Source organism: Phocoena phocoena, chromosome 20 (assembly GCF_963924675.1).
Source record: "Phocoena phocoena chromosome 20, mPhoPho1.1, whole genome shotgun sequence".
NCBI classification, from domain to species: domain Eukaryota; kingdom Metazoa; phylum Chordata; class Mammalia; order Artiodactyla; family Phocoenidae; genus Phocoena; species Phocoena phocoena.
This window is the reverse complement of record NC_089238.1, coordinates 29,884,240-29,955,694: the sequence shown is the minus strand read 5'-3', so window position 1 is coordinate 29,955,694 and position 71,455 is coordinate 29,884,240. Positions and strand designations below refer to the sequence as shown.

At 45.8% G+C, this 71,455-nt stretch overlaps 1 protein-coding gene and 1 long non-coding RNA gene across 3 annotated transcripts; one reads left to right on the top strand and one right to left on the bottom strand.

Annotated features, from left to right (window-relative positions):
- Positions 1–40,705: 40,705 nt before the first annotated feature.
- Positions 40,706–43,924, bottom strand: IRX5 (iroquois homeobox 5). 2 transcript variants are annotated; one of them, XM_065899358.1, is made up of 3 exons: positions 43,676–43,924; positions 42,207–42,612; positions 40,706–42,046 (listed from the first exon to the last, which is right to left on the bottom strand). In XM_065899358.1, exons 1-3 carry the CDS (start codon positions 43,922–43,924, stop codon positions 41,250–41,252), a joined length of 1,452 nt encoding a protein of 483 aa, XP_065755430.1. In that variant the 3' UTR covers positions 40,706–41,249. The 2 variants fall into 2 exon arrangements, with proteins under 2 accessions (XP_065755430.1, XP_065755431.1); XM_065899359.1 differs by having other exon boundaries at positions 41,250–42,043.
- Positions 43,925–46,255: 2,331 nt separating this feature from the next.
- On the top strand, positions 46,256–56,455 carry LOC136141535 (uncharacterized). The gene is made up of 4 exons (XR_010657735.1): positions 46,256–46,347; positions 49,959–50,077; positions 51,477–51,542; positions 56,179–56,455. It is a non-coding gene; the product is annotated as an uncharacterized lncRNA (long non-coding RNA).
- Positions 56,456–71,455: the final 15,000 nt, after the last annotated feature.

Below are 71,455 nucleotides of genomic sequence, written 5' to 3'. Positions count from 1 at the left end.
GTCCTGGGGGCAGAGGCAGTCCCTACACTCCCTCGCCCATCACAGCACCCTCTCCCCAGGGCGGGCCTCGCTCCCCTCTGCAGCCCCTGGTGAACCTTCACCCTACAATTACCATCCTCTGCCCAGGGCTATTTCCTGCAGACTTGTAAATAGAACCTCTTTCAGCTCCACACACATTATGGTTTGTCTAAAACGGTGTCAAAGGAGCCAATTTTCCTGAACGGGGACCATTGACTAGAGGTGAAGTTTACAGAGGGTCCCCACAGGACCTGGGTCTGCGGAGTCGAAAACAAGGACCCAGGGGTGACGCAACCACCTGGCAAAGCCAGCTTGAATGCTTGAACAGAGGGGCAGACCTCGGGCATCTCTAGGGTGGATTTCCTTGGGGACGTGGAAATAAATAAGATGGTTAGGGCACAACCTGACTAGCTTTATCAGGGAGGGGCCCCAGCTCGGGCTCCGGGAGTAGGAGGGCCTGGGTGCTGGGCCTGGCCTCTCTGCTATCTTTCCCTCTCCATGGATCTGCTTACCTCTTGTGAGCAGACGCCAATGAACTTGACTAGCCAGCTGAGACGAGTTGCAGCCATCTTGCAGAAGGGAAGGAGGTTTATGATTGAGAGAGGAAAGAAGTATGAGTAAAGGGGAGATGGTTCTAAGGACTCTCCCCCACTCTCACGTAGCCCTTAGTGACTTCCCAGGAGGCTGCAGGTCCACGTGATGGCTGCAAGTTGAGAAACAGCACCTGCTCTGGGCACAAGCAGTCCACAGGCACGGGGCTTGGTTGAGTAGAAGGCAGCTGGACTGGGGTCCTCCTGTGAAGTGAGGGTGATGATCTCCATCCTATACATGAAGAAACCGAAGCCCAGAGATGTCACACATTTAATGCTCAAAGTCACACATTTGATAAGTGGCAGAAGCAGGGTTTGAACCCAAGCCCGTGTCGTCCCAAAGCCTGTGAGTCTTCCACACTTCTGGACGTCTCCCCGTCCTGACCCTGCTCTGCCTTAGCAAGTCCTGGGCACAGCCCTCTGAGCAGGAACCTCTACCGACCGTGACCTTCCCGCGGCCCCAGAGGAGTGTCCCGTGCCAGCTCTGCAGCTGCCGGCCCTTTCCAGGGGCCAGGCCTGAACCCTACAAGGCTGATGCTGCCCGTTTTGGCCCAGGTTCCTGTCTTACTTAGGCTTCTATGAATAAAGGTTCAGAGAGCATTTTAGGAACCAAAACCACCTAGTAATCTTCCCTGACTTTAAAACAAAACAAAACAAAAAGAACAGATGTGCAAGGCATATCCTAGCTAGAAAAGTACACTCACTTGAATTATATAAAGATGACCCAGGAAGCAGAGGTCCAGGATAGGGTTCTGGACCCAGATTTACCTCTAAGTCATTCGACTTCGCTGAGCCTCAGTTTCATCATTTACCAAATGAGAAAGGTGTTAATATCTACCCTGTTCATATCCCACTTGAGAAACAGGGCAAAGTGGTTAAGAACACAGGTTTTAGGATCAAACACACCTGGATCTGAACCCTCAGCCTCACCATTTCCAGCTGTGTGATCTCTGACATCTGTTAGTCTCCTCTCTGAGTCTTAGTTTCCTTAGCTGCAAAACGGAATTAACAATCCTTGCCCTGCCTCTCTTTCAGAATGAGTGTGAGGATACTGAGAAAGCAGGGGGGTATAATGTATCAAAGGGTTTCTTTCTCTCCCTGGGGATTTTTAGTTGTTAAAAGATATATATATATATATATATATATATATATTCACACACACATATATATGTATATATATATATATATATATAAAAATCATGATTTACATACAAAAAAGGGAACATGTATCAAAGATTTTATTTAACTCATTAATTAATGAGGCAACAAGCAAGATGTTACAACTGTTCAAAGGAGAACTCAAAAGAACCCACATATATAGGCAATCGAGAAAGCAGGAAATGAATTTACAAATAGATGCAAAAATAATCCATCCACATGGCATTAATCAATTGCATTCCAACCAAACAAAATTCATTTGCATTCCTACGGACGAGAAGCGTTTGAATTATTATTAGTTCTCTACAACTTCAGAGATGTAAAATACCTTAAAGACTAAGAAATGCGGAAATAATCCAGAAGGGTGGACTATACAGAAGACACAACAATTTTTTTCCTGCTCATTTCAAAGCATTTCACAAATTTTCCTGACACGGTCCTGGTGCCCTCCCCACCTCCCTCCAAAATAGACAGCAAAAAAACATGTGTTGCTTGAGCCACTGGAATCATGGTGGCAGAAGAGTTTCATGTTAGGTATCAACTTCAATTAATCAGTAGCAGCTGCCTAGAGAGCTCTTTGGAGGCTGCTCACCATGGGAGAGAATGGGTCTGGCCTGAGGGTAAGTGGTGCTCAGAACTCTCCCACAAACCCCCCTCTGTGGACCTGCTCCTCTCTTTCTCCTTCCAGCTGGCTGGACTAAAAAGGTCCCTGGCGTGACATTGAGAGTCAATTACTGCAAAGGACAGAGCCACGAGAAGGAAGGTGCCTGAGTCTCTGGACTGCAGGAGAACCTCCCAGTCAGGATACCGGACACAAGTGAGAAATAGGCCTCTTTCTTCATTAAACCACTGAGATTCTGTGGTTTCTTTGCCTGTCTGGATTTGAAATCTTACTTACTTGCTGTGCGATCTTGGAAAAGTGACTTCATTTCTCTGAACCCTGGATTCCTCAAATGCACAAAATGGGGATTATGATATAACCATCACAAGTGAGGCGGGAGAATCAAATAAGAAAATGTATATGGCAAGAGCCCATGGCCCCTTTCAGGCAGACACTTAAAATCAAAAGCATCTTTTCTCCTGGACTACACAGACAGACCTCTTTACAGTCGATATGATATTCTCTATAAGAGAAGCCAGGGCCAAGCAGGAGCAGAAAGAGAGAAATGAAATGCTTCTTAGCACAATAAGGGTGGGGGGTAAGAATGGCAATAGTTCCCAGTGGGCAACAGCAAAGCCACGCTAATGGGAGAAATGGTCCCTCCTCCACTTAGGAGCAAACTGAACCAACTCCAAAGGAGATGAACGCCCGCTGTGATGGTTTGTATCATTCTCGCAGGTGATCTAGAAAGAACATTGGTACATGTCTCTTGGATGCAGAGACTGAAGTGGAATCCACCCTCACTCATGGAACTTGACCCCATCCCTAGCTCCCTTTTGGGGTTTGCAATGGCTGAGCTGAGAGAGTCCTCAAAAGGGTTCTGTTAGGGGCACAGAAAGCATGGAGCCTCTTTCCCTTTGTGTTGTAGGAAGCAGAGTGTCTTGAGGACAGACAAGAAAATGCCCCCATATGGAGAGATGTGGAATGTTAGGAAATGTTTTTTAAAGAGAGAAAGTAGTCAGGGGGAGGAAGATCATCCACGGTGTGGGGTGGGAGAAGAAGTAGGGGAACATCCCAGTGAAGTCTGAGTTTGCAAGGATCTTCACAGAACAAGGGAATGACCCTGAGAGTTACCATTCCCAACCTTTATTTCTGCCACCTTGTCCTTTCTGAGAAGTAGCTGACCCTTCATTAAGAAACTCCACTGTTAATGACTAATAAGTGAATTTAATAAAGTTGCAGGGTACAGAATCAATATACAAAAATCAGTTGTATTTCTATACATTAATAACTAGCAGAAAAAGAAATTAAGAAAATGATCCTGCTTACAATTGCATCAAAAAGAATAAAATACATAGGAATAAATCCAACCAAGAAGCTAAAAGACTTGTATACTGAACACTATAAGACATTGATGAAAGAAATTAAAGAAGACACAAATAAATGAATCCATGCTCGTGGATTGGAAGAATTAATATTGTTAAAATATCCATACCACTCAAAGCCATCTACAGATTCAGTACAATCCTTATTAAGATTCCAACAGCATTTTTCACAGAAATAGAACAAACAATCCTAACATGTATATGGAACCACGGAAAACCCCAAATAGCCAAAGCAATCTGGAGAAAGAAGAACAGAGGCAGAGGCATCACACATCCTGATTTCCAACTATATTACAAAGCTATATTAATCAAAACCATATGGTATTGGCTTAAAAACAAACACATAGATCAATGGAACAGAATAGAGAGCCCCAAATAAACCCATGCATGTATGGTCAACTAATTTATGACAAAGGAGCCAAGAAAAGAAAAAAAAAAAAAAAAAGAAACTCCAGGTGTTCGCACTGTAGTCTCAAGCCCTTGGTTTGGCAGAGACTGATGAGGCAGTGGTGGCCAGAGGAAGTGGCCACCATCTCTGCTTCTCTTCTTTTGGGGGCGCTTGCAGAGATGATGCTGGGGAGGAATCCACCCCTCCTGGATGAAAACGTGTAGTCACCACTTGTTGTCAGCAACCAAGTGAGACTCATGCCCCGACAGCAGGCAGACAAGACCTTGAGGTGTGGGAGAGCAAGACCAAATTTCCTGATCTCCACCCTGACATTGTTCAGGTCCCTGCCCCCCACCCCGGCCTCTTCTGAGTTACGACATGAATGGGCCTGATACATGATGGTGGGTGATGGCACATGTATGCGGTTGTATATTCCCATGGGCTGGCACAGCCTTGCAATTAACAAGTGGTAGGACATCATTTCTCCCAAATGTGAGCACAGGGTGCTTGTGTAGAAGCATAATATCTAGAGCCAGGGAGATGTAGGCTTTGCACCGATCAGACCCCATTGAGATGCTGGATTGTCATCAGCACCGTCACTAGCATGGTTACCTTCATCATGGTCATCATCATCACCATCATTACCATCATCTTCAACATTATTATTCATTACTACACACTTAGCACCTAGAACAGAGTGAATATAAGTGTTGAAGAATGAGTAAGAGGATGCATAAGTGAGAAAAGGGAAGAGCTAATGGCTCTGGCAGATATAAACATGTAGGTGTCTTATTTCCAGATAAGAACTAAAATGAGCCTGGTGCCCGGGGCCCTGGGACCAGTTGCTTCTGGTGCCAAGTGACAGGAAGCGTGTACTGAGCATACTCAGCCCAAGAATTGAGCTCTGAACTCCCAATGAATGCTGCTTCTTTGGGAGAAAATATTGGTTAAAATATGCAACCCCTGCCTACTTCCAGGTGCATCCCCTTAATGTCCTGTGGGAGTGACCCTGAACTTCCAATACCCCTTGGTGTTTTCCTGAGTTACCTGTCTTACAGGCCTCCAGATGAGATGTTTGTTTCTCAAGTGAAGGTGAATGGAACCCTCAAGGCAGAAAGTAGTCTCTCTCCTCCAAACTGCATGGCCACCCACAGACTCCAGGACAGTCATCACTCCTGTGAACAGGTTTACAGCCAGAGACTGCTTCTTGGCATGGAACTCAGCAGCACCAAACACATCTATCATCTTGTCAACCGCCCTGGCTGCTGGGAAGAATTTGAGAACTATGACTTTTTAAATTTAAACATTCAGAATGCCTCACTATTAAACTTGGGACACTTTGAAGTGGAAATGTACTTGGCACTCAGAATGATCTTTTACATAGGTGGCTCTGAAAGCTTGTACTCCAGCCACCAAGACATGCCATGTTTTCTATCAGCCTTGCTTGCTGGTTGTAAGCAGTCTCTGTAGAGACTCTGTCTTCTCCCTTGTATGAGTTGCTGGGAGAAGCATGGGATTTGGAATGACCTGGATTGGGATTTGAGTCCTACAGCTGAAATTTTTTAGCTGTTTGACTTTGAGCAAGTTTCTCAAACTTTCTGTGCCAGAGTTCTTTGTTGTGTTAAAAGGAGATCACAAAAGTTGTAACCCCTATCTAATTAAGTGTATCAGTCAGGACAGGCTAGGTCATGCTGCGTAACAAACAACTTCAAAATTTCAGTGCTTTAACACAAGAAAGATGCATTTGCTCACTCATCTACATGTCTATCCCACTGGCATAGAGTTCTGGTCTATGTCCTTTTCATTCACCTAGGTTGGTAAAGGTACCACTGCCTGGAATATCACTGGTCATCGTGACAGGGTGAAGGGAAAGTGGAGAATTGTGAATTACCTCTGAAATGCTTCTACCCAGAAGCAACACATTCACTGATCTGGGCAAGTCACAAAGCCACACCTGAATTTAAGGGGAGAAGAAAGTGCAATTCCTCTGTGTCTGGAAGGGGAGGGAAACTGGAAATTTCGTCCTGCAGGACTCATATCTACCATGCCAAAGTTGGAAGGGGAGCATGTGTGAGAATCCCTTAGATTGTGGAAAACTCAAGACTGTAAAGAGTTTTCACATCCATTACTATTTTCAGAATATTCTGGCCACTGGGATGACCACCTTATAACTAAGTGACACACTTTCCAATGCCAGGTCTACTTTTGTGGTTACACTCACATTGGTGTCAAGAAGTACAACTATAATCATTGAGGGCTAAGGAGAAAAGGAACAGAGATAAACTTAACATGAGAAGATACATTAGTGTCAAATGAGAACCAATTGGCAAATGTATTACGGAATGCTTCCGGAACGCAAAAGAGCATCGGTGTAGCAGTCAGCACCATATTCTTATTTCAGGTGATGATTTGGTTTTGGTAAGACAATGTTATTCTTCATCTTAAATATTTATATTTTAAAATTTGAATGTTAATATTTTAAAATGTGGATGTTACTACTTTTTAGCGAAGTTCATATTTAATTTGTCAATGTGTTTGCATTGTATAGCTGTACAAGGGCTCTAAGCTAGTTTTATATTTGTAATTTACAGAGGACACTTGATGATTGTTTTGTCACTCAGCATTTGAACACTCTTCTGATGATAGTCAAATCCCCATCTTATGAATCAAGTCCACCATAAAAATGGAGAAGCTGAAAATGCCAGCAACTTGCTTTCCCAGGCTCACTTGCAGCTAGGGAACAATCACATGACCTGGGTCCACCAAACAGATGTGCTCTCACCAGAGTTTGAGCAGGAGCTTGTGATGGGAAAAAGGGGACCACGTGGAACCCTTTCAGAGGAGGTTGGTGGCTGTGGTAGTGGCCACACCTGGGGTGCAGCATGGGTGGTGTCTGCAGAGGGCTCTTGACATCTATGCCAGCAGGGGCCCCACCCCAAGCTCTGTAGGACCGGTTCTGCCATTCGATTTGAAGTTATGGCATCTCCATCCTTGTTCCCTGGTCTTAAAGGAGAGTCTATTAGCCACTCTACAGTCTTTCATTAATATATTTTTTGCTCGTATTAGCCACCATAGTTTTCTGCTGTTTGCAACATACCTATAAAAATCAGAGTGATATTAAAATATTAAAATAAAAATAGTGTGTGTAGAACCTCAGCATCCACTAGCGCCATGACCCCCTCCTTGAAAGGACTGGGTATATAACTTAAATATAAGCATTAACCTAGTGGGTCTCTTTCTAAAATGGAAAGATGGAGGATGTGACGGGGAACGAACCTGCAGGGTCCCACAGTGGATGAGTAACAGAGTCCAGACGGGGACACAGATTCCGGGCCTTCAGTCCCCAAGTGTCTTCCAATGAAGTAGCCCAGCTGGGGCAGGGCTGACCTTCTCTGGGCCTGTGGCAGGTGGGGAGGGCAGGAGGCGTGAATGGGAGCTGATAATGGAACCCAGTGAAACGTCTGCACCCAGTAACTGCCCCTCTGAGCATCCTGGCAAGGGCCACCCCAGAACTGGCCAACAGGATTCCTGGCCCAAGAGCAAGCAGGGCGTGTGGAGCAGCAGCCATTGCCCCCGGAGCCACCAGACAATCGCCCCGCAGTCCACAGCCCTCCTGTAAACAAGCTTTTGTGCCTGAGAGAACAGGATAATAGCAGCCCCTGCCACCCTGCCCTCTCTCTGTGTTGGGGAAGGTCTGTAATTACTGTCTTAACTGACTCAGATATGACTGACAGAGGGTAGACATTTCCTGAAGCTGTATACAATTTTTGCAAGCTTTTTCCTCCTCCCTCTTCTAGGGCTGGGGGTTCAGGCTCCCTCCCTCCAGCCCCACCCTTCAAACTTCTCCTGCAAGGCCAATGGTGGGGCGTGCTCCAGAGAACCAAAACACAGAAACTTCCTCTCCCAGAACTCACATCCACAGCTGTGGACCAAGGCTTGGAGGTGTGGTTGGGGGAGGGACAGTGAAGAAAGGTCTCTGTCTAATGATCCCTGCCCAGACCTTTACTGTGCACAGAATTTCTCCATCAAAGAGCCAATCCTTTGGCAAAGCATGGCTCTCATAAAGTACCTGCTAGACAATGTTTTTCTCTTCAGGACACCAAAAGGACTTCAGAGAAAGGCAATGGTTCAGATGCCTAAAACAGAGCATACTCAGAAGTAGATAAATCCTGGAGAGGGTGTGGAGAAAAGGGAACACTTCTACACTGTTGGTGGGAATGTAAATTAATGCAGCCACTGTGGAGGACAGTATGGAGGTTCCTTAAAAAACTAAAAATAGAGCTACCCTTTGATCCAGCAATCCCGCTCCTGGGCATATATCTGAAGGAAACTATAATTTGAAAAGACACATGCACCCCAATGTTCACAGCAGCACTATTTACAATAGCCAAGACATGGAAGCAACCCAAATGTCCATCAACAGATGAATGGTTAAAGAAGATGTGGCACATATATACAATGGAATATTACTCAGCCATAAGAAAGAATGAAATAATGCCATTTGCAGCAACATGGATGGACCTAGAAATTATCATACTAAGTGAAGTAAGTCAGACAAAGACAAATATCATATGATATCACTTATATATGGAATCTTAAAAAATGATACAAACAAACTTATTTACAAAACAGAAATAGACTCAGACATAAAAAACAAACTTATGGTTACCAAAAGGGATGGGGGGGATAAATTAGGAGTTTGGGATTAACATGTACACACCACTATATATAAAATTTAGATAACCAACAAGGACCTACTATGTAGCACAGGGAACTATATTCAATATCTTGTAATAACTTATAAGGGAAAAGAATCTGAGAAAAGAATATAAATGTATGTATAACTGAATCACTTTGCTGTACATATAAACCTAAACCTAATACAACATTGTAAATCAACTACACTTCAATTAAAAAACAAAAACAAAAAAAAACAAAGTAAATCTGCCCAGGCCTGAGCTAAGTGACAGTGGCTAAGTGGCCTGGATAGGTCAGACCCGAGTCTCTGAAATGAGATTTGGTGCCCACCGCTCACTGTCAGTCCTGGAGGCTCAGAAACGGGTATTAGGGAGTCACCACAGAATGAGGAGAGAAACTGGGAAGTAGAAAGAAAAGGAGCCAAGGAGACTTCTGGGCTTTAGAGAAATTTACTGATGGAGCCTGAACCGGACCAAGTATTAGCCACCAAATCTCTTCGTGCCTTAGTTTTCTCATCTGTAAAATGGGGATGATAATTCCACCAATCAGGACAAGCTAGGTTATCTTGCAGTAACAAACAGCCCCGAAGCTCGGTGGCTGTCAACAACACAGGTGTGTTTCTCACTCACACTACAAGTCCACCGTGAGTCATCCAGGAGTTTCTGCTCATTGTGTTCAGAGCAGCTACCAACCCAAATGCTGCTGGTTGATAACAGGAGGGAAAAGGAATGACTGAGATCTTGAACCAGCAATTGTGGTCTGTCCTGTAAATAACACAGGTCTCTCCTGTTCACACTCATTGTCCAGAAACAGTCCCCTGATCCATCCAGTTATCAGAAGTGCAGTCCACGTGTTCTGGAGAGAGAGCGCCAGAAATACTTGGTGAACAGCATTAATGCCTACCACAATAATCATAGAACAAACTCCTAAGGTTGTTGAGAGAATGAAAGGGATTCAATGTGTGATAAGTTCTGTGTAAGTGTAGGCTGTTTGCATTATGATAATAATGATGGTGATGTTTATTAGTAGTAAGAATATTAAAATAGGACCCGAGGAAACCATCAATGAAAGAATAATCACTGTTCTAAACTCCTATTAAAATGATATTAGAAAGTTGGATGTCATGTCAAGAAGAGCCACATCCTGGGTCTGCCACTAATTTGCTGTGTGATCTTAGGAAATAAGGCTCTTTGTCTGAGCTTCCAATTCCTCTTTTGTGAAAAAGGGTTCTTGGGCTCATTATTCAGGAATGAGCTTGGGGGTAGGTAGGGGTAGAATGTAAGTAAAAGGAGTCCAGGGCCTGGCTTGGACTCACCCTCACTAGCTTGGGTGACATGTACCCCTTGATGCTGAGCTCAGGAAAATCCTTGACATTGGAGCTGTCCGTGTCAGGGTTATAAATCTCAATCCGTAAATTATGGGTGACAGTGGCTTCTTAAAGAGGAAATGAATTGTTGCAACACAATCCAGCCATGTTGCATCGATATGATTAGGTAGTTATCCACGGAGTGCAGTAATTTGCTTTGATTTTTAAGTATCCGTTAGCAGCCAAGTCCTAATGAGGCGGCTCTAAATTGATTAGATACTCTAAGATACAGCACGGTTCACAGATTGTTTCAGAAAACTGTCAAGATCCCGAGACTGGCGTTTCATTGGATTTAATGATTGCTGGAGAAGGTGTGCATCCCAGCCAGATACAATCACATTTGTCAGCATGATCCTTTTAAGCACAATTCAATTAAAGTGTTATTCTCTAATTTTATTAGAACCTGAGCCCAGAGCTAATGCAAACTCCCAGTATTGCGTCAGGAGGGGAATGTGCACAATTTAATTTCCCTAATTGGAGTTTAGTGATCTAACATGCTTTTCATATCTTAATTCTTGGGATAATCTCCGGTTTTTGCACCTGCTACAATTCCTTTAATGGAAATGAGGAATCAGATGCAACGGTTACGCCTGGCATGGAATCACTGGGTCACATCTGCCTCATTGAAGCGAATTTGCGCATCTGGATCCTTTGCTTTTACCTGATCCTTTCCCACTGACCTTGGCCTTGACTTTGATAAGAAGCATCTCTAACCTGGATATGATCAGCTTTTCCAGCCAGGCTGAAAATCTTAGAATGAAGATGGTGGAAAGAATGTGGGCTAGTTTTGGATCTCAGCTCCATCAGGCATCCATCCATGCAGCTGATCAATATTTTGTGGGTTCCTACTATGTGCTGGGCACAGTGTTAGGTGGTGAGGGTACAAGCGTGAGCAAATCAGACATGGCCTCTGACATCATAGAACTTAGAGCCTGCTGGGGAGAGGGTCATAAATAGTAATCACACGAATATCAAAACAATCGTTATTGTAATAAAAGATGTGAAGGGAAGGAATGATGTAAGAAAGACCTCGTCCCACTCCAGGCTTAGTTGTAGCAAGGGCCTCTAAAAAGGTCCTGTGGCCTGAAGATCCTGGATGAGAACCAAGGGAAGTGCCATGTAGCCTTCGTGCCAGACCCTCTCTCTGGCTGCAGTGCCCCTCTCCCTGCCCCAAACAAGTCCCAGCCTTCAGGTTTTGGGTGGAGCCCCAAGTGGGAAGAAGCCTGGAACATTTGTGAAGCTAAGAGTTGGCTGTTCAGTTTAAATGACGTAGAAAGGGTCAAGGAATTAGGTTAGAGAGGTAGCTGGGGGCCAGATCCCATAGGATCTTACGGGTCTCAGTTGACATCTGTTGTCCTAATGCCCCAGTATGGGCGATAAATTACAAGGCCACCCACTTACAAGTCAAAATGGGGAGGGGTGTCTTATTGCTAACATTGTCTAGAATTGCTGATGCATGGTGCTGATAAGAAAAGATTCATAATAGGAAAAATAGCTAAAATGTATTGAGTTCTATATGCTCAGCTCTTCTATACATTATCATTTGATGCTTTCAATGGCCGTAGGAGGGCACTGTGACAGTGTCCCTTCTACAGATGGGAAAACTGGGGCTCAGAGAGGTAAGTACTTTGCAAGGTCATCAGCTAGTACGTAGCAGAGCAGGATTTAAACCTTGCCTAGCTGACCCGAACCACCAGAGTGAATTGCCTGATGTCATAAGCCTTCTCCTCACCCCCAATCTTGAAGTGCAAGTCCTGTTAAAAAAAGGGGAGGTACCAGAAACTCACCAGGCCACACTGGATGTCTAGAGCCCTGTGGACCCTGCATATCCTCTCCTCAGCTCTAGACTGGCATAGCAAGTCCAACTCCAGCCAGGATTCAAAGGCAGGACACCCAGGGCCTGCCTCATTCCTGCCACTGTCACTTCTGGGACCTGGCCTGGTTACGTCAGCTTTTGTTGGACTCTGTGGGGAAATAACACCCCAGCAGTGATCACAGCTAGATGACAGGCAAGGATGCTCCTTGCTGGCTAGAAATGGCTTCCCATGGCACTCAGAACCAAACCTCAAATTGTTTCCATGTTTCCACAAAACTCTGGAAAATCTGGCCTCTGATATGTCACCAACCCCTCATCTAATACTTTCGCCTTCATGTGCTCCCACCACTCTGACCTTCTATCTGCTCCTCTATTTCCTCTCAGTCCTTCAGAAACAGAAGGCAGGTAAGAAACATTTTTCTGGGAGTAATCAGTAAAAACTAACACTTGCCTAGGTATTGCTCTGTGCCAGACAATGTGCTAAGTACTTTACATGAACTAACTCGCTCTCATTCTCCCAAAAACCCTAGGAGGTTGGGGATGCGGGAGTATTACAGGCAGATGAAGTATCTGGGGCACAGAGAGGTTAAGTAACCTGTGCAAGGTCACACAGCTGATAAGTGGTAGAGATGGGATTTGAACTCATAACCCTGCCTGGCTTTAGAATTTTTGCTCTTAACATGCATTAACTCATTCCAGCTTCCAAACACTCCTGTAATGGGGTACTATCAGCACTTGCATTGTGACGATAGTAAAACAGATTCAGGGAGGAAATGTGATTTACCCAATGTTTAAGCCTTGTGAGTGGCAAGCTGACAGGCTAGTTCTATTTGAGTCCAGGCCAGACAGTGCCTCCCCAGGATGGAGGCAGGAGATGATAGATACTAATGATAGCTAACATTGAATGTGTACTTACAATGTGTCAGCCACTGTTCTAAGTGCTTTCCAGGAATTAACAAAGGTAATCCTTACATGAACCCTATGAAAGAGGTATAGCTTACCCCCATTGTACAGATCAGGCAACTGAGGCCCACAGAGCTTAGGCAGTTTGCCCAGGATCACACAGCTGGTAAGTAATGCAGTCTGGCTCCAGAGTCCTTCTGCTTTTCTAACTTATCTCCTAGACAAATGCCCTCTTTAGGCCTGAGGAGCACTAAACAGCACTCAAAATTTGCATCTAGGTATGGGGAAAGGTATCTGGGGAAACACTAGCCTCGCTGACTCTGAACAGTGCCAGATGATAGCTGATGTAGCCCGGATCAGGGGTTGGGAGGCACCCTCAGCTGGGACAGTGAAGACCCAAGAATAAGATGTTCAAGTTTGAGGCTCCCCCGGGGGCTGGGTTCACTAATGGAAACCCACAGGATGTGCCAATAAAAGATGTGATGGGGAAGGTGATCACCTTGCTCTGCTCTGCCCAGGAGTGATCTTACTGTCAGAAATGATTAGGGGTCAAGTTTGTCTGTGAGCCAGCTTGGGGGCCAAGGCGGTGGGGGGTGAGTGGGAAGATGAGAGGGGCCTATTAAAACAGAAAGAGGGGCTTCCCTGGTGGCGCAGTGGTTAAAAATCCGCCTGCCAATGCAGGGTTCGAGCCCTGGTCCAGGAAGATCCCACATGCCGTGGAGCAACTAAGCCCGTGCGCCACAACTACTGAGCCTGTGCTCTAGGGCCCATGGGCCACAACTACTGAGCCCGTGTGCCACAACTGTTGAAGCCCACGTACCTAGAGCCCATGCTCCGCAACAAGAGAAGCCACCACAATGAGAAGCCCGCGCACCGCAACGAAGACCCAACACAGCCAAAATAAAAAAAATAAAAAACAGAAAGAGAAGCAGACTTACAGAGGCCGGGAGAGGGGAGGAGGAGGGAGTGAGATGGAGAGAGAAGGGGAAGAGAGACGAGAGACATATTGAAGCAATTGGGAAAAAAAGTAAAAGGAGAGAGAATCATTTCGAGCAAGCTCTTTTTAATCTCCCCTCCCCCCATATCCCTCATTCCATCCCAGTTTCCCTCTCCGCTCAAAGTTGTGATTAAGTTATCCATACATAACAAATAGAATGAGACTGGCCTCTTGGAAAGTGATTTGGGGAAATAATTAAATTATTGTCTTCGTGAGCACCGGCCAAATAAAATGATTCTGGCCCCTTTTCATTCCAAGATGGGGCCGGGGCGGTGGAGGAAGGGAAGGGGGACCAGGTTAGCAGCCTGCCGGTGGAATTAACTTCTCAGTCTTTCTCTCTCTCTGAGGAGTGGTAAAGATTCATTTCATCTTCTTGTTTGACTGTCCTGGCCGAGGAAGTGCTCACGACAGTAAAAAATGGCATGTGGCTCCAGGAATGACATCAGAGAAATAAAGGTAGCTCTCCAGCCTCCATCCCCAAGTAGGAGCCCAGATGCCAGTGCCCAGGATGACAGAGAGCCCCGGACTCCCCTGAGATGCCAGGAAAATCCACAGCCCTTGGCTCCACGGTTTTAGGGCAGAAGGCTCTGCTCCCCTCTTGGACTCCAGGGAAAGAGATGATGATGCCCCGCCCCAAAGGAGCTGGGTAGGTGGACCAAGCTTATTTATGATGCTGCTCGAGTTTCATCTGACTCAGGCAGAAAGACCAGTTTGTCCCCGGCAAAAGAGCGGCTTTTGATAACACGTTTTCCTCGATGACTCTTACTCCTCAATTCAGAGCTTCTGGTTAGAACTCTTAGCGATGGATGACCAGTCCCTGTGAAAGACTGTGCAGGTCATAACTGGTGGTGGGATTCCTTTTTGTCTTTGTGTTTTATAGCGACGGTGCTGACGGTAGCTTCATAATGCATTGCTGTCTCCTCCTTGGGTGTGGCTCCTTCCTTCCTCCCTCCCCCCCTCCCTCCCTCCCTCCCTTCCTTCCTCTCTCACTCCCTCTCTCCGTTACTTCAACAAATATCGACCGAGCACCTACTCTGTGCCAAATCCTGTCCTAAGCTCTGAGAATCCAGCAGTGAACAAGACAGACAAGATCCCTGCTCTCATGTAACTCGCATTCTGTATAGAAATTATAGACAGTAACAACAGCAAAAAAAACAAAGCCACAAATGCTAATATATAAACCATAAGAAAAAAAATGGACAAGTGTCATGGGGTGGCAGTGGGGGATGGAGCGGCAGGGGGCGCTGCGTATTTGGAAGGCATCTTGGAGTGGGGTCTGGAGCAGAAGGGAGGGTGGTAGGAAGTGAGCTTGGAGGAGATGTGTGGTCAGATGGTGCAGGACCCGATGTTACTCTGGGTGAGATTGGAGCTGTCTGGCTGCTGGGTGGGAAATGGACAGAGAGACAATAGTCCAGGTGAGAGATGGACGTGGCAGAAGGAACGGAGATGTAGTTTGCAGGTAGAGCTGACCGGATTTGCTTAGGAATTGGAGAAAGAGCAGGGTCATCCTGGGATGATGAGAGGGTGAATGCTGGGCAAACGGAATGCAGCTCCCTGCCTGGCAGTGCAGACGAGAAGGCCCTCACCCCCTCGTTAGGGTGGGTACCTCAACTGCGGGAGGGCAAGCTGAGGCAAACACCTTGACCTTCCTCCCAGAGCTCTCTGGTGACCAACAAAGGAGGAGAAGGCACTCCTCATAGAGCAGTTACTCTTGCCACCCCTGACGGGGGGCCTCTCTGCAAAGTGTTATTACCCCCTTTTTGCACAGGGAAAAAAAAAAGATAGGCCTCGATTTCCGTTGATCCATCATGAATCAATGCTTTTAAAAAATCTCACGCACATACGCACATTTGGCTTAAGAGCCAAAGCATGCATTTTATGTTTTGACATGGTGTCATCGATCGGAGGCATGCGCGCACGTGTGTGTGTGTGTGTGTGCGCGCGCCCCACCTGCTGGAGCCCCTCAGTCCACCCCCGGGACGGCGGGCCCGGTCGCGGTGCGTCCTTAATGGCCTTGCCCCCGCCTGCACCTTCCATGCCTCCCCTGGCCCTCAGCACGGGGCCCTTTCTCAGGTTTTTTGAAAGGATCGATAAGGTGCTGAGGCCTCCCGCTGCTGCCTGTCACTCATACTCCGCCATACCATAAATTATGTATCTGCCTCTCTCTCTCTCTCCCGGCTCTCATTCCTCTTGCATTCTTCGATGACTCGGCGATGGTTGTCTCTTTTCAGCCCTTTGAGGCAGGGGTGCAGTTCAACTTTAGTGAGGACACGGGTCGGGGCTGCAGGCTTAGGAAGAGGGGCTGGAATGCGGGGAGAGGGGGTCAGCAGCTGCTGGTGATGGACGGAGGATAGGGGGAGGGGTGCTGGGGCTCGGGACGGCTGAGCTGCTTCCGGTGGTCCTGGGACCTTCTCAGTGGGGTGGCGGTGGATCAGAACCCAGCCTCCCAGCCTAGGAAAAAGGAACATCTTTCTGGGGGAGAAGGGAGAGATTGAAGTCGGCATAAAATATCATCTCCTGCTGCGCCTTTTACCCTGGCTTTTAGACCAACAGGGAATTTTGCTAAGACTGGGGCAAGCAGAGGGTAGTGAAAACAGGGTACAGCGTCCATTAGCTGGAGAGTGGGCTTTCCTCACTCGGGAGCCTCCAGACCACCCACCCAGAATGCTGAGTGATGTGTTAGAAGAACAGTGGGCTGGAAGGTCCCTCATTTACCGTGTGACTAGAGACGAGCCTGTTCCCTTCCCTCAGAGGTACAGCCTGGAGATCAAAGGAGCTAATACATGGAACAGCTACCAATTATTGAGCATTTACTACAGTTCGTCTTCCCAACAGCCTCGGCACAATCCCAATCCCTATTTACAGATGAGCTAACTGAGGCCAGAGAGGTTAAGTCAGTTACTCAAGATCACACAGTTAGAAGTGAGGGACATTTGAACCCAGGCCTCCCCACATCAGAGGCTATGCTCCTAGTCACTCTGCCCTGCTTTGTTCTTCTTTGATTCTCTTAGAATCTGTCCATGTGATCTTTGCACTCTTATCTCAGGGTAGAGACAGGCTTGGGAAGAGGGGCTGTAACTGGGAGAGAGGGAATCGAGCCTGTAGCCCAGCCACGCTCTAGCCAGGCCTCTCTTCCCCGCACCCTTTCTCTCCCACTCTCAATCTACACAACCACCATGCCTTCCTCTCTATTAATGACAACGGTGGCTAGTGGATTGGTATGTTTTCTCCACCTGTGTAAATGTTTGCGATGAAAACTAGAAAAAGATTTGAGCCAGAAGTCCAAGCAATAACTTCTGCCTTCCGGTATGACCTAGAGCAAATCCTTTCCTCAATTTTCACCTCAGTTTCCTCATCTGTAAAATGGGTACTATAAGGTAATGCATGTTTTATGTACCTCCTAATGGAGATGGGAAGGAGGGAGAGAAATGAGGTCATTTTTCAAAAACCGAGTAGATAATGAATGGGGAAATATTTTGAAGCCCTACAACATCATACACATGAAACAGATTGGTGCAGATTTTGGTGCAAAGAGTGTTTTATTCTTACCCCAGGGAATAAAACTCTAACAGATTCTCTGGGTGACACTGGAAGGGAAACTAAGAAGATAGTCTAACTCTGCAGCTATAGTGACCTCTGCCTACTGGTCTCGGGGTTTCACTGAGGCCCAGCACGGCTCTTTGGACAATGAAAGATGTTTTCTGGTTGGTAATGATCACAATATATGTGTCCCTATTCCACTGATGTGAGTGGATCTTGTTAAGGCCAAGACCTAGCAGTTGGATGGAGCCCCCAAATCTACCAGGTTCAGAGCTGGAATATCTGTTCCTATCTCGCAGAGAGAAGGGGTCTGCAGCTCTGAGCTGGGAATTGAGCAGAGAGACCCATTCATTAGGTACTCATCCATGTGTATTCATCTATCTGTAAAGTACTTGGTACAGTGCCTGGTATATAGTAGGTGCTATATAAGTGCATGCCTTCATCATTCACTTGTCCTTTCCCTCGCTCACTAGCTCACTCAGTCACAGGGCTGGTTTGCACAATTCCAGGGGGTGACATTCATATGGATGGGAGGGGGGCTGTTCATTCCATCTCTGAAGCTAGACACTGGGCCAGGGCCTTTGGGCTTACCAGGTGAATAAAAGAGAGTCCCACCCCACCCCCACCCCAAGCATCTCACAGTCTGTAGCAGAGGAGACGAAGATGCCTATAAACATCCGTAATTCCCACAGAAGGTAGAAAGCAAGAAATAGCCCCTAGAGGGCTTCCCTGGTGGCGCAGTGGTTGACAGTCCTCCTGCCGATGCAGGGGACACGGGTTTGTGCCCCGGTCTGGGAAGATCCCACATGCCGCGGAGCGGCTGGGCCCGTGAGCCATGGCCGCTGAGCCTGTGCGTCCAGAACCTGTGCTCCGCAGCGGGAGAGGCCACAGCAGGGAGAGGCCCGCGTACCGCCAAAAAAAAAAAAAAAAAAGAAAGAAAAAAAAAGAAATAGCCCCTAGAAGAAAAACACAGAGAGTGGAAGAGGAGGGGAAGGTTGGAGAGGAGGGAGAGGTGGGGGGGGTTGAGGAGGGGGGAGGAGGGGGAGGGGGAGGGGGAGGGAGGGGGGAGGAGGGGGAGGGGAGGGGAGGAGGGGGAGGGGGGAGGAGGGGGAGGGGAGGGAGGGGAGGGGAGGGGAGGGAGAGGGGAGGGGGAGGGGAGGGGACAGGAGGGGAGGGGAGGGGGAGGGGGAGGGGGGGAGGGAGAGGGGAGGGGGAGGGGGAGATGAGGGGGAGGGGTAGGGGAGGGGAGGGAGGGGGAGGGGAGGGGAGGGAGGGGGAGGGGGAGGGAGGGGAGGGGAGGGGAGGGGAGGGAGGGGGAGGGGAGGGGAGGGAGGGGGAGGGGAGGGAGGGGGAGGGGGAGGGGGAGGGGGGAGGGGGAGGGGGGAGGGAGAGGGGAGGGGGAGGGGGAGATGAGGGGGAGGGGTAGGGGAGGGGAGGGAGGGGGAGGGGAGGGGAGGGAGGGGGAGGGGGAGGGAGGGGAGGGGAGGGGAGGGGAGGGGAGGGGGAGGGGGAGGATCTCAGTTGCCTTCAGGTCTCAGGCAGGCAAAGTCCACCCTGGAGTAAGTGGAGAAATTGTGAAATGACTGCCCCACCTGCAGGAGGCAGCAGTGACCCATCTCCAGACGATTTTTTTATTTTCACGATTTTATTTTTTTTCACGATTTTTTTTTTTTTTTGTCCAGGAACGTGGAGCCAGGATTACCAGGTCTTCCGACTCTTTTTAGAGAAGGTGGAAATCCAAAATTTTCGGTGACGTTTTCTGATTTTTAAAAATATAGTGCAGGTCAAACAAAAGAGCCGCTAGCTTGTAACTCTGGCTTGAGCTTTGCAAGAAGAAATTAATTCCTTCCCAGGGAAGGCTTCATGGTGGCATTTGAGCCTGACCTTGTAAGACTGACATGCAAGATGGGAAGAAAAGATTGGCAGTGACCTTAGAGAGAATCTAGTTTCTCTATCTCACTTCATAGATTAGGAAATTAAGGCCTAGGGGTCTGGTTCCTTTTGGTTGCCAGTTAAGAGAAGATGGGAAATGGGCAAGAGTTTGGAAGACTAGGTTGGAGACAAATTACAGAGGAGCTTGAATGCCAGGCTGGGGAATTTGGGTTTGAATAAGCATGTATGCCTAAGGGCTAACACTTCTGAGCACTTAACTATGTGCCAGGCCCAAGCACCATCTCATTTAACCTTCACAGTACAATTATTATCATTCCCATTTTACAGATGAGAAAACTGAGGCTTAGTGAGTTTAAGAAACTTGCCAAGTTCACACGGCTGGTAAATGGCAGAGCAGGTCCTCAGACCTAGGCCTTTCAGACCCCAAAGTTTGTGTTCTTGACCACCAGTTCCTACTGCAAGAGAAAAACGGAGCAATGGATTTTCAAAAGATGTTCCATTACCTAGACATATTTTTAACTTCTCTAACTCATTTCCTCCCAGAGCCCTGTTTTGTTTTATTGACTTGAAGATTAGGTTTCCACATTTCTTGAGAAGTCTCTCTCCACCCCTTTTTAAACACAGCTGTCTTTGAGGGTGGAGAGGAGGAGTATTTTAAACAGGAGTTGTTTAACTAATTGCCAATTATCTCTGAATAGGGTATGGTTTCCAACAGCTGTAAGGGATTTTGGTCTCCATCCATTGCCTACTGTTGCTGGTACTTGGAGTGTGTTGAGATATTCTTGGCCTCTTGCTTCAAAGGGACAAAACCAGTGCCTCACCCCTCCTCCATTCATGCAAACAGTCTCAGCCCTGCTTTTCACTGACTGGCTGGCTTAGGAGGGCACTGGCTGTTTCTGACTGTAAGAAGATCAGTAAAGACTTTCTGTCTGTCTCTGAGTGTAAGTGGCCTGGTACTTGTGAGGGCAGAATTCTCCCCCAGGACTTGGCACCTTTACTATCATTTCCCAGTGCTTTTTAACATCTCCCTTGTGTATGGAGGTTTCTTGTTGAAATAGGAGACCTGCTTTGCCTCCTCCATCCTGAACCTAGCTGAAAGCTCAAAAGAAATTAATATGAGACGTCAGAAGACCCCAGTGCAGATGGGTGATGTTAATTGTCCCTTCTGGCTCTGTCTGCTGGATTCCTGGGAACCGGCCGAGGGGCAAACTTTTGTAAATGTTAATCTCCTTATGCTTAAGATATCACACTGCCTTTGATGTTCCCAAACATGTTCACTCCTATCTTGGTTAAGGGTGTGTGGCTCAGACAGGCCAAATGCTTGTTTTGTCTTCTGTCTTCCTCCAGGAGGGCTCAATTGATAATATACTCACCTCCAGTTGAAATATGAACAAGTCCCTCTTCAAAGCCAAGGTGGTATTGGGGGTGGGGGGTGGGGAGGAAAGATTCAGTGACACTCAGGGCCCCTCCACCTCTATACCCAGAAACGAAACTAAACTGGAGTCATTTTCTCACCCACGGCCCTTTGCATTCAAGTGGGTTGAATTCAAGTGGATGGCCCTGTCCGTTGCAAACCCCTCCGCTACTATAGAAAGGGGAAAAAAGGAAAGATTTAAAAAAATCTATTTAATATATATGTATGGTTAAGGTAACGCTGATTGTTGTAACAAAAAAACCAAAAACGTATGATGGCTCAAATACAATGGAAGTATATTTATCCCTAATGTCAAGTTCAAAATGGATGCTCCTAATTGGAGGTGGCTTTCCTGCAAATGATGATTCAGGTACCCAGATTCATTGTCTTGTGGTCCTTTCATCTTCAACAATTGTTTCCAAGTTTGCTGTGTTCATCTACAAGGAGCTGTGGAAGACAGAAGAGAGGGTAGGGAAGGCACACCCATTTCTTAACTGCTGGTGTCTGAAAATGGTACATATCAGAATGAGTCACATGACCTCACCTAGAAGGGAAGCTGGGAAATGTAGTTCTGGCTCGTGGCTGCTTCCCACTAACATCCTGTATTACAGAAGTGGGAGCATGACTCTTTGGTGGACAATTAATTTCTCTGCCATATACTTGAGCTGTGAGGAGACAACTGTGACACCAGAGGAAGAGAAGCAGTTAGAAGCTATGGTTTGAGTTTCAAAGTCTGGCCATGTCCTTTTGGGTAGGTCACTTTCCCTTTCTGAGTCCCAGTTTCCTAATCTGGAAAATGGAGATAGTGCAGAATGGGAAGAGATAATAAGGATGACCGAGTTATATTCTATCAAACATCCTACCCGTGGCTGCCCACCAAGCTTGGATGTTAGAGTATTTTAGGGAAAATGTGATGCAGTTGACGATTTATATGGATTTCAACTTTCCCTGAAAAAGAAAAAAAAAAAGCAAAGGACTAGCAACACTGGGTCTGCATTCCTGGATGGTGACAATCAGCCAGTGCCGAATGTAGAAAAAGTAGCATTGTGAAGTCCCCACAGTCGAAACCACTCCCACATAGCCTTTTGCCCATTTATATGGCTTTTCTTGCCATGTCAGCAGGGAAATTTGAGGATCCTGAGCTATACAAGTGTCATACCTGCTCATAACGGTGATCACACTCAAGCTTCAGGAACGTTTTACTTCTTTTCTGATTTCAAAGAACTTAGGGCTTCCCTGGTGGCACAGTGCTTGCGAGTCCGCCTGCCGATGCAGGGGACGCGGATTCGTGCCCCAGTCCAGGAAGATCCCACATGCCACGGAGCGGCTGGGCCCGTGAGCCGTGGCCGCTGAGCCTGCGCGTCCGGAGCCTGTGCTCCGCAACGGGAGAGGCCACAACAGTGAGAGGCCCGCGTACCGCAAAAAAAAAAAAAAAAAAAAGAACTTAGTCATTGCCAAACTTCCAACCCCAGCTGCAGAATCTTGTACATTAGCTTTATTAACTGATAAACTCTAGAAATTCCATATTAACAATGAAGGCCAATGTGTGTAATTTTTGTCAATTTTTTTTCAATCTTGGCAGAGTATTGTTACGACTACCATAGCACAAACTTCAGGATCTTGTTAATTTTCCTGAGAAAATGGGCATTCTTGGAGAAGGTTCCATTCCAGAACTCAGAGCCCTGTGAGTCCAGTAACTTGCTTAGGAAGTTACCTCCTGCCGAGGCCAGTGCCGGGGAGGTCGACTGACTGACAGCTGTAATTGATGGACACTGGTGATGATGCCAGGGGTACAGCGTTGTGGGGCAGGCTGGTGATCTCCTGCCAATGTCCACTTGAATATCACTGGGAAGGCAGGAGATGACCGATCATCGATGCCTTTTAATAGTCTGTTGACAGAAGGTAAGATAAGAAATAGAGTTATGTAAGAAAGACTGCTGGGCAGAGCAGCAACGGGAGAGGGAGGGAAAAGGAGGGGAAGAAAGAGAAGGAGGACGAGTTCGAAGAGGATTCTACGTATATTATTTAGGATAGGCTAAGTTATGCTGTTATAACAAATGACCCCAAATCTCAACGGCTTAAAACAACAAAGGTTTATTTCTTGCTCTCAGTGCATATCCATCGAGGGTCAGCAGGGGTCTCTGTTCCATATTGTCCTCAATCTGGGACCCAGGCTGATAGAGCCCCCACCATCTGGAACACCATTATGGGAAGGAAAGAGAGAGAGTGGTGAATCGTGCACGACTTGTAAAGAGCCCACCCGGAAGTGACACCTATCACTTCTACTCCCATTTCATTGACAAAGGAAGGCATATGCCCTGCCTCGCTCAGGATCAGTGGAGAAGTACAATTCTCCCACATGCCCAGAATGAGAAAAACTGGAAAGTTTGTGAATAGCCTTAATATCTACCTCTCAGAGGATCCAAGATTCTAGATCTGGAAAGAATCTGCACTAGTTGGAACCATTTGGGTTGCAAATATAGAAAGTGAAACTCAAACTACTTTAAACGAAGGACATTTATTGACTCACAAAACTAAAAATTCAGTGGTAGGTCTGTCTGTCTTCAGGCAAAACTTAATCCAAGGGATCAAATTCTCTAAGATCTGGTCTCTTTCCATCTCTCAGCTCTGTTCCCTTCCATGTAGGCTTTGTTCTCAGGTCTTCATAGTCCCAGAGTTCAAGTTCAATGGGAAAAGAGAGCCTGTACCTCTCTTCAATTTTAATAAAAATCTGAGGCCTCAATCTCTCTGGACCACATTGAGTCATGTGTATATTTCTGAACCAGTCACTGAACCCAAAAGGATGGAATGTCAGGCAGCCCTAAATCATACGTCTAGCCCTAGAATCAAAATTGAATTAACTTCATCAAAAGCATTTAGACCGGGCTTCCCTGGTGGCATAGTAGTTGGGAGTCCTCCTGCCAATGCAGGGAACACGGGTTTGAGCCCTGGTCTGCGAAGATCCCACATGCCGCAGAGCAACTCAGCCCGTGCGCCACAACTACTGAGCCTGCGCTCTAGAGCCTGTGAGCCACAACTACTGAAGCCCACGCACCTAGAGCCCGTGCTCCGCGACAAGAGGAGCCACCGCAATGAGAAGCCCGCGCACAGCAACGAAGAGTAGCCCCCGCTCGACGCAACTAGAGCGAGCCCGCGCACAGCAACGAAGACCCAACACTGCCAAAAATAAATAAAATAAAAATTTTAAAAAGCTTTTAGACACAGGGGAGGGGAGAGATGGTTCCCAAGGGAAATTCAGAATGCTGGACTAGAATAAGTATCCAAAAATATACACAAATAAAATAACACATATCCACTATAGGATGTAGAGATGCTCTGACCCAGTGGCTTTCCAAGTATTGTTTTGTGGATGGGAAGAGTAGGACGCAGTTCCTGCACTCTCCAATCTTCCTTTCAATTAGAGCAATTGTGCTTTGTTATACATTAACATTCCACGAAAGATTTTTTTGGAATTAAAAAAGGGGGATCCTCTGCTTTTACAAAAAACAGGGGGATTAAGCAACCCTGCTGTTTGATCCCACCTGCTCGTTTTACAAAAGTAGAGATTGAGGTTCAGAAAGATTAGTAGATTTCTCTTCACGTCTCATTGGCCAGAATTAGTCACATGGCCTCCTACCTGTAAGGGAGGCTGGGAAAGTGAGCATCTGGCAAGGAGAATGGAATGATCACAACTGGCCTAGAGATAAACGGTCCATCCCCTAGGGCTGGGCACATTGCCACCCCACACAAAGGTGGGGTTCCTTTAGGAAAAGAGAAGGAAGGAAATGGCTCTCAAGGAGCTGTCAGCTGTGGTGGTATGAGTCTGATCTTATTGAAAGTTCCTTAAGGCTAGGACTGGGCCTTGTGCCTCTGTTTATTCCTCCACTGGTCTATGAAATGTGCCTGCAATGATCTCCTTTAATCCTCACAGCAATCCTATGAGGCAGTGAATCACACACTGACTGTTAAGCTGTCCAGCTAGAATGGACTTTTATTATTACGATTGTGCCCAGTTTTACAGAAAGAGAAACCGAACTTCAGAGATGAATTAATTACCCAAGGTCCCACAACTAGTAAATGTTGCTTGTTTCTTACTTGACACCTTTAGCACTGAAGGAGGAGGGAACTTTACCCACAGATCTTTAACCATGTAGGAGTTGACTGTAGAAAGGTGGGGGGCAGACAGTGAGAACTGGGGCATGACAGAGGGAACAACAGCATGTGCAAAGGCCCAGAGGCAAAATAGTGTATATGAATGGCAAATAGGTTTGCCATTTGCAGGTTTAGAACCTAATGTTTAAAGGAACATTATACTTAGGAGTTCAAGTCTTGTATGAGGGCAATAGAGAGCCGATAGCTATTTCAGGCAGAAGAATTATATCATCACATATGCAGTCTATCTTCAGTGGGGAAAATCAACTTCAGGAAACAGGACTAGAGCTGGAAGGCCATTGAGGAGGTGAGAGACGACAGTGGCCTGCATTACAAAGTTGGTGATGGTAACGAAGTGTAGATTCAGGGGAAAAAAATCAAGGACATTGAATCCACCAAGTCTGAATCCAGATTTCGTAACCAGAGGTGACGATCTGGAGAAAATGGAAAAAGCCAAGACTGAGTCCCAGGTTTCTAGATGGTGGTGCCATTGGCTAAGCTGGGGTAGGTGGGAGGTGAGTGTGGAGGGCAGGAACCCAGGCAGCCTGGCTCCCAAGGCTGCACTCCTTGTCACAATTCAGTCTGAATCCCTGACACTTAACACGTAGTAGGAAAATGTGAGGACTCAGGACCGGGCCAGGGGTATTAAGGGAAACCTGATGGAAGTGAGGAAACCTCCCTCATTGGGTGTGGGTACAAGTCCTCACACAGCCAGTTCCTCACCCTGCAAAGAACACTGGGCACGAGTGAGTGCCCCTTGCCAGGAGCAGGTAGTGAGCCCCTCCCTCATCCTGCCTCAGAGCCACCATCTTTGCCCCTCCCCTGCACCCAAGGTAAGGCATCTGGGCCCTCAGATTCATCTTAGACTGACTGCGGTCTATTTTGGGCACCCCAGACTATGCCTTAGGGTGCCCAAGATAGATTCTATAGCATCTGGTATGCACTTGATTCATTTCTCCACCTGTATCCTCAGAGAATCACCTGGGTGCTCTCACACCTGTTACCCTGAAGCTCAGATTCTGTGCCTGGTACAGTACTGAGGGAAGGAGTACCAAAATTAATGACTTTGACACTTGTTAAATTCATCCTAAAACTTGTGTGGAAGAATAAATGCCCCCAAATAGCCAAGTCAAAGAGTTCTGAACAAGAAAAGCAAAAAGTAAGGACTGCTCTGTCGTATTGTAAGATATATTACAAAGTCATAGTCAGATAAACAGTATGGGGTTCCAGACAAGTAGCCTAGGAGAGTACAGAACCAGATCTGTGTGTTTCTGGAAATGTACATGCAAAGATGAAAAGCCAGGTCGAAGCTCACAGAAGCATGTACTTTTTGGAATCACCTTGTTTCCAGTCCTGTACATGGATTCTAATATGTGAACAAAGAACATACTGGCTTTGCAGGTGGTCCTGGAACGAATGACTTCTAAAGCACTCCACAGACAGGCTCACCCTCTAACCAAAAACCGGGACACAGATAGCATCATCATTACTTCACTCTGGTGGAACTGAGGCTCTGAGAGGTTAAGCCACTTGCCCAAGGTCACACAGCTGGCATGTGACAGAGATGGGATGCAAACCCAACTTTCCCTGACCCTAGAGCCCATGCGCTCTGCTGTCTCTCCCTCAGCAGCAGCCCCATGTGGAGAGGAAGCAGTGTGAGCTGGAGCCATTGTGAAAGCCCTAGAAGCTGCTAGAAGCACTTGAACTCAATCTCTGAAGGGCAAGTGGATTTAGACAGGTGACTGGGATGATGATTCTGAGGCAGGGGACCCAGACTGGGGAAGAGGGCTTGGAAAGTGAGTGTTGAGCCAGTGTGACCAGAGCACAAGATACCCAGGAAGGGTCTAGGGAGACGGGGTCACCTGGGAGAATGGGGTCAGACTGATGAAGAGCTTCAGATGACTTAGAGAGGAATCTGTTGGAGTATAGTTTTGATTTTGTCACTCTCCCGCTCTACAACCTTCTGTAGCTCCTTTGGCTACTGTCTCCTGGCTAGTAAGGTAAGAGTATGTAGATGGAAAGATGGGGGAGAGCCTGGAGACAGAGAAACCAGTTAGGACGCTGATGTCACAGTCCAAGAGGGAGGGGCCAAGGGCCTGGAGGGGATGGGAGAGAGGAAGAGCATGTACTTTGGGACAGGGTTTTGTGAGATGCACGCCAGCCCCTCGCCCTCCCCCCCCCCCCCGGCCCTCATCCCATTGAGGATCACTGCTTCTCTGTAGCATCGGATAACATTTCAAGGTCAGCAAATAGCAGGTACGTTATTCTACTCACAGTAGAATTGAGCTGTGAATAGCCAGAGAAACAACTGCTGCCTAAAACTGCAAAGAACAGCCAGCAGCTCCCTCCTGGCTCCATCTAGGCACAGAAAATGAGAGTCAGACATTCCTAGGTTCGTATGTCACTTTGACGCTTACTCAGGCAAGTAAACCTTTCAGCACCTCAGTTTCTTCACCTGTAAAACGGAGATAGTGATAGTACGTACTCCATAGGTTTGATGAGGCATTACTGAGCTCACGTACATACGATCTTCAGTAGAGTAACTGGTATACACTAAGAGTTCAATAAGGTAGCTATTATTATCAATAACAAAATCATTGTTTAGGTAATACGTTAACTGTTAACTGTACTATGCGATTGTTATGCAGCTTTTAGCAAAGGAATTGGTGTTAGAGTTCTCAGACATCAGTTATTTTATCACCAAGGTGGCGACATGGGCCTTATGACTGAGAAATGTCAGAAGATGAAGCAAATTCCATTCAATTCAATTCAGGAAGTTGTGAATTGTCATTCCTAATTATAAATAATTAGAGAGATAGATGGACAGATAGTAAATCATGAAAGCTAACCGTATTTCCCTATTTGAAGTACTGATTGCTATTAAAAAAAAAATAAAGAAAAGGAAAGAAAAGCCTATTATATCTCCCTCCAAAAGCCCCTGCTTCTGTGACAGAAGTCCATCGTGTCGCCTCTAAGAGTTTTCATTATTCAGCAGTTTTGAGAATGAGTGATTGATGTAATTAAATTTATTGGTAAAGAAAGACTCAGTTACCATGGAACAGATGAGTCAGCAGAAAGTTTAAGTAATGAAATAACGTTCCAAGGAGTAATCACTTAAAATAAGATTTTTTTTTCACTCTAGACATCTTAAGCATTGCTGATCAGCAAAAAGATATGAAGTAGTTAAGAAATGGAGAAAACACGCTACATAATTTTAGAAATTCTCAGATGAAATCATTTGCAATCATATGAAACCATATTTATTGAGTAATAATGGTAAGCACTCACATTTCTTGAGAGTCCACCATGTGCTTCGGTGCACTTTTGCATCCATTATCTCATTTAATCCTCACCCTGTGAGGTAGGTACTGTATTATCCCTGTTTTATGGATACTGAATTTCAGAGAGGTTAAGGAACTTTCCTAGGGTTGCACAGCTGGCAGAGGGCACAGATAGGAACAGAATCCAAGAAGTCTGGCACCCAATAGAGTCCACCTTCTCCATCACCACAGGTCCTGGGCCTCTCTGTTTAGATTTCTTAGTCATCTAATCTGGTTCATTAATATACCCAAGATAGTAGAGGGCAGTCAGGATTTGAATTCACATCTGTCTGACCCCAGAGCTGTTTCAAAATTCATTTCTATGGGGAAAATCCAAGTACACTGGCTTGGAATCCATTTCTTTGTTTTCATTTCCATCAACATGTGTTGAATATCCAGGACGCTCCAGGCTTTGGGCTCTACTTTGGTGCTACAAAGATGGCTGGGGCAGGGAGACCTTCAGGAGGTATGTGATGGTCAGTATGACAGACGATGAAGTTCAGACTAGTGCAGTAGGCTGGGGAGACGGTTGAACAAGATCCCTCAGAAGGATCTATGGGACTTGGGGAGTGGATGCATATGAAGCATTGGGGAAAGGAAACCGTTGGCATGTTTCTGAAGTCCTTCCACTGGGTCACTGGATGAAGGAAGGCAAGAGAAGCCAATCTGGGGTTGGGGTGAGGCTAGGAATGGGAAGGAGGTGACTATAGTTTGGGATATTTTTTTTCATCTGTCATTTTATCTGGCTTTATTCTTTTATATATATATATATATATATATATATATATATATATATTTCTTTTTATTATTTTTAGTTTTTTTGAAGTATAGTTGATATACAATATTATATAAGTTACAGGTGTACAATATAGTGATTCACAATTTTTAAAGATTATTATCTACTTATAGTTATTATAAAATATTGGCTATATTCCCTGTGTTGTACAATATATCCTTGTAGCTTTTTTTTTTTTTTTTTTTTTGCCGTACGCGGGCCTCTCACTGCTGTGGCCTCTCCCGTTGCGGAGCACAGGCTCCGGACGCACAGGCTCAGCGGCCATGGCTCACGGGTCCAGCCGCTCCGTGGCATGTGGGATCTTCCCGGACCGGGGCATGAACCCGCGTCCCCTGCATCAGCAGGCGGACTCTCAACCACTGTACCACCAGGGAAGTCCCTTGTAGCTTATTTTATACCTAATAGTTTGTACCTCTTAATCCCCTACCCCTATTTTGCCCTTCCCCCTATCTGCTCCCCACTGGTAACCACCAGTTTGTTCTCTATATCTGTGAGTCTGCATCTTTTTTGTTATATTCACTACTTTGTTGTATTTTTTAGATTCCACATATAAGTGGTATCAGACGGTATTTGTGTTTCTCTGTCTGACTTATTTCACTTAGCATAATACCCCCCAAGTCCATTCATGTTGTCACAAATGGCAAAATTTCATTATTTTAATGGTTGAGTAGTATTCCACTGTATATATAGATACCACATAGAAATTAAGGAAACAATCCCATTTACCATCATGTCGAAAAGAATAAAATACCTAGGAATAAACCTAGTTTGGGCCATTTTGAATTTGAGTTGCTTGTGGTCCTTCCGGCTGGAGATGGACTTCAGGTAGTGGATAGGTGGCCTGGAGAAGAGGTGAGAGTGCGGGCTGGATGTAGGCCAGGTGTGCTGCAACACCACTGAGGGGCATGGCAGGCCTTCCGGGGCAGGTGAGGGAGGGCCTACCCAATAAACAAGCTATGCCAAAGGTCCCCACTCAGGGAGAAAAGAAAAGAGAGGAGAAAGGAGCAAGGGGTGTGTGTGTGTGTGTGTGTGTGTGTGTGTGTGTACAGGGGTGTTAACTTTGAGTGATATTACAGCCGGGAACCTAACAACACCCTACTTGTTAGCACTAAACAAAGTTCCCGTGTGTCTCTGTGGCCAGCTTCAGAAAGGCGGGGAGAGGGATGGGAACCTCCCACTTGTAAGTATCTGGAAAAAGGGGCACTGATAAGGCAGGAACCGCTCAAAGGGAGATGCATCCACCTCCTCAAGCCCACCCACCCCTTCTCCAAATCTTGCTCAGAGCTGGAGGCTCCAACCCTCTCTTCTTCCCCTGCAGAAGAAATGGAGAAGGACCAGAGCCCTTTGTGGCGTCAAAGAGCATACTGGGTTGTGGGTCTTGGCCTCTTACCCCCAAAGAGTGACCCACAGATAGGAAAAAAGAGATTCAGGCCTTGCAGAACCAGTGGAATGGAAGGAACAAAAGTTTACAAGGTTTGTACGAATTCTCCCATCTCGGTCCTGCCTCCCCAGAAGCTCACCCAGAGAAGAGGATTACAGCGCGAGGAATTCATTAAGAAAAAGGCGTAGGGGGAGCAGGGTGGGGATAGGGGGCAGCCACCCCTGGCTGCTCTGTCACCAACAAGCTGTGTGATCTGGAGCAAACTGCTTTACCTCTCAGGGCCTCAATTTCCATATCTGTAAAATAAGCAGTTACTATTTTTTAAAGTGTGGGAAGCACATCTCTGGGGAGACACAGGATGACTTTAGGTGTGGGTGAAAAGATGCTCACGTGACCTACATAATCATGGGCGAAGCAGAAGGGATGGGGTTGCAGTAACCTCTAGAACAACCAGAGACCCTGAGAGACGCCAGTTGCCTTCAAAGCCTAGGAGGCCAAGAACTTCACTTAATTAACTGGCTTCTTAATAATTGCCTTCCACTGATGGCGAGTGATACTCATTTTTCAGTGACTGTAGTGGTACAAACATTCCTTTCAATATAAGTAAATGGTAACAAAATTCAAAGGCAATTATTCTGTAAATAGGAGTTTCAATAATCGTAGGCTATGACAAGGACTGGGAGGGCAGGGCTCAAATGAGTAAGTTTTGGGGAACACGGAGCAAGGGCCCTTTCCTTGCAATTTCGAGTCCCACGGAGCCTTCTCAGACATTCCTCAGACATTTTCTAGGACCTGTCAGGCACTTACCAGATTAAAAGAAAAAAATTAAAAAGAAAAAAGAAAGTAAGAAAGAAAAAAATGTCTGGAGAGAGGGGAAAAAAAAAACTCCACCAACCAAAATAAACCAGGCCAACGATTTTTCTACCACATTCTCCATGAGCACAAAGAGGAGGTGTTTATTCCAAAAACACCCTTTTCTCCAAGTCACCACTCATCCACCCTTTTATGTGATCCAGGAAAATCAGTCCTCAACTACCCATGAACATCTTTGCATGTATGAGTATTCAGAAAAAGAGCCACCTATTACAAATAGAAGGCAAATGAAATCAACCAACCAACCAACCAACAAACAAACAAAAAACCTTGTGGCTTGGACCTTAAAAAAAAAGTCTCAGCAATGACAACTGTGTGGTAAGTCTGATGTCAAACTCTGTTAGCTGGGAAGGTGTCTGGGATGTTCTGGAACTGTGAGGGTATTTGGAATCTAGGGCTAACAGATGTCTCACTCTGCTTGAAAGACATTGAGATGCTATTCCTAAGGGCCTGTGGGTTCCCTTGGGGACAAAGCCACCGATAGATTTTACAGAAAAAATCCCCAAGCTGACGACCATATATATGACACAAGGAGTCAAGAAAATGATTGAGGTGGGGAAAAAAAAGCAAAAAACAGTCAAGGTGAGGCACTGAAAAAAGAAAAAAAGAAAGAAATACAAAATACATGCATGAAAGACCTATGATTGGAGTCCTTGTCCCCAATTCAAATCTGTTTGCTAGGAGCTGCTCTGTAAAATGATGGGCAAAGGAACATTCGTTTTTGCTGCATTATGTGAGATCATTGTGGGCAGGCAGGCAGTCACTTCCAACAGGAGAAATGAGCACATCTTTTCAGATGGCAATTATCTAGGGAAGGAAACACTCCTTGGCAGGGGCAGAAGTCCTAGTACTTCCTTACTGTTGAGTATCTGGGAGAGATGACATACTCCTAGCTTTTCCCTCATCTGTACTTCACACAGAGTCCTGAGGAGGCAGCCTGTCCTCCAGCAGCTTTGGAGGAGGGCTAAGATATTTCCCGGCCCTGCCTAAAAATATCTCCCTTGACAGCTTGTCACAGTGTCTGAGACTCCACCATTCTAAATTCATTCCTCTTTGTTAAGGTATTTTGTTTCCAGGAGTTCTCCGTTAAAACACAGATATCCGTGAGATCTTAGCTTCGCTGAGACAGAAGGAGAGCACACAGCCTAGGAGTTAGGAGACCCGGGTTTCCGATTCGGTGCTGCCTATAAACTCACTCTGTGAGCTTGGGCAAGTCATTTTCATTTCCTGAACCTCAGTTTCTCCACTGATAAAAAAAAAAAAAAGAAAGAAAGAAAAAGGGAAAGGACTAAAAGGCAGAAATAAAAGGGGAGATGGGGTTAGAAAGGTCTTGAGATCTCTGGTCTCAGGCGGCAGGATCTGTTCACTTCAGGGTTTGGCCTGGACACTGGATGACCAGCATGTCCACGAGAGCAACTCCTTTGGGCCAAAGGGCTTGGGGATCAGGTCAATGAGTATCTTACTTCCCCCTTCTCCAGAAAAAAAAAAAAAAAAAAAAAATCCCTGCTCCTCCCTTACCACTGGACATCTCAGCAAATGGCAAACCCATGCCTCTGGGTTTTCAGGCTCAAATTCTTGGAGGCATCTAGAACTCCACTCCTCTTATTCCCAACATCTAATCTATCAACAAAGCCTGTTGACACTACCTTCAGCCCAGATCTGATTGCTTCTCCCCCACTTCCCCGGCTACCATGCTGGACCAAGACCGCATTTCATTACCTCCCCCTAAATTCTCCATCACCCTCTTAACTGGTCCCTGCCTCTACTCTTGTCCTCCCAGAGTCTCAGCTCCTCATATAGGGGGATGCCTTTAAAACATAAATTTGATCCTGCCTCTCCCTTCAAAACCCTTCCTGCCTTCCTCTCCCTCTCTCTCTCCCTCTCTCTCTGTCACATCATAAAATCCACACATCTCACCAGAACCTACGAGGCCCCATATAACCTGAACCTGGCTTTGCCTTGATCTAATCCCCTCCCATAAAAGTCTTCTTGGTGTTGCTCAAACCTGCTCCCACCTCAGGATCTTTGCACCTGCTATGCCTTCTTCCCAGAACTCTCTCCCCTGGGATACCTGCCTGGCCTACTCCCTAACTTCTTTCAGGTCTCTGCTCAAATGCTCCCTCCTAGGGGATGCTTCCCAGACTGCCCTCACTCCAAGAGCACACTCCCGTCCATGTCCTTACCCTACTTAATTTTTTTCCTAACATTCATCACCTGGAGATTGTGATAAGCCATTATCACACTTATTTGTTTACTTTCTGCCCACCCCTCTAAAATGTAAGCTCCAGGAGGGCAGGGACTTTGCTCTGTTCATTGCTGTATCATCAGCACCTAGAACAAGGAATCTGGCATATTATAGATGCTCAATTATGTAAGTTTCAGGAAGGGAAAAAATAGTTTAAGTGGAGCTGCACTAACATCGAGGCCAACCAAGCCTCTTACTGGAGAGGTCAATGCCAAGGGCTTCCCTGTGCTCTGCTTCAGCAGGGCAGGATGTCCCAGGGAGGCAAAGGTAGAGCCAGGTGTTGGGAGATCTGGGTGGGGCAGTGTGCGGGGTACAGGGTAGGCAGGGGAGGTAAAGACTCCAAGCTGAGTTTATAGGTTTGTGGGCTGCAGGGTTTTCATTGAGACTAGAGGAAGTGGCTAAAAGGAGTTGGGGACACATTCCAAAAGACAGGAGCCTGCAGAAAAAGGGTGGGTTATATATAAATGAGAGGAGGTCTGAACTGTCCTGTGAACTAACTTGAACTTCAATTCTGCCCCCATAGGGGATCCCAAGGCAGGTCCAGTCAGCTCCCCAAAGCTCAGCTGTGATCAGAGCTGCCTTCCCAGGCTCCCCAGTGTCCCCCTCCAATCAAGGCCCAGAGAGTGATGTACAGCCAGAGGAGGCAGGGAAGGGGAAGAGTGCTAAAGAAGAACAGCCATTCTGGCAGGAGTCTCCCCAAGTCAGAACCCAAAGCCTTGGTCTCCCACCCTCTCCCCTTCCCCCCAGGCCTTGGCTAGCATCTCCAGCGAAGTGAAGTGCTAAGAGAGCATGACCCTAATAACTGTATTGAAGGATGACTATCTGCCACCCACTAGAATCCTCACAAAACAGGGGGTGGAGGCTTCCCCGGTGGCGCAGTGGTTGCGAGTCCGCCTGCCGAAGCAGCGGACACGGGTTCGTGCCCCGGTCTGGGAAGATCCCACATGCTGCGGAGCGGCTGGGCCCGTGAGCCATGGTCGCTGAGCCTGCATGTCCGGAGCCTGTGCTCCGCAACGGGAGAGGCCACAACAGTGAGAGGTCCGTGTACCGCAAAAAAAAAAAGAAAAGAAAAGAAAACAGGGGTGGTACAGGCCCATTCTACAGAGGAGGCCATTGAAGTTCAGAGAGCTTATTTGATCTGCCCAAGGACCCACAGCTTAGTAAATTGCAGAGGGAGGTAGGATTGAGCCACCAAGGCCCGAGGACCCAACCAGTACACTGGAACGCTTCTGGACAACAGCCTACATCTCCATCTTCACACTGCCTGGGGTGCCCTGGTCACACTCAAGTCCTGACTTCTAGGACGCTGGAGAGGTGCTGTCCACCTCTGGGCCTGCAGCCACTGGAGTCCTGGCCTCCCCCCACCTCCACCCCCGCCTGAGCCGCTGGCCCGCAGGGGGCGATGGCGGCATGGCTGGAGCCCGCGCCCCAAATCTGAGGCTGGTCAGCAGAAAGCGGCTAAGGTCAAGGAAAGCCCCCAGGGCCAGGGCTGGGTGCAAGAGAAAACCGTTGCAGGCGCTGAACCCCCGGAGGCCGAACCCCAGCTGTGCTGAGCGCTGCTGCCAGGCCGCCCCGTGTGGGCCCGAGCTCTCCAGCCGTTGTTTGATGAGCAGCGGCCAATAAATTCATTAATCATCATTTTATGCCTCATCAAACCCCCTCCAAGCCCCTCCATGGGAGTTACACAAATTAGCCCCTGAAAAGACAGTAATTTCAGTTTAGCGAGGTAAGTGCTTTCTGATGGGCTCCGCGCACAGAGCTCTCCTGACAAGCCAATCCATCAGCGAGTTGGGGATGGGACGTGGCCGGCCCGCCCTGACCAGCCGGGCCTCACCAGTCCCAGCCCTGCCCAGCCTAGCCTCTGGGGTCTACCTGGCAAGGGTCTCCGCCTAGGGCGCCCCCTTTCCCAGGCTCCTTTGCACCCATCCTCCGCAGTCTGTCTCAGCCGGCCTCTTGCCTTCACCCACCCAGACCTCCTCCACCCTCCTAAACGGAAGAAAAACTTTGCCGGAAAAACTGAGGCCCAAACTTGGGGAACGAATTTGTCGAGGATGGCGGAGACCGACGCACCGGTGCTGAAGTTCTGAACTCCTGCCCAGTGGAACTGGGAGTCAGGTAGTCCTTTCTCCTCTTACAGTCTGGATGTCCGGGTTCTGCGGCCCTTTGAAACTATTGAAGGGTTGTGTGCATTGCGGGCATACATTGGGGGAGGGGGTGTTATCCACGCCAATCCTGAAAGAAATCCCAGAATCCAAAAGAGGGCCATCTGGGAACAGAGAAGGGTGGTCCTTCCATCTAAGGGGCGACTCCATGGGACCCTGGTGGCCGGGGGTCGGGGTGGACGTGGGGGACGCCCCTGGCCTTTTCCACGTCCCTCCCGTCTTTCTTTCGGAAACCCCCGCCTGGGGTGAAAGACGACGCCTGGGGAGGGGAGCAAGAAAGGATTTTCTATCGAATGGGCCCTGCCAGTAGGACTCCAGTAGGGAGAGTTGGGTAAAAACCGCAGAACACTGTGGCAAGAGGTTGGGTATTTGCAAGCGCGAAGCCAAAGCCGCGCCTTCTCACTTTCCCGTCCCTTTGCACAGAAAGTCCCAAGGGGATCCTACCCGGCGGGCAGGGTGCGTACAGAGGGGGTGGACGAGGAGCCGCCGCCCAAGCCGAGGCCGACCGACCAGCGCTCGAGCGCCCAGCGACGCGCCTCTCCTTCATTAGCTTCCTCTCCACGCGGCGCTGCCTGCCTCGGAAAATAAGTTAGCAAACGGGGAGCCGTTTATCTCTTTTATCTTGGGGCCTGATCCAATTAAATAAGTGCACATTTACATTTGCATCCATCAGGCGAGAGCGCTGAGAGCCCGGGGTTTGCTCGGAGCAAATAAAAGCAGATTTCACTGAGAAAAGTGGCGTCTGGGAGCGCCAGGCTCGTCCGGGCGCCGGAAACGAGCGCGGCCGGGAGGGCGGCCTTGGGACCCAGGGTTGGGGCCTGCGGCCGACGGGAGGCCGGAGATCCCCAATGGCCCGGAGGGGCTGGCCAGCGCTGGGTGTGCAGCCAGAGCTGCAGGCCGGTCCCCGAGGCGATCGTGTTAGGCCACAACCTGCGTCCCACCTCGTGCCTGGGACCCAAGTCACATTTAGCGCGAAAACGAAAAGGAGATTAGCTCTGGCCTGGTCCAAAAGGGAGACCCGTGGGGTGGGTGTAGGACCAGTTCCACAGCTTTGGCCACTTTGGGGGGAGAGCAGGAGACAAGATTCCGGTCGGGCCGATTTTCCTCCTATTCGGGGGCCGAGTGGCAAAGAAGGCGAAAGTCAGGTAGAGGGCGCTCCCCCCGCTGTCCCCAACATCCTTGCACCGGGGGAAACCAGCTGAGACTTCCCGTTAGCGCTTCTGGATGGGTAGAGGGGGACGTCCAGGTGATCACCTCCTCCTTTGCCACGCCGAGCTCATTAAAGGTGCTTTCGAAATAGGGTTTGAAGAATTCGAGGGTAGTTTTGTTTTGTTTTTCCTTTTCCTAAAGATGTCCAACCTACAGGCCAAAAGATAGAAACGATCTTTGGGGGCGCGGCTGCGTCGTAGGCCCCCGACATGCCAAACCGCAAATTAAAACTGTGCGGGGCCCAGAGGCCGGGAGTGGAAAGGCCAGCAGAAACGGAATACCTGCACCTGAAGCGGAGCGGGCGCACCGGCACTGCCTGGGCTGCGCACCGCCGCGCCCCCTCCACTCCCTGCAGGCTGCTCCAGCAGCCCGCATATTTCTCAACTGCCTGCCGCCAGGTTTTAAAGGTTGTGCCCAAGCCGTGACTGGAATCTGTAGGGTTAATACTCTTCCAGTCGAAGGCCGTGCTTTCCGAATCCCCAATGTTAACTGGGTCCTGGGTCCCAGGCCGAAGCGAGTGGGATGGCGGAGCAATTTACGTTTGACCCTCTTGGGGTCCAGAGCTAACGCCCCGCTGAGGGTGGAGGGCATAGCTGGGTGTCGCCTGACTCCTCCTCTCTGCGAGCCGCGTGGCGCCCGGGGACCAGTAGGCGGCGCCCTTCCTAAACTGCATCCGCCTCCGGCTCCCTCTTGGGAGCGCAATCACATTCCTTTCACTTTGGGCGCTTCGCAGGGCGCTGTTCTGTGCCTCCGCCCCAGCTGGCAGCTTGTTAGGCGGGACAGGTGGGCTGGTAGGAACGGCCAGTTCTGAAACCGCTCGCACGACCACCGCAGCCCAGCCCCCAACCTTCCAGGCTCCAAGAGCTGTGCACATCTCAGGGAACGAGAGGCCCTGAGGGGTTTGCAAACCAGGAGGCCTCGATGAAGCCCCCTCGCCCAGGCCGGGGAACAGCAGTTTGGGCCCTGGCACCCCGGTCCGAAGAGCGGGAAGGAGAAAGGGCCCCTTCTGCAGCCTCACCTCAGTGCCCGAGTATGCACCCTCGGGGATTGACTGGGCTGTTGGTTCCTCACCCCAAATCCCAGAAGCTGATTCGGCCCTGCACAGGGGGGCAAGGGAAGAAACCCAGCCGGTCCCTGGTTTGGCGCTGCCTCGTGGGGCTGACTGCAGGGACCCCACTCAGTGGTCCCGCGGCCTCTGTTGCCAGGGGTTCAGCGACTCCTAGTCCCCTTAGTGCCAAGCTAGGCTCTGCTTGGGGGCTGCAACCAGTGCAGCCAAGCGCAGGTGACAAACGCCCGCGATACCCCAGCACCGAGGTGTATTAGGCGCTGCTTCGCATAACTTCCGCGCCCCAGTCCAAGTCTGCGAACAAACCCCTGGCACACGCCGAAAGGTTTCCCCCAGCCCCCCTTGCAAGGAGCATCGCCTTCGACACGGCCCAAGATGCGGCCAGGCTGAGGCTCGGAGGCTCGAGGAGGGACTTGGGACCTTACAGACACGCATCTACTTCTGGGATTAAACGCGGGAGACATTTCCTAGCTGCACACACCTCGACCCGCCCAGCAGGCCTCCCCCAAACTGAGAAGTCTCTAGACAACAGAAAAACCACTGGCCACCGAAACCCAGCTGTGCAAAGGAGAAAACCCTAAACTTAATTTGGGGCTTGTACTTAGGACGAAGTGCGCAAAGAAAACCCTCGACCCTGCAGAGGCCAAGGGCAGGAGGGATGCGAACGGGGGGCAGCGACGTGGGCACCAGCCTTCCAGACTCTGGCGGTTTCGCTGCGCAGCCGGGAAGCGTCTCGCACAGCCCCTCGTTGGGGAGAAACGCCACGGGCTCCCCGGTACGCGGTTCCCGTTCCCAGGCAGCCCCCGCGGGCATTCGGCTCCCAGCCCGGAGCCTCGGCAATCAGACCCGGGAGGCCCGCGCCGCGCCATTTGCATATTCCCGGGAACACAAGGAAGCCTACAATTTTCTTTTTAAAATCGTTGGGCAGGGTTTAGGGCCAGTGCTTCCAAATCCCGCAGAGTTGATGTCGTCCTTAAACTCTCTCTTAAGAGAAGGCGACTGGCCTATTCTTCTGACTTTTTTAGAAGAGAAGGTGACTCCTGGGGCTGCATATTCAACAGGGGGGAAAAAGCTGATTGTGAACCGGGCTGTCGGGAGGTGGATGGAGGGGGCTGGGGCGCGGGGGGTAGGGCAAGTCATCTCTGGAATTCAATTGTTTAAAAAAATCATTTATAATTAAAGGGACAAAATAAAATACGATCGTCTCATGCATATTTAATCATTCACACTTCCAGCTTTGAAACCATTTTCCCTGCGTGAATTTTCTCACTAATTTAAACACTGAAGTCGACTGCTGTTCAAGAAAACATCTGGACAATGCTGCTTTCAAGCTTGTTTAAATTCGAATAACTAAAGGAGCCCTGTTGCAGGTTAAAAAAAAAAAAAGTAGCAAAAGTGAAAACTCCGGTGAAAATTTGGGCTGTGTTTAACAAAACAGGGTTAAAGTGGTCTTGAGTAGAAGTGCAAATATGTGAGTTTTGATTTAGCCTAATTAAACCGGTGTTATGTGCAAACACATTCTCTCTACGCTCAGGCTTGGGTTTAATAGAGCAAATTAATTCCCCTCGCTGGGGTCTGTTTTTGCTGTAAAGCCTCCCGTCCGCCGACCAGTGAAAATTTCCCACGAAATTCCACAAGTCCGCGGTTCCCCATCTCCCGCGCAAAATGGAGAGGCGAACACCGACCGTGCTGGTGTGGGATTGAGACGTAACCTGCCTTTTCGTTTTGCGATGAAAGATGCGGGATTAAACGGAGAAAATAAAACCTCAAAAATACTTTTGTGGCTTCTCGGACTCTTGAACCCGTGATGGCAAGAGTGCTAAAGTGACAAGCCTGATCAAGTCCACAACGGCCTCATTATCTAGGCAAACGTCCTCGAAATTTTGAATGCCGCTTGTCCAAAAAGGGGCCCTTGGGGGGGGGCGGGGGGCTCTTCTGGTCCGTTCGGGGCTCCCATTGCTTCCCCCAAGCGCTTATGGCACTCCCTCCCCCACTTCCGCCCACTCTCTCTCCAATCTCCGACTCTGCAAAGTGCAGGCTTGTAATTCAGGACAAGTGTGACACCTACCTGTGAAAGGGAGGAACCGTCCCCTCGCTGGTCCCGCGGCCCAGCCCCGCGGCTGCGCGGGGAATCTACCCGGCCGCCTACCACCCGCACGGTCGCGGATGGAACATTTACTAATCTAATCAAATCCAGCGAAGAGATCAATGCCCAATTTTGAAGGGGTAGAGAAGACAGTGACTTGGGAAAGCCTTCTCCTTGTCATCCCCTAACGCTTCCCGCCCGCATTAGCCCAGAGCACCTTTGAAAGAGTAATAAGGGCTAAATCCGGCATAAAATCGAACTCATTAGCAAAGTTCACCAGCTGATTGCTTTGCATAAAACACGACACTGATTGGAAGTAATTAGGTTAAGCAATGGAGCTCGGGTGGTGCGTGTCTCTAGCTGCCTTTGCCATCTCTTCTCCCTTCTGGGCACACACTCGGGTCTCTCTCCTCCCTCCTTCAGGGTCCAATCTCCCCACAGCAGCCCGCATCAGTGATCCAAATCTGCATTCCGGGCAGGGCCAGGTTCCCCGGGGCTCGAAGCCTAATTACAGTTTCCCGCTGGCACACTAGGTTCGGTGGAACCTTTCATTCCCCACTTCGAAAAAAAGTTGCAGTTTGCACCTTTTGTCCAGGGCGATGGACAGTTTACTGTGGCTTCTAAAAAGTAATGAGTGGCTCTGATTATGTTAAAATCTCTTTTAATTAAATATTTTGCATTTTACAAAGGCGGCTGCAGTTCCTTTTACTTTTTAAATCTAAGAGTATAACCTGTTCCCTTTCTGTAATAATACTTCAGCTCATACCCAGAAAAATCAATAGGTGTAAAAAATTAAATTAAACTTGTATTTTTAAACTATGAAACAGTTCTGGGGGAAACACAAATGTATATATTTATATTACAAAAAAACATTAAATGCCTGTACAGGTGTCTTAATTTCATAATTTACTTCAAAGATATTGAGTTATCAATTTAAATACAAAAATGCTACATTAAATATACAGAATAAGATTTAATACAAATCCTTTTTTAAATTTTTCTTTTCAGTTGGTTAAGACATTTTTGTTTGTGTGTGGAGATGTTTACATTTTTATGTCATCCATCTCCAGGAACTATAAACTTTTTAGTAGGAGGGGTAGTTTTGTTTTTCTCTCACGTTGATGGAAAAATAACTGCCAAGGCCATTTTTTTTTTAATAAATTAGGAAAGTCCAGGACCGACGCAGCCCGCGTTAAATGTCGGACATACCTTTCTTCAATTCATAGGGAGAGTCTTTGCACAGGTCTAGCTGGGACTGGCTCCGCAACATTTTCGGGTCTTTAGCCAAAGCGTCCGCTCGGTTCAACACGGTCTGGTTTAATCCATTGAAATGCGAGCTCGGACCCGTTGTAGGGCCTGGCCCGGGCCCCGGGTGGCCGTGAAGGTGTCCGAAGGAGCCATAGTTCGTGTAGCCAGGATAGAAGGGCGCCGTGTAGTAGAGAGGCCGGGACAGCACTGTCCCGCCTGGAAAGGGACACTGAGCCGAGGGCGAGCGCGATGGCGCCGGTGCTGGTGACGCGCGGCTGCCTCCTAGGGCTTGCCCGGCTACGGGCCCGGGGCACGGTGGGCACGGAGAGCCCTCGCTCCCGCCGCCCCCGTCCTTGATCTTGTCCGAGGATGTGGCGATCTCCGCCAGAGACCACAGTTTGGGCTTGGCGAGCACCGCCTGAGGCGGTGGTGGTGGCGGCGAGTGTATGACCGAGGGCCCTCCGGGACCGGGGGGCAGCTCTCCCGCGGCTGGGTGTGGGCCCGGAGCCGGCGCGCCCGAGGAGTAGTGAGGGGCCGGGTCTTCGGCCAGCCGAGCTGCCGCAGGCCCGGCCGGGGAGGGCCCGCCGGCGCGGGGGGGCCCGGGCAGCGCGTCGAGGCGGCCCTCGGATGGCGGCTCTTTAAAATCCGAGTCGCTGAGGCTACCCTCGGTCTCTTTGCCGGCAGGGGTGGGCGGCCCCTGCAGCCGTTCAAAGCCTGAAGCCGCCTTCTGCTCTGCTCCTCCTGCGGGCGAAACCCAGGCGGTCAGAGGCGCGGAGGCCGCGCGGCGGGGCCCAGGTCCCCGCCCGCAAAGGCAAAGACCCCTGCCCTCAACCTCCAGGCCCTGTGCGCCCCCTCTCCAGTCCCCCTTTTGCTTAACGCACCCTTTCCCGCGTCCACCAACCTGCATCGGGGCCCTCGGGGTCGCCCTTGTCCTCGGGCTTCTGGGGCTCATCCTCGTCGTTCTTCTCCAGATCAATGTTCTCTTCCTCCTCCTCGTCCTCGCTGCGGTTCCGCGGCGTCCACGTCATCTTGTTCTCCTTCTTGAGGCGCCGGCGCGCATTGGCGAACCAGGTGGACACCTGGGTGAGGGTCATCTTGGTGATGATGGCCAGCATGATCTTCTCGCCCTTGGTGGGGTAGGGGTTCTTGCGGTGCTCGTTGAGCCAGGCCTTCAGTGTAGCGGTGGCATCTCGCGTGGCGTTCTTCCGGTACGCGGGGTCCCCGTAGGGGTACGAGCCCAGGGGTGCTGCGTACGGGTGGTACCCCAAGGAGCCTGCCATGCCGGGTGTATGGTCGTAGGGAGAGCCCTGCAGGGAAGGGGCAGAGAGAAAGTGAGAGTGGGCCGTGGTCCCCAGTGCCACCTGGGCGACTGAAAGACACTTTCCCTGCGCCCAGGGGTCTTCGGGCTGCGAGGCCCGCACTCAGGCTTCCCCTGGGGTAGGGCTGGAGAGCTCAGACCCTGGGGCAACGCCTCCTCCTCCTCATAAGGAAGCGGGGGCGCCAACTCCTGAGTCCTTGGGGGCGCTTGGAGCCGTCCTGGCTTCCCTGGCCCCTGGGAGGCCCGGGAACGTCCTCCCTCCGTGCGCAGATCCGGCCACGGCGGCCGGGCCCTCTACCCAAGGAGAGGCCTGGGCAGCGGCGGCGACTCTGCGCTCCGCACCCGAGTGGTTGCGCGTTGGGAGCAAGGGTGGTGAGCAAAGGAAATCAAGGACTTTTTCTCCCCACAGAGAAAGGCAAACGAAAAGCTAAGCCTTGCCTCGGCACTCCCACCCCTCCAAAAGTGTTACCCCAAACCGAAGCCAAGGCGCTTTTCCAGAAAGTGCACCCGGCCGAAAAATCCCGGATGCACCGCAGCTCGCCCGACTTTTCAGAAATTTAATACCTCCAAATCGGATTGCAAAGATAGGATTACGGATTTGCAACATTTTGGAGGACTAATTAAAGGCGAGGCCAAACACATTTACACAGACTTAGCACGCTTCTGTTCAGATTTCGGGTCTATTTCTTTTGAACTACTTTCTCCAAATGGCAAAACCAAAAAAAAAAAAAAGGAAAAGAAAGAAAGTACAATGTGCAGGGCGGCCTGGAGCTCACGTTTGAACCAAATGCTGCTCTTTAATCGCAGCGACCTCTCCCCATAAAACCCTTTCGCCAACTCAGCGATCCGAGCAAGACGCGGCTCTTCTCTCCGAGCAACTCCTGAGCCCGAGGCCCGGGCGAAGCCGAGGGAGACAATCGCCCAAGTTGGCAGGGTCCGCGAGGCTTGGCAGGGGCGGCCCGCGGTGGAGCCGAGGCCCGTGTCCCCCGCAGCCCCCGACCGCCCCAAGCTGCCGCAGCTGCCCTCGCCCGCCCCGGCTCCAGCTCACTCACCACGTACGAAGAGAAAGCGGCGGCTGCCGCCGCCGCGGGGTCGGCGCCGTACTGGAGGTGCGAGTTGTAGCCCGGCGAGGGCGCCGTGAAGGCGGTGGAGCCGGCGTAGGGCGAGAACGCGGAGCCCGACGACGAGCGCCCGAGCTCATCCGTGCGGGGCCCCGAGATGACGCTGGTGCTGTACGCCGGGCACGAGTAGAGCGCCAGCGAGGCGGACGGCTGGTACAAGTAGCCCTGCGGGTAGGACATGGCCACGCACGGGCATGGGGCGCTCCGCGCCGCGGCCGCCAACGAGCCGGGCGGCGCCCTGCGAGGGCGTGCGGGCGGGCACCTGGCCTCCGGCTGCCCCGGTCCGCCGCTCCTCGGGCCCCGGCTCCCGGGCTCCGGCCCGCGGCGCCTCCTCGCTGGCTTCCCGCGCGCCTCCGGCTGCGGCCGCCGAGCCCGCTCCTCTGCGCGCCTCGCTCGCCCCGGCAGGGTTTTTCCCCCCCTCCCTTGCTGCTTTCTCTTTTTCCCCCTCGCTCTTTGCACTGGGGGGCTCTGCTTTTGGCTTCGCAAAGGTCCTGCCAAGATGCTAAGTTGGAAATTGAGGATTCTGACGCCTTGTGCGCGCCTGAAGCTCCTCCTTCGCGGGGTGTAGTCGGTGGGAGGACTGGCAGGAGCCTCTGGGCGGCCGCAGCCAACCCGGCCGCCAGGCGCGCCTCGCCCTCTCCCTCTTCCTCCCCGGCTCCCTCTCCCGCTCGCTGGCGCTCCCCTCGCCCCTCCCTAGCGCCCGCCTCTCCTCCGCGGCACTCCTCTCCCCCCCTCCTCTTATTTCCCCCCCCCTCCCCTCCTAGGTCTCTCCCTCTCTCTCTCTCAGACTCTTGAGCGCCGGCCCCAGGATGACAAACACATCCCAGGCGCGCCGATCTCTTCCAACTTTCCTCCCCTGCTAAGTCGGGGTGGAGCGGCGGTTCCGACACAAGGCGGGCCCTGATGGCCGGTCCCGCCGCTTCGACGCACAAAGGGAACGAGGCCGCGGACCGCGCGCCAGCGAAAGCTCTGCTTTCTGTACGCCGCAGTAAATCGCGGCGTTAGCGGATTTCTCGTTCGCCAGAAGGCTGAGCTCCAAGGCAGATCGCCGCCCACCCGCCCCTGGCTTCTCCCCCAAGCTAGGGGACCCGAGAGCGAGTTGGATACCCGGAATGAAGGCCCCCGAGAGAGCCGGATGGATGCCAGCGTCCAGGGCGCAGGGAGTCTGGGGTGACTGTCCCTCTCCGCCAGCAGCAGCAGGTGGGCGAGAGACAGGCCTTGGACATCTGCACGTCTCCGGCCCGGCCTCCCTTCCACCAACTCCCCGCCAGACGGCGAGGGAGGAGGCACTGGGGACCCAGTACTACGGGGTTAGCCTTTCTCTAGAGAGGTAGTGGGCAAGAGCTGCCAGACGGAGAAGCAGCTACACCGGAGTAGGTCGTCGGACTCCACTACACCTCCTCCCGCAATGCCTGGCTGCCTCTTTCTCGGGGCTCTGCATTATCCGCAGCTCGCCCCGCCAGGCCGGTGGTGGTGGAGAGTGCGGGTCCTCTTCCCCTTCGCACCCACTCTCGCATCCGCCCACGCTCCACTGCTAACATTGCGGAGCAGTAACCAACCCAACCATTTGTTCAGCGAGGCGCTGGCAAGGCAAACACACACAACCGAGTCACCGGCCGAGCCCTTGCCCACGAAGGCCACACATTTAGAATACAAAACAGACCCTTTGCCTGTCTCTCCACACCGCGCCGCCACAAGACACAGAAGCACTCGAACTGTGGGACAGACAGGGGCGCTGGTGAACCAGGACAGGGGCTGGCACAGTATTGGGCACTCCGCTGGGGCCCAGTAGATCGGGGACTTTGTGGCCTTTTATAATGAGGTCACACGGAAGCCGAAGTATGCCTATACACAGAGTTTCCCTCAATGACTCTGACGGGAGAGATACACTTTTACTTCCTGAGCTCCAACCCCTGCACACAAACCCACTCTCCACAACGGCACACTCTCCGCAGCGCGACTTCACGCACGCGCGCTGACTCCTCCCCTCCGTCAGTTCCCTCCAGGCTCCGCCCCTCAGGCGGACGTCCTCCTACAACCGCTCTAGCCCCATCCCTCCCTGCTTTCACCTCTAATTGGACGCTGGCCTCTATTGGCTCCGCCCTTCGGCGACGTGAGCCCGCTTTCCTCCGAGTAACGGCGCCGAGAGGGCGGGGCTGGGCGGGGCGACGGCGCGCTATTGTCATGGAGACGGGAAGCCGGCGGCGGCGGTGGCGGGAACAGCCAGGCTGAGGTGGCAGCAAGCCGGCCGAGACTGAGGCGAGTCTGAGCGGCCTGACGTGCGGAGCCGGCCAGTGGTGGCCTCTCAGGCAGCCAAGGGGCAATGTCTTCTGGGGCTCGGACAACGCCCGGGTGGTCGCGGGGAGTGCCCCGAAGCGTCCCCGCCCTGCTCGCATCGCTCCTGCCTCTCGCTGCCCCTCAGCTCCCCAGCGCCCGCCCCCCGGCTCCGCCCGCCGCCGGCTCCGCCCTCCGCCGCCGCCGCCGCCGCCGCCGCAGCCCTTCGCGCTAAAGGTCTGTAGCGGCCCGCGCGCGCCGCCCGCCGGGGGCTCGCGCCAGCCACGAGGGAGCGTCCGCGGCTCGCGCGCCCGCGCCGTGGAGGAGAGGTGAGCCCCGGGTCCTCCATGCCACCGCGCACCCGCCCCGTTGCGGCCGGGCTTCCTGCCTCTCGAGCCGCGTCCGCGTCCCCTCGTGGACCGGACGGACGCGACGGTGCCCCGCGCGCCTCCGTGGGCATGGGCCGCGTGAAAGTTGGGCGGGCTTCTCCTGGTGTGACGGTCCCCGGGCGGGCGGGCGTGGGCGTGTCCCCTCCATCCACGCGCGGCGGCTTCACCCTCTCGGCTCTCGTCCGAGATTTCTGAAATGCTGATTTCTGAAATGGAGCCGTGGAGGTTTGTGCCACCGAAACTCTGAGTCTGTCAACACAGACATTCTCATTACATCATCATGTAACTCTGGGCAGCTAAGCACCCCCCCGCACACACACACTATACTTACAAAACCCCCCTCCCCCCCACTTCGTTTCTTTCTACTGTCTTTTTGGTGCACGGACTGTAGAGAATCCTGCAAGATATTGAGGCATTTAGAATTTATGGAGTTTATGGTTCTGTTGCTGTGGTTGTCACCTCCGCTCTACGTCAAATTTGAGACTCATTTCTTAAGGATGTCTCTATTTTCTGGTTTATTTGCACATTGATGGCTCTGATGCTCGGCTGGCCACGGCCGCCCGGCGTCTGAGATAGACTCGTGTTAATATGTGAAAGGGAAGAGCTGATCATTAGCGTGCAGACGGGATTCAGATAACATCTGGCGGGTTTTCTCCGTTTTCATGTGAAAGCTTTCACGTTTTTGCTGGTAAACCGGAGGTTTTAACTTTTAGTCTTGGTGGCAGTGACGATAAGGATACGTTCCCTTCTCTCCACCCCGCCCCCGCCCCTTTTCCTCCTTTATTCATCAGCTTTGCCGTTTGGGAGCCTGTGTGCTTTTAGCAGTAGTTTAACTCGTCTCTTGTCACTGAAGCTTTCTCCCCCAGCAGAGGTGGGAGCTAACTCCCTCTGGTTCCAGGTTACCAAGACGACTCCTTTTCTTTTTGGCTTACTGTTGCATTTGTATCTTTCCGAACATTTTAACTTACACTAGGGATAGGTATTCCCTGATTGTTCTTAATGAAGGACTTTTAAAAAAATCTAATTTTAAAACTTCCTAAGAGTTTATTGGTTTGTCATGTCTGCACGGATCCTGTTAGGCATAATAACTCTTAAAATTTAGAGCTTTAAAATAAGATCCACAATTGTATTGTTAAGACATGGTCGTGGAGCTTGCTCTTCGAGTTTTGGCTGTACAGTTGTCATTGTTTAAATCAAGTGCAAAAGAGGTTATTCCTGTTTATTTAGTGTAATAACTGTTTACAGTTAAAACTTTAAAGACTCATAAAAGGAGATCTGCTGTATTTTAAAGATCTCATCATTCTTGTGGGAGAGACACAACACTGACGCTAGGAAAGGCAACAGATTGCTTCTGTCATATCGCTTTGCAGTTTTGGAGTGTACTTAAAGGATTATGATTGATAAGGCTGTCTTGCCAGAGAATGTTGACACAGGTGTGCATCGTTATCTTAATTAAGATCTTGAGAAAATGTTGTCTATAAAATGGTGACATAAGAAGGGCGGCATATTTCTGTACAGTTTTGCTTTTGGAGAATTTAATTGCATAGAAACCTGTCTTTGAGCTTCCAGCACTCTGGCAGCAGAAGTTTTAGAGAGAAATGATAGTTCAATGTTAAGTGTTCTGGCATGTATTAATACTACTTGTGGCTTTTTGGCAATGACTTTGTCGACTTTTTTTGTGCTTCCATCTTTGTGGAGTAATGGTTCCTGATTTAGAAAGAAAAGCATAAATAGCGTAGTATATTATTAAGCAGACGTTTATTAGTGTTCAGTAAAAATATGTAGAGGAAGGCGTGCTTAATGTGCAGAAACAGGATTGTAATGAAAAGGTAAATATATAAGAAATTTATGTCCCTTCACTTTTTTTAGAAGACAGTCTCCTAGAATGTTTTAATGATCTAAAACAATTTCTTTTTTCTTATTGTCAGGTACTTAACTACATTTTTTATGGAATGCCTTGTTTTTATTTCCAGACGTAGAAGAAAACTATTTTAGTTCTTCCAAAATGTGGTTCTGTAAACTTGAATTGATGAGCAAGTGAAGGTAGTGCATTTGGACTCTTATTAGTTTAAGGATCTGAATCATAACCTGGATGACCACTAGAATAGTATTACTGTCCTTTACTTCAAATCTCTGAATACCAAATGCCAAAACAATAGCAGGACAGATGCTGTTGATTATATTACCCCTTGGCTTACCCAGCACCTAATACCCTTCAACATAAGTATTGCATTAAGATTTCCCCCCTCTCTTTGTAGCTCATGATTTCCTGGAAGCTGGCTGTCCATCAGTGTGTCTGTAAGATGTGTGAGTGTTTTTCTTTAATATTAAAACTCATTGTAGAAAGAGGAAATGAAAGTGGACGAGGCCATAGGCGTTATGATCGGAGAGGCCAGGTGTAGAATCACAGCCCATTCGTGACTCCAAGGATAATGAGCTGCCAAGCATTACATGGTAAACTAAAATCAAAGAATGACTTATTTAGATTTGTTTGCTGAAACTAAAACAAGAGCATTAATTTTGACATAATTGCTTTACTTATCCCCCAACTCCCCTTCAAAAATTTCTTTTCTGGCAGCTAAGATCAGCATCCCAATGCTATTATCCATACATTATTTTCAAATTTGATATGCTGTGTTAAAAGCAATGAAATAGGAATATGAGCTAATTACCTGTCATCTGTTTTAATAAGTAACACCAAGTAATTATTACTATATTAATATATAATAATATAATATATTTTTACAGTATAGAAATCTTGTGGAAAATGTCAGTGTTCTTCAGTTGATAATGTGCAGGTAAATGAGATCGTGTAATCCTGAGTGAATCCAACATGTTCTTTAAAACAGATTATGAAAACAGGATCGTATTTTGGAACAGTGTTTTACCTCTGAGATAGCACAGCCTATTTCGTGTGGTAATATCTCAATATCTTTGTGTATTTCCCTTCAGTGTCTACATTGTGTTGGCTCCTGTAGTTTAACATCCTTTCGGTATAAATGTTAGCTGTTTTATAGAGAATAATTGTCCTTAATAGAATAGCAGCTGATACCACTCTAAGAAGATGTAAAATCTTGGAATTATTTTTTTCTTGTTCAGTAATGACTCTGGTTTGCTTTCTGGTTTAGCACTACTCTGGAGTGTGATACTCATGACTTATTTCTGCATAAATCTGCAGTATTTTATAGCTAGAGTATACCTGAGCACCAATTTAGCTTGGCAAATTAACTTAGATGCTTCAAAATTGAAAACCAGTATATTCAAATGTAGTTAAAGTTTAAATCTTTATTAGTAAGGATGCACTTAACATTTGTTCAAGAGCATAGAATGTAATTTTCTCCTGCAGTTGTCATTTATGTAATCCATTTTTCTAGCCTTTTCTCAGGCTAATGATATTCCACACCTTGATACAGTCTTTAGTTGTTTATTTGTGATAATATAGAGTGATACCTTGGAGAAAATTAGATTAGATATTCATAGCTAATATCCCTAAAGTATTTAACCAGACTTCTGTGTTTCCTTAAACAGAACCGATTCCATTTTCTGTGCAGGTTTTAAGTATGATGTTTCCGTAATACATTTGGATGTTTTCAGCTAAGCTCACTTCTGAACCATGGGGTTCCTCCAAATGTTGACTGAAATTTGTCCTTGCGCATCCCCAGGCTCATCTGCAAGTGAGTGTCTGCACAGTTGTGCTTGTGTGTGGAGTAAACCCAAAATAGCGTCAGCGTTTGTTTTACCAAAGTATTTGTATTGGAAATAGGGATGGTCTAAGCACAGAATGTAGAGAATGTCATTTGAGGCCTTTGATTATTAAAATTTTACCAATGCATTGGTAAGTAGGAAAATTTTTGATTCATGGAAATGCACTTAAAATGCATTTATTTTTTAATGTTGTCATCGGATAGTGAAACTTTTGAGCTCAGTGCTTTTTGTAAAAATCAAGACTAAAGTTACGATATGATATAGAAATAGGATTATTATTTAAAGGAAATAATGTTTATATCAAATTACAGTTTTTGATTATTTTCATTACCCCATTTCTTTTAAGAATAAACTTAGAGGGAGTATCAGCTCTAGTCATGGGTACTAAACTCTTTTAAAAAGACAAAGGATATACAGGTGTGCACAAAACTTGTCACTTCTCATCAAAATAGGGGCTGCTGAATACAAGCAGATGAGAAAAGCTATGAGAAAAAAAAAACACTGTGCAGAATATTTGTGTTGCCTAGTGGGGAGAGCAAGTACTGGATTTAGTGATAGAGAATATTTTCTTAAGTAAAAAAGATGGTTGAATGACCAAAAAAAAAGCTAATTCTACAGAAGGCAACTCTAGTACAGCCTGCAGTAGAATAAGTGCTTCTCTGTGGATACTTTCAAAGGTATTAAAGTGATTTTTAATGTTATATAATTGTTTTTAAATAACACACTTGTGTTCTTCTATCACTGATTGGGCGTTATGGGGCTTCATGTATGACCAAGAGCTGAAGCATTACAGTGACTTAGGAAACACACAAATATGAAGAAAACGTTAAACAGTGGGCAATCTGATTCCTCTTTGTTTGCCTTTAAGCTTAGTTTTTGGTTTTGGTTTTGTTTTTTTAACCACATGTAAACTTGTTGAATTTATAAGACAGGAGGATTAGATTTTTCTTCCCTCCTAAGGATGAATATAGGAAAAATCTAAACATATATGCAAATTGGTTGAGTTTTATATCTGTTATTAGCCAAAATTTATTATGAAGATTCATGTTCATTTCTTATATATTAATGGTATTCAAATGTATTAAAACCGATACTTCTTTTATATAAAATAGGTGGTGTGAGGGGGGTTCCCCACTCTTGAAAATATAAAGAAATCATGTCCTTTCAACAGTAATAGGTTATGGTTGATTAATTGAGAAGGTTATACTAAATGTTCTCTAGTGGAAATGGCTAGAGTATGCTTTTTGAGAACTATATCATTCAGGAATAAAATCAATTGAAGTATTGGTAATTAAATTGTAATTCAATGAAGGAACGAACTGGTAGGAAAGATGAAGCTAACTCTTGCTGTTTTTCTCTTTAAGAATCTACAGTCCATAATGGAGCTACTGTACCGGCTATTGGAAGAAGGAGATTCTGAAGATAGGGAGGTAATATTATCTCTTTTAAAAGAATACTTTCCTCTGTAATCCTGTGCCTTTATTACATATAAGAACTTTATCTAGTAGAGAGCAATTTCTTTAAATTTGGGGTATGGAAACAATCTGATTTTCCTGTGCTGAGTTTTCGAGCTCCTCCTCCTGGGGTAATAGGCTATGTTGGGAGAGCTGAGAAATCTCATCTAGGCATACTCAGCACCCTTAAAATAGCTTCTTTCTGAGAATTAGATCTGTGATGGTGGCCTACCCCGTTCTAGTAGATGTCATTTTAGCATGTGGTTGATGTGCAGGCATTGAGCGCGTTGCTTAGCTGTCCTCATTTACCTCTCTGGCTTTGTTGCCTTCTCTGGGGGAACGTGCTCTCGGCAGGGTGGTTCACTGCCAGCCACCACCCAGCTCTGAGTGGGAGACTTGCTGGTTGACAACTGGTTCCAGGGCTCTGCCAAAGAGCTCACCAGGCCCAGCCTGGGCTGCTCTAGCGCACTGGAGGCCAGGAGCTCCCACACATGGGTTCCTTCCCTAGTTGTCAGCTTTAGGTCCCTTTCCATTTTTTGTGTAATCCTAGGCTATGGGTAATACTTTCCGTTTCCTCTCACTAGGTTGGCTTGTTGCTTTCTTTGCAGCTGTTGCAGGGATTCACATGGAATGGAGGACTCTGTTTTATTCTGGATGAGATCTTTGATCATTTCCCCACATGCTTTTCCAGTTTCAGAAACCTAATGCTGGTGTTACAGAATGAATCTAAGATTCTTGAACAACAAAAATGAAAAATGAAAAATCTGTGTCAATAAGAAAATCTTCCATCTTTTCATGCTATGTTGCTACATTGCCCATGCAAGTTAAATTAAAAACAGAGTCAGACCCTTTTATAAATTATCAATCGCTATGTCTAAGAATGTTTATAAAGGCTTGAATTGTGTAATGGTATTTATATCATTTTTTTTCCTTTTTAAGAAAAATGATATACTTTTTCTAGTCATCAGAAACACTCCCTGAACTATATCTATGGAGAGATATTAATGTAATAATAAAGGGCTTTATGATGTCTAATTATATAATTGGGAAATTGGTAAGCAACAGTAGTAGATAAAATCAATTTCTTCTATTAAAGAGCTAATATACATTTAAAAACAAAAACCTTCAAGAAGGGGACTCTTTAATCTTTAAATCATATGATGTTTTTGGTTAATACAACAGGAAGATGAAATATACTAGTCTCAGATTCTTTTATTCTTGCCTAGGTAGAGGTTGGAAGCAGCTGAGGAGCTATTAACATGTAGCCCAGAAAAAAAATGATATAAAAGTGATTACTTGGAAGGCAGTTTACATTTGCAGAACAATTCAATATTATGTCCTTGACCAACTTTTACACTTCATATACTTGGGTTATTACTCTAGCTTTTAAAATATCAGTCTATGATGTAGCTTGTGTATGGAATGCAAGGGTATTTTTGAATTGACTAGGTCTTGCAGGTCATTCTAAAATGTGCTACAGTATTACAAAGTTGAAATGTAATATTTATTAATAGAAGGAAAATATAAAATTTAATATCTGGGCAAATGTGACCTTTAAACCTACTTTAAAAGTATAATCTTGACATCTGTGACACTATTTTTTGTCTTTGTTTATAGATAGAATTATGGATATTCTACAATCCAAATGACTTATTTATTAATTCCAAATTCTGTTCTCTATAATGGACTTTTAAAATAAAAAGAATACGTGCTTTAGACATGGACTAATTTATTAAGCATTAGTACACAGAAAAGCAGCCTTGATTAATTTAAAACTGTGAAAGGGGGCAGGTAAAACTGTTTTCGGCTGAAATTTACTAATGCAGTAACCATTTAAATTAAATGTTTGTTAACGTAATAGTGATGGCATTTTCTCCTCCTCCTCCTTGTGGTTTTGTCCAACTAGATGTTACAGTGGCAGTTGCGCTGACTGTTAAGTGTTTAAATGATGACACCATTATGTGAAGTGATTTTGAAATGAGAGATTCCAGCCAAGAATTACATCTGCTCCCATCTCCTTCATATCATACTCTCTGGCAGTACAGATTATGATTGATTTGTTTGTGACAGATTGCAGGAAACAGTCATTGATTTTTCAATATTTTACCTTAAAATTATTTACAGTTGTAACCATGGGGAGGTATTTCCACGGGCTGTCAGCCCCTGAAAGACTAGGATAATATTCCCTGCTCTCTGACAAGACAAATTACCTGTAATGAGTGCAGTAGCTGAAGGGTATACTTTTATTTTAAAATATGTCAATAACCCCAGTGACTAAACGAATATTGATTTAGCATAATGAAGCCTGAGTAATGTGAAAATGAGCTTTTTCAAGGAGCATGGTAAAGACTTTCTTTTTAGCTGGTTGTAAGAAGCTTTTCATTCTTTTCAACTAGCTAGTGGAGATGAGGAGTTTTATATGCAAACCATCAGGAATGATAGTGTTGTTTGTGATAACCAGGGTCCAAATATTTTGCTCTTGCTTTTATCGATTCTTTTTCAGATCTTATTTGGAGTCTTACTTTCAGTCATAGAATAGCTACTGATTTGCTTGCTCTTATCTTGAACCAAATTAATGTATTTACCATTTCAGCATATTTTGCGTTAGAACCTCTGGTATTGAATATTAAAATATAAGTCTATATACAATCATTTGTAGATGACATAATAATTATCTTAAGACATTTCAAATGGGTCTATTGTAGTATTTAATGTGCTGTGTGTTATGGTAGAATAATTCCTAGTCCCTGGACATCAGACTGCTTTCAGTGGGAATGAAGATTAATTTACTTAAGCCCTGATATTTTAGGCATCATTGCATGTTTTCATTTTTGTCAGACTTCCGCCCACCCTTTTCAAATGTAATTCTCAACTTTTTAATGGATTAAGATCCCAATACGTAAGGTCCTTCAAACAAGAATGATAATAAAGTAGTATATTGCTTTATTTTATAGTTCATCAAGAAGCCAAAGATCTTATGTCTGACTAAGTATCTCCGTATCTAACTTGGTAAGGAGAAAATAGGGTAAACAATGCCCATAATATATAGTGGAAAAGTCAGTATTTGAAGATGTCTAACTTGTATTCCATGGGAACCTAACATATTTTATGATAACTAATAGTAATAAAATTTTATTGAAAGCAATAGGTAAAGTCCCTTTAGAAATTAAAAATGAGTTATTCAGATGGCTCTTTGTCAGTGCTAGTTCTTTTGTAGCATTGCATTGGAAATGTTGCAATAAAATGAAAAATATAAACATATCTTTTAATGGAAAATAGGATAGACTCTAGAACAGAAAATTATCGTTTTATTTTTTCCCAGGAATTTGCCTGAGGGTGTGACACAGATGATCTCTGTTACTCTTCTTAGTTGTGTCCTGCAGTAAGCTGGATGCTTTATAAAATACTGGTCCCTTGGTTTCAAATGCTGTAAGATTTTAGTTCTCCATCACCCCCTCCCCCCAATTTTTTCCTTTTTTCTATAAAGGACCTTTGAAAATAGAAATATAAAGGTTGCACTATCATCACATATGAAACTGTTAGCCCGAATTCTTCAACCATTAATTTGGTTTATAGTTTTCTAAGTTGATACTTTATCCTTAGAACTTATCTATGGTTAAGGCCTATCTATGGATGTGCCCTCCAGAAAAAAATGAATATAGATTTTCTTCCTCAATAGTTTTTTTAAATGAAGCGTATTTTCTTCATACAAATCTACGTTAAGGAAAACATCTATATTGTTGTTTAGTTTATTTTGGAGTAAAATAATAAATGTATATGGTAGGTACCTCCTGACCCCATCATTTAGTTTAAACCTATCTGTTCATTTTATAGTACATGTGCAGAACTATTTACGTGAATAAAATTCAATAAATATGTAGATAAAGTAAAGCTTTTTCTGGGGAAATTATTCTCTTTTGGATACTCTGCCCTTTTCCATTTCTTTTCTCCCCTTGGAAAAAAAAAATCTTGCCCTTGTTCTCCTTTAAGGAAAAACTATTTAGATAAAGTGTTTTTAAATCATGCAAGTCATTGCCTGGGGTTGGTTAAAACATTTACTTTTTTGAAAAGGAGAAAATGCCCCTGTTTTAAAAATCTTTCTTGTATTTGTATCTATTAAGATAAACAGTTTACTTTGATACGGTACATACCAATCTACTTAGTTAATTTTTTTTCCAGAATTCATTTTACTGTGCTTGGTATGACCTTCTATGATAACTTAATATAGGAACAAATTAGCATATAATTCTATTTTCCATGTGACCTCAACCAGTTGCAGAATTGTGCCGCCACTTTTGGGGCGCAGTTTGATAGTCTATGTAGACTGTAGCATTTTTAAGTGTTTGCAAATGTTCAGTGCATCCTGCCTAAGGTGTTATCGAAAATGTTTAAAAGTAAGCAGTTAGAGGAAATACCCCTATTCCTAAGGTATCAAAATGCCTCCTAAAGGTAGCATTTTAAACTAGTGTGCATAATTGATTAGTGATTTGTCTTTCTCCCAAGCATAAAGCAACAGGGCAAAGTTAAGTGAGGTTGGTGAAGTATAAGAAGATATAAGGGACTGATGGTGACAATGATCATGACAACTAAATGGATTTCTTTTTTCTTTTAGATTCAGCTATCAGTCTGAAATTTCCTGTGGTCTGTTCAGTCTAGATGCAAAGGCCATGGAAAAAATCAAGTGCTCAAGTGGTTTAAATATGTTTTGGATGTTCTTATTTATAGATTACAGTATTTTTCCACTTAAAATCCACAGTTGTCATGCAGAAGAAGGTTATGCCCTTCTAGATCACCAATTTTATTTGACATGCTTAGCGTTGTAATGTATTACCAAATGCTATCTGTTTTAATCAAAGTATAGAAAAAATAAAATCAATTTTATATGTTGACTTTTTTTCTAAAACGACTTTATTGGATTGAATGAATGTTTATACCTGAAAAAGAGCGTTGCAAAAAAAAAAAAAAAAATCACATTCTCCAGCATAGCAATTCTTCTGGCAATCTGATATCATTAGAATAGGTTTAAAATCACTTTCTAATGTAACTGTATTATATTTATGGGAGAAAAAAGACTTGAAATGTATCCTTATATATATTTTAATTCTCTATATTAGTCCCTCTGGAATAGAACATTTTCTTCTCAAAAAATCTATTAGCTCAACTCAGATACAAGATAAAAATCATAACTGGCAGAGCATTTGTTACGTGTTTGAGCATTTGTTATGTAAAGAAGGTTGACATCCAGTCTTTCACAGAGTTCTTACATTTGGGGAGACTGAATAATGACCGTTTGCCTTGCCATCGGGAAATTCCTTGTTGTGGCCTTTGTGGTGGCTGTAGGAAAATGGAAGGATTCCTCTGTGGTAGGCAGGCCTCTGGCTTCTGTGGTGTGAACACTGTCAAGGGGTATGTGTCACTAGAGGTGGCCCTTAGCGAGGGAACTGGGGAGATTCACAGATGCTGATGACACTCGAAGAAGCAGTTGTGAGTAACTGTTTTGTAAATGACCCAGTTCGTACTTCATCCACTTCTGTAGTTTTTACAAAGAAAGTGCTATGATAAATTCTTAAGCTCAGGTCTCCATATGGCAAAGTAAATTTATTAGGCTAGAGTGTTTCTTTTTTATTTTTAATTAAACTTAGTATTTTGAGATCATTATAGATTTCACATGCAGTTGTACTAAATAATGGAGAAGTCCTTTGTACCCTTTACCTAGTTTCCCCAAATAGTATGGTGTATAGTGCCATATCACAGCCTGGACATTGGCATCAGTACAGCCAAAATACAGAACAGTTCCTTCAGCACAAGGATTCCTCATGTTGCCCTTGTGTATCCATAGCTGCTTCTGTCCTGCTCCCCTTCCTTAACCATAGCAACCACTAGGCTGTTCTCCATTTCTACAACTTTTTCTTTTCAAGGATGTTATATAAATGGAATCATATAGTATATAACCTTTTGGAATTGACTTTTCTCACTCAGCACAATTTTCTGGAGATTGAACTTGAATATTTCAAGTCTGTTCTTTTTATGTTTGGGTAATATCCCACGGTATGGTTGTCCCACAGTTTGTTTAACCATTTACCGGTTGAGACTTCAGGGTTGTTTCTGGTTTTTCACTATTACGAATAAAACTGCTGTAAACATTCATGTATAGATTTTTGTGTGAACGTAAGTTTTCATTTTCCTGGGATAAATGCCCAGGGGTGTGATTGTGGGTCATATGATAATTACAGAGAGCATTTCTTTTTAAGACTAGAATTGATTTTGTGTATATGGAAGGGGAGACAAAGAGAACATCTACATTTTTGTGGTATTTTTGCTTTAACAGGATTTGTTTATGATTTCAAAACATGCAGACTATCTTAAATAACTTGTAGCTAGATATCAAAAAACATTTTTTCCACAACGTAGATTTTGTTCTTATTTTTAGAGAAATATTTTTGAGAAAAAATTACTTTTTGGGGGGGTAAACAATTTCTGTGTAAAGGAATAAAGGTAGACATACACTATAGAAAAGATGCTGCAAAGCTGACAGGTTACTTGGGGATATTTTCCACGTGTTGATAGAGAGACTTGACGTTCGAGGATATATTATAATAGTTTTTCAATTGGTAGACTCTAGCTTTTGTCACCCCCATGTTGCCTGTAGTTTTTATTTGTAGAATGAATTCATTATCTTTACAATTTGTGTTCAGCGGTATTGCATTTAATGTCCATTTAATTCAACTATATGCACTTAGGAAGAAAAGAAGGAAATAAAAAAACAATAAGTATCTTTTCTAGTACATGGCCCCTAAAAGGCAACTATTGACACTTTACATGATGCTTAATGGAAGAAACAGCTCTGTTCCCAACCCTGGTGAAAATTATACTGTTATACTTCCTGAGAGGCATGTATGAAACCGTCTATGCTATATTTTGGGAGAGACTTACTGAAAGGCTTTTCAAGGATAATTTTTATTCTAATTTTCCACCGTATATATTGACTTTGGAACTCTTACTGAAGATGTAGCTCCATTTCTTTTTTAGAAACATTGGATGCCTTTAACTGGTTACAATAATCCTTCTAACAAAAGTCAATATTTTAAATCTTTAACCTTTTTGAGTGAGGCCCTAGGCCCAGGGGAACCCCAATCATGCAATTCTTCTAAATATAGTTCATCTTTAGCCCATATGGTCATGACCACAGTGATATAAATGACATAAGATAATAAAATAGTCCTTGCCCTTAAAAATGACCTGGACCAAAGATAGTATGGACATATAGAATCTTTGAATACCAGTAGTCACTCATCAAGAAGCAGCTAGGGAAGCATCTCCTGTCTAGCACTTCTAGGAACTGGGACCCTAACAGTAAAGAAGAGCAATACAGGCCCTGATCCCTTTGCGGGGTTCTCGCGGCTCTTAGATTAGGGGGTGGGGACAGGGGAGAAGTAAAAAGAAACTGAGATAGAGTCCAACGTGATTATGTGTTACTAGAAATCCAGAACCTTCGGAATTTAGGAGAGAGACTAGGAAAGCTGAAACTGCTGGAGCAGGCCTCACAGAAAATGGTGGGCTTGAATTGGGAAGGAGCATGTATGTGACACAGAGAAGGAGGACATCAGGAGCAGAGGGAAATGAGCTGCAGTGTGGTTGTTGGAAGTGAGGTGCAATCTGGTCTGGTCATCAAAATAGTAGGTGACTGCCCCAAAGTATACTTAACAGCTTCCTATGTTTTAGGAACTCACCAGAAATGTGGCATGCTTTAAGAGTAATATTTGAGTTTAAATATGTATATTTGAGTGAAAAAACAAATGGATACTCTTCTTCTTAAAACTAGGACTTGGAAGTAGCTTTTAGACTATGAGGCTCAGTATGTGTGCGTGAATGTGAAAAACAACCTTACTTTCCTCCATTTGTGTTTGATAAGGAATAAGATATTTTGTACCTTTCTGATGTCTTAAATGCATAACCTGTAAGACTATAATACTTTAAAATGTTTTATTTTAGGCTTAAAGTAAAAGAACTTAAAGTTCTTCTAGAAGAGCTCCGAAATTAAAACTGCGAGATCGCATATAGATACAAGTTACATAAAGAATACATTTGTAAGGTGGTACATAGAGCTGATGGCTTTACTAAGAAACTATTTTGGGCACCCTAAGAAAATACAGGCATTTCTGTGCATTCTTTTCAAGTGTTCAAGGTAGTAAGAGAGCTGAGAGCCTTTTCTAAATATGCATCCAATTTTAGAAGGCTAAACTAGGAAGCGCTAATATGCCTGAGGCCCTTTAAGTCAGGAACTTGGAAAAAGGAAGACACCTAAGGGACTCTCAGAGTTTCTTTAAATTTATATAAATCATAGATTTGATCAATGTGGTTATAAAAGACATCAAAATTAAGATACTCAGGATTTTATGTGTAATAATACAGATTCCAGTGCCCCCGACTATATGCCATTGCCAATGAGGCCAAAATGAATTGTGTTTTAGGAAAGTGCTACTACATTAGGTAGACGACTTAAAAGTTCTGAGTATGTATAATGAGCCAGCACCGTGGAATCATCTTGTAATACTGTTTATCTAGCAGTTTAAAAAAAAAAAAAAATGGTGCTATTTTAGACAGTTAAAAAAATTTTTTTTACAAATATTGCAAATCATAGGTTGGTTACCACTAGACTTCCTGACTCTGCTGTGATTGCTGTATTCTCTGTATATTCTTTTAAAATACGAGGCACTTTATAATTTTGTCTGTAATTGTTTATATATTATTTTCTCCACAAAATGTTTTTAGAACAACTTATTGCTAAATTACCTTAACCTACCTGCCATTTTTAAACTTTATGTATGAATGTACTGAAGTGTCAGTTGCAAGACTACATTAGCAGACTATTTAATTTTTTTTTCCACGAGTCTTTTTATTCAAAACACCTTGCAAACTCTATGCATAAAAATAGCAGGCAGCTTCCACTTGCAGGCTTTTGAAGCTGGAGAAGATGTGTTTTTCACGTGAAGAAACTTGAGTCCCAGGAAGATGAAATGCCTTGCTACTAAGTGGTAATAAGGATCTTTTGACTCCACAGCAAATGCTGCCATCTTGAAGATGCTTGTCCCCAGTTCTGGAAATTCAGTCTGCAGATGGTTGTATCACATCCCTATTCTTCATAATATTTTATTCTATACACATCAGAAATAAATGTCTACTTGCCATCTGTAGATGTCATACAAACATTTTGTCATCCAGTATGGGTACAAGTAACAAAGTATGTTAATCTCAGAACTGAATTTCAACCAATAGAATGTTCCATGTATTCATTACTATTTATACATACCTGCTGGCTTTTAACATTGTGATAAATCCAGGGAATCAAATATGAATACAATACGTTCCCTGAGTTCAACAACGTGGGCATTGGGCTCAGGCATGGAGATGAAATGGTGAACAGCATGCAGTGTTCACCTTTGTGGAGCTTGGAGCTTAGCATCTATCTTGGCTACAGAGGCATAATCAGACCATTTCAGCACAGCACGGTGAGAGGGAAAGGCCAGGTGCCATGGGACCCCAGGGGCAGAGTCCTCAGCCAAGCCTGACGGAGGGTGGGCAAAGTCAAGGAAGGCTTCCCAGAGGAGAGGGGCATTGGGGTTGAGCCTTGAAGGAAGGGGGAGCAAAGAAAGACAAGGGAGAGCACGTGCCTTCAAGAGTCAGCAAGGAGCTTGAAAGAAGCAGGAGAGGTGCGTGCGGAGATTAGAAGGAGAGATGAGAGTAACCGGGCCAGGCTACAAAGGGTGGTTTATACGCTCGAGAGAGCAGCTTGGACCTCATCTTACTTTCACCTGACCAGCTCTGCATTGTGGAGGTATCATGTTTGGTGGCAGCATGGGGAGTACATTGGAGACCAGCAAGACTGGTGATGAGAGACTAGTTCCGTGATTTTTGCAAGTAATTGTCCAGGGGTGAGAATAGTTGCGGGAGCCAGGGGAAGGAGAGCTGTCGGTGGATTGATGGGGGATACTAAGATGCTAGAAATTAAAGGACCTGTGGCTGACTGGTTACGTATGGGGGTAAAGGAAAAGCCTGTCAACGAGGGCATCCAGAAGGCTGCAGCAGTTAGTTCGTGGTGGTGGTGTTTTGAGACAGGGAACCTAGGACAAGGAAGTCTAATGGGAGAAAAGAGTGTGGGCCGAGTAGATGGTGAGATGCTAGTAGAATATCCAGGGGATTTGGAACTCACAGTCTAGTAGCAGGCAGGGAACACAATCTATTCTTTCATATCCGTTTGTTTTCATTTCTCTGAAAGGCACATTTCTCCAAAAATGTGTTTTCTTTCATTATTAAATGTTGTTTTCCTTTTTTTCTTATGTGATACAGCTGTAATGGTCCTATGAAAAGCAAGTCTGAGATGAACCGTTCAATATTATTGGGCAGCGTTTGTTTTTAAAAAAAGATGGGGTTCAGGATACGAAGGAAGGAAAGTGAAAGAATATTCCTGGCTATAGCTGTCCCCTAAACCGTTCAATGGATTAAGTATACTCAATTTCATTTGTGCAGAGGGATTTAAAGATAGAGAGGGAGGGGCAAAACATTGCCAAGAAAAAAGCACTGGAGAATATTTTTGTTTTTAGGCACTTGGTGAGTTTGGATTACAACATATGCTTGAGTGATTAGTAAGTAACATTATCTGGATCATGTTCTTCCAACATTCACCCTCAAGTCCTTACTCAGCATGTACTGGGTACTGGACAGTGTTGGCATCGAGTAGAGACCATAGTGGGCATGGTCCTTCCCTCACAGAGTTTATAGTCTAGCTGGAGGGTTATAAATCCTGAAGGTAGCTTTTTATGATATTTCTGTCCATGTTTGTTTAATATAGTTGACATACATTGCGAGGACAACTTACGACTCTCAAATCCTATAAAACCGAACGTTTATGCCTCCAGAGGGCACTGCCATGTTCACAGGAGGAAGAAAAAGAAAGGATTCAGGCTGCCTTGACTTTCTATCTGTTGAGGTGGGGCTAGTTGGAATTGTTCCTCAAATCAGGGGACTGGAGCACATGTGGACAGTAGCTCCTGGCTATTCCTGAGTAGCTAAGAAGTGGAGCTGTGACTTCCTTGCTCAAAAGGGTCAACATTCCCCACCAGCGTGGTGCATTTGTTATAGTTGATGAACCTGTATTGACACCATCGCCCAAAGTCCATAGTTTACATTAAGGTTTACTGTTGGTGTTTTGTATTCTGTGGATTTGGACAAATGTGTAATGACATGTATCCACCATTAGAGTATCATACAGAATAGTTTCACTGCCCTAAAAATCCTCTGTGCTTTGCTCATTCATCCTTTCGTCTCCACTAACCCCTGACAGCCATTGATCTTCTTACTGTCTCCATAGTTTTGCCTTTTCCATCATGTCATACTGCTAGAATCATCAAGTATTTAGCCTTTTCGGATTGGCTTCTTTTAGTTAGGGATATGCCTTTAAGGTTTCTCTCTGTCTTTTCATGGCTTGATAACTCATTTCTTTTTAGTGCTGAATAATATTTCATTGAATGTACCAGTGTTTTTCCATTTACCTAATGAAGTGTATCTTGGTTGCTTCCAAGTTTTGGCAGTTACGAATAAAGTGGCTGTAAACATCTGTATGCAGGTTTTTGTGTGGATATAAATTTTCATCTCCTTTGGGTAAATACCGTGGAGTGCTATTGTTGGATCATATGTAAGAGTATTAAGTTTTATAAGAAGCTGCCAAGCTGTCTTACAGAAGTGGCTGTATTGTTTTGCGTTCCCACCAGCAAGGAATGAGATAGACCCATGATTAGGTCTCTGTCTTTTAATAAGCCTGCTGCACCTCTTGTCAGAACTTCGCACTCCTCAGTCTCCCGCCCCCTTAGGTAGGACAGGGTGGCTAGAGCAGGCAGCAGTTACATACCTCCCTTCCTCCCTGTGGAAGGCTATGGCCAGCTGGAAGTGAGTATTTCTTTTCCTTCAGGTCAGTTAGGTTAGGCTCTATGAAAATAGTTTCTCCTGAGAGCAGACCTTGTTACGAAGAAAGCTCTGGCATGTTTCAAAAATGCTTCCTTTTCCCCTCCCCCTGCCAGAAGCATGAGGGGATTTTTCCTGGACGTTCACTGTGAGGACCTGGTTGAGCTCCTGGAGGTGAAACTCACAAAAGGGTGGGAACTCCCTGTGACTGGGCCCCCCTGGAACTTTTGCCTTCAGAGTTGTCCACACTGAGCCTCCAGCAATTGGGCAATTACGGTTCAGGTTCTCCCACCCTGCCATTGGCTCCCATGGAGGTTTCTGCTCTAGTGAGTTGTGACTTTCTGTACTCATCTGTCTCTCACTCCAGCTTTAGGGGCAGAAGTTTGCCCTGTAACTGCACTTCCCTTATGCATCTCACGAGATGGGCTGATTTTTCAGTTTTGTTCATTTTTTTACTTGTTTTATATTGGAGTTGGTGACATCTAAGCTCCTTACGTGTTGGACCAGAAACCAGAAATCCACAAACATTTATCAGCCTGTGACAAGATAAATACCAAATAATAAGAGAAAGCATTTAGAAACTTACATGGCGATTTGACTTTGCCGTGATATCCACGTGCACGATTTTATATTTTACAAAAATATTGGTCTGCAGAAGATTGGAAATTAGAAGCAAAACAAAAAGACAACGAACGATTGGCCCTTCACTACAGATAGGTGGAGGAGCTTGGAACTGGGAGGCAGTCAAGAAAATGATGATTGGGGATGGGAATTATACCACTTTATCAGTTGTCCAGAAGGTGCTCTGAGATGCCAGGGGACGAAAGTCAAACTGCTTGGAGTGCAAAGCAAAGGGTGATTAGGGCCTTTCAGAGTGGCTGTGCTGGGCAGGATACAGTGGCTTATGGGAGAGCACAGACATCCTCCACCCCCCACCTACCTCGCCCCTGCTGTCAGAGTGATCTTCCTAACATGGAGATCAGATCATGTCACCCCCCTTGCTTAAACCCTTTAGAGACACCAGAGGACCCCTCTCACATCGTTTTCTACCACTCCAGCTTGTGACCCTTCTCTCCAGCAGCTGATTTTCCTGGAGTAGATCGTGGCATGCATGCCACCTCAGTCAGGCATGTGCAGCAACTACGCATCTGTGACCTCTTCTGTTGGGAAGGCCTTCCCTCCTCTCACTGTTCCCTCATGAAATCCCACATAGCCTTTAACATCATCCTCTTGGGGGTTTTCCTGCATTTGATGTCAAATGCACAGGTGAGGCGGGCCCAGGTGCTCCATCAATGTGGGGTGAGTGTGGAGCTGGAAGGGAAACTTACAGATTCTGCTACATTTCGGATGATTTCATGTTCTTGTGTCTTCTTTGGGCATCTCATGACTGGAAAGGGGGATGTGTTTCAGGCCATTAGGTAGGAGCAATTACCAGATAACACTGAAACTAGCACCTGTATGCCTCAGGGCTGCGGGGAGACCAGAGAAGAGGCCATTGAAGGTCAGGCTCTCCTGGGGCAGCTTTCCTGGGGTTCCCATCCTTCTCAGAGAGAGAGAGCCTCTAAAGCAGGGCTTGGCAAACTTTTTCTCGAAGGAGCCAGATAATGAATATTTTTGGCTTTGTGGGCCAGACAATGTCTGTTGCAACTATTTTGTCATTGCAACGCAAAGGCAGCCATAGACAAGTGGGTGTGGCTGAGTTCCAGTGACACTTTTACAAAAGTGTTCCAATAACATTTATGAAAACAGACTGCAGGCTGAATTTAGCCCATGGGCTGTAGTTGCCAACCCCTGCTCAAAGGAAAGAAAACGTCCCCTTTCTTCTGCCCTGTCTCTAAATAGCCTTTGGAGGCCTCGCTAAGTTTACCTTTATAGTTTCTAAATTCCTGGATTTTTTTTCCTTCAAAATGGCATAAACAATGAGTAATCTGCCCCTACTTGCCAGTCAGTTGCAGCCTAAAATGTTCTTTATTGGTGGAGTGAAAGATGCAGTGGTATACACTGAACATGTATAAGTGTTTGTAAAATTCATCCTTAACCCAGGTCTTTATGAGATAGACACATGAGATTCTGACTATGAACTATATGAGAGCTAAAACCTTGCCATAAAGTGATTTGGTAATATCCTTGGTGCTCTGACTACCTTTTGGTGGGCTATGTGAATTTTGGACCTGGAAAGTAGAGTTAAGCTTTTCACAAACTGGGGTAAGGATGGGGACCTAGAGGATGCCCACGTCCATGGCCCAGTATACTGTCTAGAATTCACACCCAATGGGAAAAACTGCACAGCTTACTGATATCTTATCTTTGAGATAACAGAGTGGTAGATAGCATATCAAGGCATAAACTAGGCCAGTAGACATTAAAGGCAAGTATACCTGCCTCAGATGGCTCAGATGGTCATATACTCTATAAAATGCTCAAGCCAAATAGCCATGTAAATTAAAGTCGAAAACAGCGGGGTTACTAAAACCCTTATATCATCAGCACCAGGGAAGCAGGTAGAGGAGGCTTGCTAATGCTATGATAGCCTTTGTCACCTCCCTCTGCCCCCAAGGGGCCCCATGGAGGTCACCCTGCTACCCTATTTCCCCAAAGCCACAAATCAGGACATCTTTTGTGGCCCGACCGAACAGGACGACCTAGTAGCAAGGCTCATGTGAGCTGTGACGGGGGGGCTCTGACTTGGTCCTCATCATCTTCAGGTGCTATTTGGAGTATCTTTAGATTAGCCACAGTCTCCTACTCTGAAAAATAACGAGGATGGGACATTCTTCACCCGGCAGTTTTTGCCCCCAGATGCAGTCAAAATCAATGTGTGCTTTGTAGCCAGCAGTGGAGTGGTTTCCTTTACAATCTTGAACTCTTTCCCTTTCCTTATGTCTTAGAGGTCTAACTAAACACCCCCAGGAAAAGTTGGTGATATTCCCAGTATCTCTCTTCTTTTATTTATATGACAACCAGACCAGTTGCAAATTGTATTTCAGATAAACAACAATATATTGAGCACCTACTAGGCCATTATGATGTGAAATCAAATTAGAATGGTGTGAAATATTACTAGATCCTTACCCAGATGCATAGGCTAGGTTTGTTCTCCTACAGCCTCTTCTCATGAGTGTAGTGTGTGATTATTTAGATTTTATCAAAAGGGTATAAATTAGTAATTTTATGTCTCTTTTCTCCCCATTTACCTTTGGAGATTTTCACTTTTCATTTTGAAAAGTCCATTTTGAATATATTTATCGTCAGTGTTGAAGAGGGCTAGTTTTAGTTTATTCTAATGTTATGTACTTTAGGGCTTGAATTATTTACTGTGGGTTTGGTTATTGACCTATTTTATTTGTCATTTTATGACATACATATTTTCAGTGGAGACGCTTAGGCTAAGCTATATTTATTTTTACCACAGTACATTAACCATAAAACTATCTAACTACAGTAAAAACCACGATAATCTGGAACCCTCGGGGAATAGGTTATTCAAGATAGCCAAGTTTTAAGAATGAACATTAACTATTTGTGTTGGAAACCTTTGTAAAATGGACCATACCTGTCCCTCTTATCTTGAAAAAAAGGTAGAATCTCACTGCACTTTGATAATAAGTCATGGTCTTCAGTAAGAATTGCACTGCGTGACTCAGCTCTCATTAAAGGACTTAGGTGTTCTTTTTTGTTTTTAGTTTCTTCTTGTTGTTGGTTTTTAATTCTCATGGGCATTTCTTAAACCAGTCTTCTTTCTTCACTGGCTGTCAGCTGTGTTTCTCACGTGCCCTCCTGGTAGCCTTCCCTCTGCCCTTCAATTTACTGCTTTTATACTTCTGTGGACTTGGAAACAGGTGACGGAACTCATGAGAATATAGGCAGGCATGAGAAAGGACTTCCGGGGACCCACTAACGGGTCAGATGCCTCAGTTGTGTATTAATAACTTGCAAGCAACCCTTGCCTCCCTGAAAACTCTCACTCCTTAGCCTGTCGGTTCTCTGCGTTCTAGCCAGGGGGGGGTGGTAACATGGGGCAGATCTGCTGTAATTCCTCCCCTCAACATGCTTCTCTACTCAGCAAAGCTCTGCAGAAGCTGATTCTAGCCAGGATAGGGGAGCTCTGAGCCTTGTGTCTGGGAACTAAGGCAGCTAGTTGAATACACCTTAGAAAAGAAAATCAGGTTTAAAAGAGGCCTCATTTTAAGTTCATAGTATATTAAATGATGCCTATAGCATGATAATATCCTGCAAATTCTCCTCCTCTTTATCCTATTGCATCTTTTTCCTTTTTTAAAAAAAGTAAAATGCTAAACATATGCTCTTTGGGCTTGTAATTTATTGGGACTAAAGCTAGAGCCTTAATTCTAAAAAAGCATCTCTAGTCAAAACTGCCTAGCCCTTAATGATTCTAGTTTTTTTAATGCATGTTATTATGGATGCGTTACATATATTTTCTACTTTAGTTTCTTTGCACAAAAACAATGAAAAATTCTTTTTTTTTTTTTTTTTTTAAATTAATTAATTTATTATTTATTTTTGGCTGCATTGGGTCTTTGTTGCGGTGCATGGGCTTCTCATTGCGGTGGCCTCTCCTTGCTGCGGAGCACGGGCTCTAGGCGCACAGGCTTCCGTACCTGTGACTTGCAGGCTTAGTTGCTCCCGCAGCATGTGGGATCCTCCCGGACCAGGGCCCGAACCCATGTCCCCTGCATCGGCAGGCGAGTTCTCAACCACTGCGCCACCAGGGAAGCCCGAAAAATTCTTTATTAAAGATGCTGGCAGGTGACCATTAGACTAGAAACTTGGTTGTCTGACATTTCCATGGCGCTTTGCAGGGTTTCATCATGTTTTCTCATTGGATCCTCAGAGCAATGCAGTGGTTATATTGTCAGAGCCCCATGTCAGAGCCAGGAGACCAGAGGTACAGAGGTGTCCAGTGACGCGTCCAAGGTCACACTGCTGTTAGCGCTCTCAGGATTGAGCTCAGCAGCTCTGCTTCCCAGACCTGTGGGCTTTCCCCCATTAGCTCCTAAGTTATCGTACTGGTGAGTAAGAGGTGAGACTTATTAGTTTACAGTGTGCAGACACGTTAGTTCTCAGTGTGCAGTTGGGGCTGCCAACCCCTCCGAGTATGTGAAGTGTCAGATCTTCCAAAGCGAGAGGAGGAGAACTTGATCAGCATGTGATCCTAAGGGAGAAGTCTGTCATCTTCAACCAGCCGTCACCCTGCTGCTGCTGGAGGGCTGGAGACTGCCCGTTTGGGATCCAAGGACTGATGGTCAGTTGTGTACAATAACCTGGGGACTCTGGTACTAAATATAGTGGCATTAGTTATTACTGTAGATAATTGTCCAGTGTTTTTAGAGAACCAAATATTGTTTTGTTTAGCGGTTTTGGCCACATATGAGTAGTCAGTTAATGAAATTATTAGTTTTCAAAACCAGGTGCTAGAGAGTTTGGGAGTGTATTCTGATCCATTTCTTAATACAAACAATATATCTGTACCACTTGAATCCAAATCACAAGTTTCCTTTATTTTTACTTTCAGATTTCAAAATATAGCTGGTTTTGAGCTGGAAAAAATTAGTCTTTGGCAAAAACAATTTGCGTAACTGGATTTAATTTGTCATTTACAAACTCTATTGCTTTTTGTTTTAAGAATTGTAAATGACAGGTTATATTAAACCAATGTTTTTGAAGGTCTATTAAGATGTTACATTCCAAATAGAATAATATTTAAATAAACCTTTAACAAATTTATATTTTTCTTTTCATTTATATATGTGTGGGTGTGTATTTGCTGATGGAGTAGAGATTGCTTCCTGAGAAGTCAACCCAACCCCCAAATTCTAAAATGTTCGAATTCATTATCCAGTTTAGCTTTTTAAAAATTGGAAATTTAGTCCAATCTATTTATATTAACGGACTGGTGCTATCAAGTTAATCCTGTAATTAAAGTTCATTTCTCAAAGATGTTACTAACCTCTTAGTAATATTAAAGATTTAAACCCTAAAAATTGGTATGGAAATTATTAAATTTTCCCTATTTTTTTCCCTTCTCTCCCAGAGTGATTCATTTCACTTTCTGTGTCTTCTTCCGTGAACCATAATGCTTTTGTGGAGATCCCTAATTCAGTGAAACCTGTTTAGGGGATCATCTCTGTTAGAAAGACAGCTGCCAAAAAGGCATTCACTCTCCAAGTATGGACTTTAGATTATGGCCGATCAAGACTTGGAGCTGGAGGAACACCTGTCAGAGACGTTTTTCTGCAAGGAGATGGTGTCTTTAATCAGGTTTCATTGCATTTCAGAAAAATATTCATTTTAGAATGTGGGTAAAACAGCATCTGCTTTTATGATTCATCCTCACCATCCTTTTAAAGCTGAGAAACCAATTTAGAGTTTATTTACGACATTGTTCTATGGCAGAAGGAGAAACTTCAACAAAGTGTTTAGCAAAGAAGGACTTTCCCAGATGTTTGATTTGTAACTTTCTTTCGCGAAAGAAATCTAAACATTTATTTTTGAACTTTTTTCCTGTGAGTATAATTGACACTAGGAATTCTTATGGATAAACTTTTAAAACTGTTTAAGCTAAGTTGTGAATATGCATCCTGAAAGCTGGGAAACTCTCCTATGTTGCATTTATATGTGAACAATGCAAAGTATTATTGATACGGACTGGTGTTTAGAGGAACGACACTCAGCTTTCAACTCTGCTCTAATTAGAGGCACGGTTAAGTACATAAAACACAGGTACCTTCTCATATCTGCAGACTATACTGAGCATAACTATTAGAAGACAAACTTCATTTCGCAAACTGTAATTTAATGGTATAACAGTGTGCAGACCGGAATATTGGTTAATTTTCAAAACATTTTATTCTACACCAATTAGCTCAGGTCCTGGAGGGCAAAATGACAAGAGGTTACTCGTTTACTATGTATTTAATTAATTGAAAAATGCTCAAATTGCTTTTACAGTTGTTATTAAAAAGTAGAATCAGTGTTGCCAGTGCCCAACCATAATTGGAACCCCAGGGAATTAAATATTTAGCATTAGTAATGTAACAGCACTTAGGACACAAATTTCTATTTTCGTAATGAAAGCTATACACTGTGAGTGCAAGCGGCTGAAACGACAGCTGTGACAAGTGAAACGGCCTGGGATATTTCAATAAGACACCTCATCGGACAGCAAGTCTTACCACATTACTCGTTTGTAAGAGATCTGCAAGTTTAATTCCCAAAAGAAACCCGTTACCCAAGTATTTAGATTTCTAATTGCACGCAGGATGAACAGTTGGGCAAATGTCTTGCCATAAGTGGCTGAAATGTATAGTGCTTTCTAAATAATCCTATATAAGTTCATGCCTTTGTTAATTTAAAAATAGCAGGACTGTCAGGGAATAAAGATCTTGTTTGTTTTAAGTTTAATTACATTTTAAGCATAAATGCTCTCAGTGTTACAATGAGAAAAGTTGGATATTAGACTCTAATGAGCTACAGTGGTAGACGGCTGGAGACCCTAAGGGATTCCCTCCGTAAATTAACTGGATAAAAGTACTTGGTTAGGATATAGTTGATGGCTGAGCTGTTCTTAAAACCCAGTTATAGAGCTGTCTCTCACTCCTGTTTTCATTCCAAACAGGCCCTGTAGAGACTTTAATGGCCGCCTGTTACAACTGTTCAACTTGTCAAAATGTATTATATTACTCCACTAATAAATAGTATTAAAGGGTATTTGACTTCATTTCTCCTTTTCAGAGGAGATCAGGTTGATAAACACAACTGGCTTAGGTCAGTCTCATTTTAATTTATGTCATCTAAGTAATATTGAAGGTCCCTGGTTTGAATTTGGCAAACGTTATTTTCCCGGGGATGTAAAACTTACAAAATATTATGGACAATGGAAACAATTAATGGAGACTATTTATTATAGACTC

What these genes read in the sequence shown, in the direction of transcription:
- IRX5 (XM_065899358.1), bottom strand. Translation starts at nt 43,924, where the DNA reads ATGTCCTACCCGCAGGGCTACTTGTACCAGCCGTCCGCCTCGCTGGCG. An exon ending in CCGCTTTCTCTTCGTACGTG is followed by an intron (nt 42,613 to 43,675) that starts GTGAGTGAGCTG and finishes CCTTCCCTGCAG; the next exon opens with GGCTCTCCCTACGACCATAC. An exon ending in CCCCGAGGGCCCCGATGCAG is followed by an intron (nt 42,047 to 42,206) that starts GTTGGTGGACGC and finishes TTTCGCCCGCAG; the next exon opens with GAGGAGCAGAGCAGAAGGCG.